The following is a 72,089-nucleotide window of genomic DNA, read 5'->3' as shown; positions in this document are numbered from 1 at the left end:
CGTGATTAACCAAATACTCCGTGTCTCTGATGCCACTTACGCCGCAGCCGGCGATGCCGTTCAAATGGAAGGACGCCTCTAACTGGTCATCTCGAATACCTGTTTAGGCTGATGTGACGAACTAGTATGGTTCTGTCAGTTGTGACATGCAGTTGCCTGGATCTGGGCAGGTCGTGTGTTGACCCCTGCGTCAGAAAACGGTTCCATAGTCTTGTAATGGTCTGTCTACGGTAAGTCGCCGTCTGCACTCCGCCGATGGTGTTGTTGCGTTGAGCTTCTGTTAGTTATGGCGTATGTTTACTTGTCACAAGTTGCACAGTTGTTTTTACAGACCCAGCAAATCATTCCATGTTGGTGTGTTTGGTTTGCGCTTTCACATTTCCCCGACTTTTTCGGTATTTTGGCCGTCCTTTATTCTGCCCGCAGACGCAGTCGTGAGAAGTTCTTATTTGGTATTCATTTTGTATAAATATCAGCAGAACTTGTACTCCTTTTGCGTTTCTTTTTTTGCTGAGTATCTAAGGATTTGTTCTGTGTATTAAAAATGATTTGAAATGCATTATTTGTTTGTATTTTAGTTAAGTTTTTGGCAACGGTTTATTTCATTATTAAATGTGGAAAATGAAAGTTTACAGTGAAAAACTGGATTTGAACGAAAATATATTACAAATATCAGCAAAAACGTCTCTATGGTAAAATTAGGCCAAGACGCGGCAGACGTAATGTCTCAAATCACAGCCGATTATAATACAGGACAATCGAATAACCTTATTTTTACTCAGTCAATATTCAACCGAAACTAATGTTCTTGCTTTTGTACAGCATGTAAATTGGAGCACCAGCGTCTTTTCCATGGAGTAGCTTATGGGTAAAGCATTCGCTCGTCACGCCGAAGACCCAGGTTCTATTCCATACATGGGTACAATATGTAAAGTTCATTTCTGCTGTCCCTGATATAGCTGGAATATTGCTATAAACGGCATAAAACATGCTCGTTCTCTGAAATCTGTGATGATACCAGGCGTTCGCGAAAAAGCTCATGTTCTACAAGTATCAATGGTTGTTCCCACAATTTATATGAACACGTACATGTTTGTTCTTTACTCACGCTGTACACAAGCCATGTAGAACGAGGTCAGTATTCTTCATCAACCATCTGTCTTGATGGAGCAAAATCGTATTAAAAGGGACCATAAACTATTCATATAGAAATATTGGGTCGGACACAATTATCGTCCACGAACAGAAACATCATGGTTGCTAATCTGGTTTCAGATCATCATACATATAGATTCGATCAAAGGACGCGGAGTTTAATTCATTGCAGGAATATCCGTTATCTTGACCTCTGTGAAAACCGGCTTTGCTCCAGTATTAATATTGTGATGACCTAGTTCCTGAGCAGTTGGCCGAATTGGCTAACTTATTGCTCGACAGCGCTACTTAACCCAAAATGTCAAACTGTTATTAACGATCGACCTCAGTTCCTTGAATGATTTATTACTTCAATATGTTTCTAGAACGGGTTATAATGACACCGGGTAGTTATTGGGTGGGCGCTGAAGTGTGAAATGTATCTAGTATTTGAAAAGCTGCTTCAATGTTCGCTCTTACACGCACTTGACTGTTTTGGCCGACATGTATACAGCAACTTAAACGGATCCACTGTTCGGGTTAACTCATTGTGCTCTATTCACTCACATAACCAAGTTTAGGTATCTTGTCATGCTAATCCAAGCTCATCAAGATGACCATGTTAAATCATCTGACGTTGGTAAGTCATGTGACCATATTAAATCATCTGACGTTGGTAAGTCATGTGGCCTTGTTAAACCATCTGACGTTGGTAAGTCATGTGGCCTTGTTAAACCATCTGACCAGGTTAATCAGCCTGATTTTTGTGAACAATCTGATCATGCAAACCATTCGACATTGTTTAACCAACAGACTATGCGAAACCACCCAACCAACTTTAGCCATCTTCCCATGCTATACCATTTGCCCATCTCACCTTGTTAAACAATCTGACCTTGTAAAAGCCTTCTGTCAAAATTAAAGACAACTGACGATGTTAACCAATTTGACCATGACAAACCATCTGGACGTGTTGCTCTATCGGACCATGTTAACCCACATGTTAACCCATTTGTCCGTGTTAACCAACCTGATCATATTAACCCATCTGTCTGTGATAACAAATTAAAAAGTCTTTTCATGTTAACCTAATCTGACCATGCTGACCCATCTGGATATGTTAACCCACCTCCGCACGATAACCCATCTGACCATGTTAATCCATCTCCCAATGTTAATCCATCTGGCCGTGATAACCCATCTGACCATGTTAATCCATCTGGCCGTGATAGTCCATCTGACCATGTTAATCCATCTGGATATGTTAACCCATCTCCCCACGATAACCAATCTGGTCACGATAACCCATCTGATCATATTCACCCAGCTGGCCATGATAACCCATATTCTTACCATGTTAATCCATCTGGCCATGATAAACGATCTGGCCATGATAACCCATCTGACCATGTTTATCCATCTGGCCATGTTAATCCATCTCCCCATGATAACCCATCTGGCCATGATAACCCACCTGACCATGCTAATCCATCTCCCCATGATAACCCATCTGACCATGTTAATCCATATCCCCATGTTAATCCATTTGGCCATGATAAACCATTTTTCCACGTTAATCCATCTGGCCATGATAAACCATCTGACCATGATAACCCATCTGACCATGTTTATCCATATCCCCATGTTGATCCATCTGGCCATGATAACCCATCTGACCATGTTAATCCATCTGACCATGCTAATCTATCTGGCCATGATAACCCATCTCACCATGTTTATCCATTTGGCCATGTTAATCCATCTCCCCATGATAACCCATCTGACCATGTTAATCCGTCTGGCCATGATAACCCATCTGACCATGTTGATCCATATCCCCATGTTGATCCATCTGGCCATGATAACCCACCTGACCATGCTAATCCATTTCCCCATGATAACCCATCTGACCATGTTAATCCATCTCCCCATGATAACCCATCTGACCATGTTAATCCATCTGGCCATGATAACCTATCTGACCATGTTAATCCATCTCTCCGTGTTAATCCATCTGCCCATGATAACCCATCTGACCATGTTAATCCATCTCCCTTGATAACCCATCTGACCATGTTAATCCATCTGGCCATGATAACCCACCTGACCATGCTAATCCATCTCCCCATGATAACCTATCTGACATGTTAATCCATCTCCCCATGATAACCCATCTGACAGTGTTAATCCATCTGGCCATGATAACCTATCTGACCATGTTAATTCATCTCTCCGTGTTAATCCATCTGGCCATGATAACCCATGTGACCATGTTAATCCATCTCCCCATGTTAATCCAGCTCCCTTGATAACCCATCTGACCATGTTAATCCATCTGGCCATGATAACCCATCTGACATGTTAATCCACCTCCCCGTGTTAATCCATCTGGCCATGATAACCCATCTGACATGTTAATCCATCTCCCCATGATAACCCATCTGACCATGTTAATCCATCTGGCCATGATAACCCATCTGACCATGTTAATCCATCTCCCCATCTAATATATCTGGCCATATTAAACAATGTGACAATGCCAGCCTATCTGATCATGCGAGGTTATTCTCAGTATAATCCCCGTTGACTGTTTTGTTTACTTTCTAACCAAAGAATGTACAGTAATGTCTCACCGCTGGGCTACGTGCTCTATATGGCCACAATGATTCTGCCTCAAAACCCAGAATCCATTTGGAAAAGTCCCCTGGCTGGAGAGGTTTTCACTTAAAGTGATTGCTCAGGGCGATCCAGGGCGAATATATACTCTGACAGATGCCAGCACACGAATAAGCAGAAAGGTTGCATTAAGTCAAGGTCTTGTGAGAGAAGAGATTCAAGCATGGGTCGCTGGGGAAACGAGGTGAGGTGTGTGTCTTTTATACAGAGTGGGGCAATAATCCTCAAATGGAGTTAAGTTGTAGCAACGTAAATATTGAAACAATTCCCCATGGTTCCTGATTCTGATGCATACAGAACTCAGTCAATAATTGAAAGTAAAAGTGGAATATTTTTATTGATTGTCCTCAAAACATGTAGAAGATTGTATCGTTCCTCTAGACATTTACTCTTCGGAAAAAAAGGAAACGAAACGCAGAGCTGATTTTGAAAATATTGGACTTATGGAGCTGCGGCAAAAACAATACAAATATACTTTTTCTTTCCAAGGCGTCATCTTTGTGTGATCGTAAATAGTTTTAGTGCCCAAACTCGGCAATTTTAACTTTTTCGCTTGTATTGTTTTAGAAGCGTTTGATGCATTATTCACCAAAACGTCACCCAAAAAAACATGCAAAGCAAAATGCACGTGCAAATAAACGGAAAAGGATGCGCTATCGATCCCTATAAAAAAATGTTGACATTCGTTTTTTCCTGGAAAAGAATAAATCCTCATGCCACGAATGAGTGCCTCCAATCGAAACATCGCCATAGGCCACTTTGAAGCTGGGGAGTCGCAGTCTGCAGTTGCCCGACATTTCAACGTCATCAGATCAATATCTCGAGCACAATATCTCGCCTGTAGACCAGTTCCAGGCCCGAGGAGCGGCCGTCCACGAGTTACCACCCAAGCCCAGAACCGGTGCATCTGGGTCGCTTTCCACAGCCGTGGAGACTGCACAACACATTCCTGGTTTGAGAAGAATTTCCGACCAAACTGTCAGGAATCAATTGCTTGAAGTGGGGACTCGACGAAGAAGGTCAAATGTCGCCCCTGTTTTGAGAGACTTCCATCGGCGCAATCGCTTGCGCTGGTGTCGTAGAGTCCGGAACTGAAACTGGAGGCGAGTCTGGTTCAGTGATGAATCACGATTTCTTCTTCACCGACGAGACGGAAGACGGCATCTTTACCGTCGGAGAAATGAACGTTTTGCCCCTAATGGCATTCGACAGGTCGACAGATTCGGCGGGAACAGTGTCATAGTGTGGGATCAGATATCCTGCACACACAGATCTGATTTAGTGGTGGTGAAGGGCAATTTGAAAGCAAATCGGTGCATCAACTAAATCCTTGCGTGTCACATGCGTCCGATTATTGACCGACAGAAGGAGCTGTTCAAGCATGACAACGCCACTTCACATACAGCACGCGTCACGGTCAGCTACCTTGCCAATTCTAACTTCAATGTCTTGCAATGGCCATCCTGATTTCCAGATCTAAGTCCGATAGAACACCTATCGGATGAACTCGATCGACGTTTACGTCAACGTGAAAACACGCCTCAGACACTTCCACAACTGGCCATCGCATTGCAGGAAGCGTAGGGAAGACTTCCGCAAGAGCGACTTATCTAGTCTGTGCCGAGACTGTGCTGAACAGTAATTGCTGCCTGTGGTGGCCATACAAAATACTGACTTTGACGCAATCCTGTGGACTCAAGTAAACAGAAACACAACAATAAACCGTACACCTTTTACCATCGAAATTACATGGAATAACTGCTCTTAAACTAACGCAATAAATTCTTCTAAAATGATGCGTTTCTTCTTTTGAAGAGTGTATAACGTTCAAACACGGTATGTAGGATAGCGCGTGTTGGTGTTGTGTATAGAGCCTGTGTTCTGATAGTGGAAGGTCTGTAACTCAGTGGGCTAGCCATATAAAGCCGGCATAAGATCGGACTATGCATGCGCAAACGCAAACGCACACGCACAGACACACGTTGCAATCAACACATTTTAATTCACAAACTGTTAATGCACTGGCAACACCGTGTTAAGTTCAATATACCTTTATAACTTCATTTCAGTGATCTTAGCTTCATATCTAAAAAAGACGCATGCCGTTGACGTTTTTCGTTTGGACGACACGCCGGAACAAGGGTATGGTGGTCACAAAGAGTGAGTGAGTGAGTTTAGTTTTACGCCGATTTTAGCAATATTCCAGCAATATCGCGGCTGGGACACCAGAAATGGGCTTCGCACATTGTACCATGTGGTGAATCGAACTCGTGACGAGCGAACGCTTTAACCGCTAGGCTAACCCACCGCCCGATGACAAAGAATGGTATTTAGGGCGAATCATGGATTCGAACACTTGATCCACTAATCCTTGTACGACTAATGGTCGCAACTCTACAAAGTGAACAGCAACACCTAAGGCGGCTAGACCACCATGCCCTCACTCTTTAACTATGTATGTTTAAGTAAACTTGACATTTTGTCTGTTAAGAAGTATAAGGAGCAGTCAACTGTTGTCGCGTAAGTCACGATTTAGCCATTGCAATATATATTTCTTTAAAGGCCGGTCCATGTGTCTGTCTCAGGCTGATTGAACAGAATCACAAAATACAACCAGACAGGTTATATAAAGTACACACATAAAGAACAAGGTCACTGGGAGAAGACACGAATCACATAAAAACAAAACGATCATCCCGCCTCCATGAAATCAAATCTAACGAACTTCGCTAAATGTTGTTCTGACAATTGTATGCTTTATAACCGTATGTTTTCGTGCTTCATTTCCCACTCTGAACATTGTCTGGACGTTTCAGGTTAGACGTCATCGATATAGACCTACATACAACGACCTTTACTATACAAATGATACTTCAGTAAATGTAGGCCGTTAGGTCGCGATGGCGATGGCGATGCAGTATTGCTGGACTCTGCTACTATATCTTATGTTTTTACTACAAAATGATAAAAGATTCCATATATACAGAACATTATCTTTCAGTCTTGACCATAAGGAAATATAAATCTTCATTGGCAAGATTCCGCTGCTCCGCGCATGATTAATATGTTGAAACTGGGAGATACCACGGTATTGAGAAAGAAAGTAGAATCTGCCAAATGTGCAACTTACACGAGGTCGAAGATGAGTTTCACTTTTTATGTGTTTGCCCAGTTTACTTATCGTTAAGAAATAGATATATAAAGAAATATTATTATGTACATCCTGAAACGCATAAGTTTATATCATTGATGAATAATTCCAGTAAAACACATTTAGAAAGATTGTCCATATATATCCATAGAGCTTTTATTCTCAGAAAGAATGTTCTATTACCCGCACATGATTAATCAATGTACTACAGGCCTGTGGCCTTTCAGTATGAAATACAGATTGATTGATACTATATCTTATAGGTACGAGCCCAACTCGGGAAACATTCATCAAACAGTTTGGCAACAAGAAGAGGAGGGGGGTGTGTTTGTTAGTTATTGCACGCCACACTCATCAATTTTCAAGCTATATGGCAGTGGTCTGTAAATACATGTAATCAAGTTTGGACCAGACAATCCTGTGATCAACATCATGAGCATCGATCTACGCAGTTGGTATACGATGACGATATCATTATGACGCAGTTCTTGTGAACCGACGACGATCAGGTTTAGAATTGATCGGAAAAGGCGTGAAGGCACTGAAGATGAGAAGAACAAAACAAATTAATAATTGAGATTTAAAGCTGACAAAAGAAAGAGAAGAAGAGACGAGACAGAATGTCAGCTTAAATTGATCCGAACTGAGTTCCATGCTGATCTCTCGCTCAATACGTATACGTCAACAGATGACGACCATTTGATCTTTCAAGGCAGACATGGAAAGGTAGACCATCTCCGAACGGGATGTTGAACGGTTTGTCTTGCACTTCGAAAAAGTGGCCAACAATTTGAATTGAATGGCTTGAAAATCAGTGGACTATGTTGTTTCAAAGGGTATTTAGGGAAAACGCTCAGTAAGATTATTGCGCCTTACCTGTGGATAGGAGTTATCAGGATGTTCAGACTGTAGCTTTAAAAGCATTTAAATTTGTTCCTGAAGTTTTCAGGCAAACGTTTAGGTATGCCAACTTGAAGCATAGGGATGATATTTCTTCTCGAGTTTGCTTGCGAAAAGGAAACTGTCGCAAACCAGGGCTTATCATTTTCAGAAATTCAAGTCCTATTGAAAGTTGAAATATTAAGCTCGTTGACATTCGAGGGATACTTGTGAAACTTTGGCTTCGAATGGTATTTTGCTACTTTTAGAGGAGTCATCAGCCAATTCTGAGGTTTTGTAAGAGGGCGAATGTTGTTTTCACAAGCGCACCTTTCCATTTCGTAAATTTGCAGACTGATTTGGTGCCTGGGTTGGTTAAGGTGGGGGTTGTAGGAAGTCTCCTTATATAAGTTGTGGACTTGCTCATTGGGAATGATTTGGCAGGAGGAAAATGTTTGGCTTATACTGTCGTTTCACATGAGCCTAGGTCTTCGTAAAGTATTGAAAATCTGTCAAAATTTATTCGAGGTACTTTTCCTTCCTGTGTTGTTACTCGTGCTGAGGCTAGGCATATTTCTTCTGATAATGATTCAAGTTATGGTACTCCCATAGATCATTTTCTTGACCTTTCTAAATGCTCCAGGCAGAGTACTCAACTTTCAGTTTGGCGGTTGATGAACCAGATGCACCTGCTGAAAATGAAAGGAGTGTTTTTAAATTCCAATTCCTATGGAAAACATGTTTTGACTTTGGCACATGAGAAACTCCTTCGACAGTGATGTGGGTGTAAATAAAACTTGTGACGAAATTGTGTCCAATTGATACTTTGGCCGAATTTGCAGTGTGATGGGGCGGAGTTGTGTGCCATGTGTGTCAAATGGCTGGCAAACCAAATCGGACAATTCACAGCTGCCCCAGTCAAACCCATTCCAGCTCTTGAAAAACCGTACGGCATGGATTCTGTTGGTCCTTTGCCTAAAACTCGGTCAGGAAATCTGTACACGTTTACTATCTACTGCTTCCTCAAGATTTCGAAAGACTATTAATTGATGAAGAATTGCAGCTCAGGACAGCATATACCAAGGCTTTTGTGACGTTCGTCGCTGTGTTGGGTTTGCCTAAGACTATTCAATCAGATCAATGATCCAGTTTCATGTTGGGTGTGTTCCAACAAGCAATGCATCAGTTAGGCTTAACTCTGGTTGAGTTTAATACATATTATCGTGAATCCCAACGAGCTCAAGAGAGGCCCTTTAGAATATGTCTGAATATGTCCTAAAAGTGAGAAGGACTGAGATGAAGGCATTCATTTGCTGTAAGGGAATCAGTTCAGGAGTCCTTAGGTTTCAGTCCTTTTTACCTTGTCTTTGGCCATGCAGTTTGAAGGACATTTGAAGCACACAAAGAGTAATATTTTAATGATAGGTCTGAAATGAGTTTGTTGGATTATGTTCCATCGTTTCACACCAAGAAACTTGTTAAGAATCCCAGGAGTAGCTGAAATAGAAGCGACAAAACCCATTTCTTATCCATAAGAAATCTAGATAGTCGATTGTACAATTTTGTCTGTATAATGAGTATACATTTGTTTCAGCAGGATTACATTATCACAAGAAGTCTCAAGAGAGACATTTCAGTGTTAGTGTTTTAGACAATATCTTGTCCATTTATACGTACCATGGGCCAAATGTTATTGCAAAGAAAGTCAAGGATACTACGCTGTGCTAACACCAGGCCGTCGTACGGAGGCACAACTTAGTCATGTCAACATGATTATCGTTCCATCAACGAAATGACAATGTGCCTACTAACTGTTGTTCCTGTAGATTGAGTATCAGATACTGCTGAAAGATGTTACGTTATAAAGTTTGATGATATTGCTCACTATGCAGCCTGAATTTTTAGCTTACGTAGATATTAAGCTAGGTCCAGCAATGAGGTTTCAAGCAAAGGATGGGATCGATTTGGAAACTCCTTGTCCCCTAAAACTAAAGGAAACTTATGCAATTTCCGAGAATGGCTGGTTACTACTATAGATGTAGTCAGTATTTCTCACTGGTGGCAACTTCTTTCACTAATATGCATGGCAAAAGAGTTAAATTGTCAGGCTACTTCTGAAAAAATCAAAGCCATTCTCACGAATTATCTTGTTCTCCAGTCGCCAGTATATCGAAGAACCTTTTTCATGGACCATAGATGCTAGTGATATCCCGTAGCAAAAGATATATCAGGCTTTTATCATCATGTTTGTTAATTTTCAAGTTAACATCAGAGAAATTATTTCACCAATGAAAAAGAAAATTTTGCTTTGTTGTTAGCTTTTGATAATTTGACGTGTACCTTGGTACTGCATTGGTTCAAGTCAAATGTACACTGATTACAATCCACTTTCGTTTCTTCATGAAATGGAGAACAGAAAACAACGCCTAACGCATTGGAGCTTGTCTTTGCAGGAATTTGATTTAAACATCAAACATATTAAAGGCAAAGAAAACATTATCGCTGATGCACTATCACTGGTGATCAGTTGTGACTGCAAGCATGATTTGCATTTGTGGTAACATATGAATATGTTTAATAGTATTAACTATGCACAGCAGTTTTTGAACTTTAATCAAAAATGAAAGTTCTTTCTGCGTTCAAACTTTTACCTTTTACCTTGTGCAACACTTTTTCAAATGTTATAGATTGCACCTGTAGAGTCAGCGAGGCAATATTTAGACTTGTACCATATTTAAATAATGCTAGAATGTACTAGAACACTCCTCTGATGCTCAGAATATTTTAGCTTTTACTACCAAGTCATGTTTGTGTATATAACGGAAGCTAGCTATATACCTCACATTCCAGCTCAACAGACCAGAAGAGTGTCATTGTCTATGATGATCAGATCACACCCTGTCTAGTCCTAGTTACAGGTTGGATTACAGTTCCTGAAAAGGGAGCATTACCGTCATTGTTTTACTGCTATAATCACTATCCACGTATTGCATTGCCTCAAAATTCCCACTGCCTCAATGCGTTTTTATTGATTTGTGAATTTAGTTAGGTTTAGAATATAATTGTTAATTGCAGCACATTTCTTTGTTGTTTGTAGGTTGTCCACATAATTTCTTCATGGACCGAGTCCCAGTTAACTATTTAGCTTTTACTTGGGAATCAACGCGTAACAATGTCAATCTTTGGTTTCTGCACACGGACCATGATTTATTATTTTCGAGGCAATTTATTTGCATCTATTAATTGCTTTCCTAGTCATGTTTTGCCCATGTTCGCCATTCCAACCAATCCCCGCCACCAACGCTGCTTGCCATATCATATATGTAGTACGCTCAACATTGTGAGTCCCTACGATTTAGGCAAAATAGGAAGAGATGTTTCTCGATTATCAGCGCGTCATGAATAAGGACCACGTATACTCCAGTCATCATTTGTGTTTTCATTAAAGTCTCGATTTCTCTACTCACTTTGGAGAAAAATGTGTCCAATGAAATATATTTTCTTTATCCAGGTTTTGATAATGTTTCAGAAAATTCAGTTCCAAAGCATAGGAACAGATTAATTGCCTCTGGTATAATGTTTTCATAATTACTAAATGTAAAACTGAAACTAGAAAGCAATGATGTCAATTCACACATCATAAAAGCTGATAACTAAAAAAAAATGTATTGCCACACATTGATTGCCACATACACAGATTGCCACAAGCCAACGATTTACTCCCTGAAGATATTAATGAGACATGTAGGAATAAAGTTCGCTTTGTGTTTTTTCAATCTACTTAAATTTATTTTGGCTGTCTTGAGTCTTGTAAACATTTGGTGTTGCCAATAGCGTTAATGACATTATTTTTTATTTATTTATTCATTCATTTATTTTTAATTGGGAGTGGGGGTGGAGGTGATTGAGATGGATTGCCACAAGCTAACGGCGTTGTCGACAAATCACAGAACAAGCAGACTGTATTACACAACATGCAAATCGTTTTTCACGAGGGGCGTGAATGAGTGAGTGCTCGAGTTTGGGACTATTGCTTTACATCGCATTTTAGCAATTTTTCAGCAATAACACGGGGAAGTCATGGCTTTCGCACACTGTAGCCATGAACGGGATCAAACGCTGACTTCGACATGGCGAGTGACCACTTTAACCACTTGGCTAACCCAGTGCACAAATTGTTATGGGAACTGAATTCATTGAACCATACATTATCGATTTCTCTATTCATATGACGCCGATCCGACGGGAACTGAACAACCCGTTCCTGATTGACACGTAACTCATCGCTTCTTAACAGAACACTTCGACAACAATTAACTTTTAACACTACATAAACTAATAAAAACATTGTTTTGCACGTCCTAATTCTACATAGAGAAATCCATACTGATTCTGACTGTAGGAAACGATCTTTGCTTGTCAACAAAAATATATAATAGCAAGATCGATGAATAACAAAATCGATACTAGTACATCTGTTGTAAAACCTAGCCCCTTTTCGATTGTGGATTGCTTGTGAGGACTGAACATGATTTTGCTATGCTTAGCAAAACTCTTTATTAAATAGCGGAATACCGATAGCCCGATAACGATAATACCAGCGATAAATGGAAATTTCTAACATTTAGTTGGGCTTATCAATAGCAGCTAATACACCTACTGGTCAGTGGCGCTTGATCCAAATTAGCTATCTCTAAGTTTGACCACCAACGGCAAATAATCGATGCCGGTTCTACATTCTGATCTTAAAAGTTGCAATCAGGTGGCCAATATTGACAGATAACAGAAGCCTCTGGTTTAATTTAGGCCAGCAGACTTGACGCCATCGCTGCCACATTAATGAATGGATCATTTGGCTTTTGTGTAAGCGATGACTATTGACGTCTCTCACAAGCCTGCACGGCCGTGACTTTTGCAAGCTATTTACACTTACGTGGGGTCGTTTGCAATAATATACTCTTCAAGCTCGGGAAAAATGATTAGTACGTGTCTCGATGGTTTTGATGAAGACCATGACCTCGAGATATGTCGGTGACCCTTTGGGCTCATCGACTGGAATTATGCAATCGTCCTAGTGCACCAGATCAAAAGCTGCGACCTAACGGTGTCAGTATACTAAATATACGTTATAGAGTGTCTGCCAGAGTAATGTTCTCTGGAATGTATATGTCAAATAATGTTTTAAACTGTAATATTTTAGTTACATAACGGGAGCCGGTACGTACCTAGAATACCCAGTGCATGCGAAATTTAGGTCAAATACGTCTTCATATAAATGTCTGTATAATATTGGTATCAAACGAAATATAAGGATTCGTAGATTATTGAATGTGTTAATTTTCATGAAAACACTAAATCCTTTTACATTTCTTTCCTTTTGATTCGATATAGTTCATTATTTTTTACACTTGATTCTTTAACTTGCATTTAGAACCTTTTATGATGAAGAGGAACACCTTGTACGGATAGAAAGCTTCTTTGTTGCAATAGATGGACGTTTCAGTGTATATCCTGACACCGTTATCAAGCACGTGATACACAACATTATGTACAAGGAGAATATATACACGAAGGAATTTTGAGTTTATACGATTGAAGAGGTTGATGTAGAGTTTGTTGACATTACTGACGTTTGTTGTAATTACACAACATGGCTGAAGGCCGTTAATCTGGCTCCCATCGAAAAAAGGATTAACACATCAACATAAGCTGTTGTGTGAAGATAATGATGTTCCTACAACGATAATGGCAAAACTCTGTAAAGCTGGAAGCGGATCACCGGACAAGTGAGTGAGTGAATGCGTCCGTCTGTCCGTGCGTGTGTGATCGTGCGGTTGGGTTCGTGTGAGTGAGTGAATTTGAGCGTGGAGGAAACTAAACTGAAACCGACGAGAACGGATATAATGCTCAGAAACCTACAACGAAATACTGCAAAATAGGACTCGAACACACACTATCAGGTTTCTGAGACGACTAAGGGACGCAACTCTGTATAGCGAATTGCAATGCCTTAGACGACATGGACACGTGGACACATTTGCGCTGTAAAGGTGCTCACCAAAACGGGACCACCAAAAGGTGATGTTATGCCCATTCTAATAAACGCCGATGGCGGTGGGGTAGCCTAGCGGTTAAAGCGTTCGCTCATCACTCCGAAAACCCGGGTTCGATTCCACAGGTGGGCACAATGTGTGAAGCCTAATCCTGGTGTCCCCCTCCGTGATATTGTTGGAATTAAACCCGCGAAAAACTAAACTCACTCAACAAACGCGAGAGACGAATGCACATATATCTATGATGGCTGCCTGGTCTGTCTGGTGAGCGGTAGATCGGGAATTAGATTCACTGGCCGCGTATTGCAACAAAACATTAAACGATAAAACAAGGACAGGTCTCCTAGAGTGTAATGTGTCGAATGATATGTTGGTTACCCATGTAAAACTGCAGCACGGTATCTATATCGGCCAACACAATACATCCGGCACGCGTCTAGGTCAAGCAGTCGTACACACGTATTGCACGTCCGTATTAGAGAAACAATCTTGAGCACGACCTTAAACCTTATTTCACCTCACAACGGTCAAACCACAGACTAAACAAAATACCACGGGATACATGTCTTACAGCACTGGTGAAAGGTATCCGTGATATATTGCACTCCCAGTTGATAAATATTTTTCATACGACGTATAATGGTCATAATTTGTAAAACAATTTCGAAATAACCAATAAGTGTGAGTTATATACTGAGGGAAACAAGGGAACACTGCTTCATGGCAGGGTTCCTTTATTTATTTATCAGATTTCCTCCCACAGCTATATTCAAAGCTGATGATGAAAACTGGAAAATATTAAGGAACGCTTGATTTGTCCCCTGTTCCTTTATTTGTTTCTCTCATATTTTCATATTAGTGTGTAATTCTCAACATTGTATTCCACATGAGGGCGGTGGGACACATAACGGAGTGCTGAAAGTGTTCGCTTAGTCACACAACGGGGTTCGAGCTCTCTCGTGGAGACACCTCACTTTTTCTGATATTGCTGGAATATTGGTAAAAGCAGTTTAAAACAATATAAATTAAGTCAATCACTTTTGAAAAATCAACGAATATAGTTTTAATTTCCAAACGAGATATTATTCTCGAGTTATCGAACCTATTGATATATATTGTGTCACTTCCCGTTATGTTGAGGGAATGTTACTTAAAGCAGCACTAAACCACTCACTCTCTATTGATGTATCAAGTTTGGTCTCGCCATCCCCACAATGGAGCACTGGGCAATTTTTTTAGATAATGTTCGTAATTGATATGACCAATCAGCTTACATTGCCCCATTATTAATCCTACGGGTGAAAGAGGACCCATGCAATACAAATAGTACATAATCACAATGGCCATGCATGTCTTATAGTACCAAACGGGGACGTCAATGTCAGTATCATAACCCCTCAGAAGAAATCAGATCCCAATGTTTACCAAGTAACGACTTAGGCATGAATGCATCCCCAATATTAAGGAGACATTTGGGAACAACGCATAATGGTCTTACCAATAAGTACATCGAACTGATGGAACCGATGTTCATCTGGTATGACGAGAATCAACTGACGAGAAATGCCAACCAAACTCATTTCAAATAAGTATTCCCATAATTCGAAAATCATGCACGTATACCATCAGCGTTGAAGTAATGGCACCCAGCGAAAACAACATGTCCAAAAAGTTATGATGAGTCTGTCACGTGAAAATAACCAGGCGATATGATAGTGGCCGACAGCTTTCGTCCTGTCCGAGTTTGATCATTATCTTCCGTTCAAAAGGACCAAATCATGCGGGAGGGAAGATTCAATTAAAGGGCACTTGTTACTCTTCATAGTGTCCATTGACCGTGATCTCGTACCAATGGATTTGCCCAGGGGAAAATCACCACGCTACAAGCTCCTTTAGCAGGCGGTCAGAGTCTCAGGTCTGGCGGATCAGGATAAGAGTCCATTTCTTTCTGATCTCTTGACCCAGCCTCATTGGAAACTGCGTCCTTCGACGGGTCCCCGACGTCATCTTGGCAATTGGCAACACCATCGACATCGCTCCTCACTGTGTATATCACAGGGCTTCCGGATTAAGGTAGGAGGTGTTTGTTTGTATAAAATGTCAGGTTGATCTTGACATTTTGGTTGTGAGAGAGGCATTTTAAATTTGAAATGTTAATCGAAGTATCAAGAAGCTTCAAAGGTTAGCTGCACTTTAAAATGTTGATCGATGCACTATCAATGTTGATTTTGTATTAATATTTCGTTTCTAGCTATTTTGTATCAGCTATACTTTGAAAGTCTTGGCGATTATAAAATTTAATCCCATAATGTCATTATCGGTATTATAAATTAATTTCAAGTACATAAGTATGCAACGATTGCATGATCTCGATATGATTGGATCTAAATTACCTTAATTAGCTATTTAGGCTAAAATAAACTGATTAGATGCCGTTTTGAGTCCATTCATACTGATATTTATTCAGGAATATTTCATTACGAGAAAAGTGCAACACTTGTGTGGCTTCTTGTACTTGCACGACTTTACGATGGTGGTATAGTGTTAGCCTTCGAGATACCACAGCGAAGTGTGAAACAGATACCCAGACACATTACGCTGACTCCGAGCATACTAAGTCTTTGTCTTATCCTCTTAATACCGAACGCCAGGCAAGTCATAAAATGTACCATCTGTTTATGTCTTTTGGTATAACACGAACAAGGATATAACTCATGACCCCCAGCTCTCAGGGCAGGAGCTTCGTCTGCACGACCACGGAGGCGATCAGCGATTACTGCACTGACCCCCTTTCACAAAGCGATCGAAGCGCTACGACTGCCGTAAGTTGAGTCATAGTCGTAACGTTACGATCGCTTTGTACTGATCTGTTTATACTGTCGTGTGAACGTAACCATTAAGCCTGAAAATATTGATTTTGTTCTTCGATACACTAAATTTGCAGGTATTGTTGTGAAATTTTAAAATATTGTTATAGGTATAAACTAACATTTACACAAAGTAAAGTGTTTGGGAACAGGTGCACAAGTCCAAAAGTCCTTATAATCATGAAAACAATCACACTACAAATCGCAGCAATATGTCAGGGTATCATCAAATAACTTATATCGCCAGCAAAATTCAAGTTCATAAATTGTATGTGTACTTAAAGAGGAAGTGTATGCCATAAAAATAGTCATAAATGTACCGTTAACGTTGTCCGTGAGTTTGCCACAATCATGGCGTCACGTTTACAGAAACTATATAAATGTGTTAAATATAGCAAATCATTGGAATACACATATTTCTACTTTCCTGATTCTTCCTACGATACTCTTCCCACGCATGTACAAAGATCTATTAGTAAGTATATGCAATGAGTAGGCGAACGTATCTCTTACAATATGTGGAAATAATATGCAGTGTAAAATCTTACCTTGGCTTTGCTTAAATTGAAACAAGTGCTCTTTTTCGAGCGCAGCGTTTGTTTTCACATCTGATATATTTCGCTTGATTTCACCGAGAGACTGCATTAGGAATTCTGGGATGTGTGTAAGTAAACTGATTTTGAATTACAGACGCGACATAACCGACATATGTGTGGCGTGATTTTGTAAGCATTCTACAATATGGCTGAAAGTTCGCTTCGGCGTTCGTGTTTGCGCATTTTCCAAACATTTCCAGCGATTCTATGGCCATTGACGACGTTTCAGAATGGTCACTGGTGATTTGACCCAAAAACAACAAAAACAACAACAATACCCATGACCGTATTCGTTTCGTGATGTCAGTATGACTCACTTGCTTGTACAATAATCTCTATATATGTGCCGTTAAATAAAATCGACACAATAAAGTGTCGAGTTAACCATTTTAACTTTTATACATGTATATAGAAAAAGAAAACATTTCGAAAAACAAATAAAACAAACATGTTTATAGCATATTTACTTTTTATGGAATGGAATTTCATGAAGTTCCCAAGACAGAACCACGGTCGATGTTATCACATAAGACACTACTGAAACAAGTTAAGGACCGTTTTTCATATTACAATAGCAATCTGACATGCCGCGATTCTTTCATATTACTGACGTTTACCTCGTTTATTCTTTCATATAACAATAGTAAATTTGACGTGCCTTGAGTCTTTCATATTATTGAAGTTTATCTGACGTGCCTTTAGTCTTTCATATTATTGAAGTTTATCTGACGTGTCTTGAGTCTTTCATATTATTGAAGTTTATCTGACGTGCCTTGAGTCTTTCATGTTGAAATAGTTAATCTGACATGCCGCGATTCTTTGATAGTACAATAGTTAATCTGACATACCTTGATTCTTTCATATTACTAAAGCAAATCCTACATGCCACGCGACTTTTATTCATAGTAATAATATGAAAGACTCATGGCATGTCAGACTTAGTTATTTACTAAAACTAATCTGACATGCCTTGAGTCTTTCGTGTTACAATAGTTACTTTAACATGTCATGAGTCTTTCGTATTACAATAGTTAATTTAGTATGCCATGGAAGATTATATAAACTGGTTCTTGGAAAGAATCGGATGGTCTATAACTTCTGAGTGTTAAATCGCAGGTATGACTTTTTTCACTATGTCATCCTTTGAACTTGATATATTTGAGGCTGGTAAACATCAGCTCACATCAAAGGACAACACCCTGCATTACAAGATACGATGGAGGAGGATGGAATAGAAGTATTTCTTAATCCTGGGCCGAGACAGGTTCCATCATATAGACATAAAACCAGATTAAGATAGATTATGAAAGAAACGAAAGGACAATGCAATGAAACCTCTGAGTCTCAGCAGGAAACACATTCGATCTAAAAATCCCTCTTAATCTATCAAATTACAAAAAGAGAATCTCGAACGTCAGAGGGCCTTGAGCTGAGTGTCATGTGAAGTCTTGAAAAACCTTTATATCGTCTGAATGTACCGATTAAATTGGGGGGTCCAGACTTGACAGAGATGACCATGCAGAAATGAAGTTGTTTGCTCATCTGCAACAGATCTATTTGAATGTTCCCTTAAATACATATGCCAAAGGTACAGATACATACATTCACATGTATAGTGGTGGTTCCATCGGAGGAGGGTAAGTCTGTAAACTAATGACATCTGATATATATGCAGGGTTTTAACGAGTTTGTGACGGTGGCGGGGTAGTTCAGGTTGTACAAGCGTTTGCTCGTCACGCCAAAGACTCGGTTCCTATTCCCCAAATTAGTTCAATGTGTGAAGATAATTTTGACGCGCTATCCATATTTCTGGAACAGTCGCTTCTGTGTTTATATCACAGTTTAAGGATTCACGCACACGCACACACACACACACACACACACACACACACACATATATATATATATATATATATATATATATGGGTATGAAATGTTTCGACAGTTCGTGAATGAATGGCTTAAAACCATACTCGCTCAAGCACTAAAGCAAAATGCGTGTATAGAATAGGATGTATAAATATAATGTTTAGTGATTTGTTCAGAACAATCTTCTTAATTTACCAGCTGGCTATAACATTTCAAAGGACTGCTTTGTATACACTGACACTTAATATATATATCTCCAATGCAAGCCAAGCAAGCAATAACTTCTTCAAAACGTATATATTCTCGAAACTTTTAAACTCATGTGCTTCGAAATACCAGCCTTCCAGATACGACTGCTCTGGACAGCGTGGTGCAACTTGACATGTGTTTTAATAAGACTGTGCACACGTAGATATGTTTTTATCAAAATAGCAAACTCTTTTCACATATCGACTATATCAATCCATCATGGTCACTTGGTTGTCAGGTCCAATCACAGACATTGTGTTTGTGTAACCCCTCAAGAGTGAACCCTCATACGCACATCATTGCAAGCTGTAGAATATTGATAAACACTTTTCTCGAAGACCCCTTCAGACTGACAAGGGCAGACAATCCTGTTATGATGACAGGTATTTTACTTGGGCTATATTTGTTTAGGCGTCTACATAGTGCTTGTCCAACGAGGCTTACTCCCGTCAGACAAGCGGGTTTACCAGTCATTGCAATACACTTCATCGTCAGCTCTAATGTAACACAATACATGTCAATGACAAAACGGTAACATAAATGATATATTTTTTATAGAGATTGCTCTCATTAATACGATATTAATGCTATTTGATATAACGATAAGTCCTTTGACACCTTCATGAATATATCGATCATATGAGCAATAAAGTCCAATATATTCTTTCTAGTGGTAAACTGATGAAAAATAGAGATTAATCGAGCGCAGTACTTTTGTTTTAGAGCTATTTTGGTTTTTTATTTTCTGGAGCAATCACACAAACCTTTGCCGTTATGGAATTAGTTGTCGTTTAATGACATAATAATTGGTTCGGACGAGTAGTGTAATAGGTATGGTGGCTTACAACAAAGTGCGTTTCGTTAACAGAAACATACCATCAGTTTCAATTAGTGGGTATTGATGAAAATACCTCCTGGACAAAGCATACTCTAGTTTAGGATAGGGTTATTTTCCTCCGGAGATTTATAAATAATAATGATAACTTGAGCCCAGTGTATTCTGTTTGTGTAATGATTGATGTTGTGCAAACATTTGCTGAGAATGATACTGATGACGATAAGCGAAAAAAGCTTTTGGCAGTACTGATTGATACATCCATATATACTACCTACCCATCAAAGGTTTAGACTCACTAGTGTGGGTCAACTTCAGTCAACTGTTCTAAACTTGATTTTGCAAAATATTCCATTCAGTTTAAAGGTGCTGTTTACATATGAACTAATGTATTGTAAAGCAAATTCGTAACGTTGAAAAGATTATTGTCATGAATTCAGTAAATGATGAAAATCAGTGAAAATTGGCGAATTCTTAACAAAATTTTACACCAAAACGCAGCTGTTCACATGAACGGTATTTGCACATGCTTTTCAGCAATTTGATGCATAATCCTCGTACAATTCATCGGTATAAAGTTTGCAGTTGGTTCCCCCACGTTAGTGGAGAAATCCATCTTCGATGTAACCACACATACATACATAACATATAGTGAGTGCTTTAGGTGAGTCTAAACTTTTGTGGGGCGGCGGGGTAGCCTGATGGTTAAAGCGTTCGCTCGTCACGCCGAAGACCCGGGTTCGATTCCCCACATGGGTACAATGTGTGAAGCTCCTTTCTGGTGTCCCCCGCCGTGATAATCATGGAATATTGCTAAAAGCGGCGTTAAACCAAACTCACTCACTCTAAACTTTTGATGGGTAGTATAAATAGTTTCCCCCACACCTTCCCTTTACTCCCAACTCAGCCTGTTTCACCTAAGCATCTATTGGACTCCTTAAGGTATGTATTGTACAAAAGGGTTTAGTGAGTTCGTATAAGTATCGGGGCGGTGGGGTAGCCTGATGGTTAAAGCGTTCGCTCGTCACGCCGAAGGCCCGGGTTCGATTCCCCACATGGGTACAATTTGTGAAGCCCATTTCTGGTGTCCCCCACCATACTCAGTCAGTCAGTCAGTCGTATAAGTATCTATATAGTGGTCTAGGGTGCGAACTACATACAGAGTTGCGTCTCCTGGTCATCATTTTCATTTATCGTGTTGACACCTCGAGAGGTCCAACGAGGCCGAACCGGGACGACTAAGGGTCGTAACTCTGCGCATCACCCCAAACCACCTCACTCCGTTCCTCACTAACCCAGCACAAATTCGGTTGAATGCATGCTTTTGGAAATAAGAAATTCAATTTAGACCAAGAGGCGAATTCAAACGTGTTAGACAACTGAAACCGCATGCTCCCTAACAAATGTAATATTTTTCTTCTGCAAATATTGGCGTACTGTAAATATTTCGAAGACACGAGGCTTCTAAGGATAACTCCTCCCGTAACGACGTCAACTCCTCCCATAACGACGTCCTTGGCTCGACTTTTATGAAGGAAAATGAAGTCGCCCTGAAATGTTGTTACAAAGATAAGGTGTCGTTATGAATAACATGTCTCACTTCTTATTGGACAGTGTTATTTGGTCGATACTTTTATTTCCAAAGTCGAACATATAATTGACTGACTTACGATTCATAGATTTTGATTAATATTTCTGTATCATGAAATTTCGAATATGTTCTGTTTGATATCATAATGGTTCAATGTGAACTCCTCAACGCATCCCCACACTCCCCCTAGTGGTGAGTCTATGTCGAAAGAAATCGCAAGTAGGCCACTTTTAGTCGTTAGAAGGAACCAAAGGGATGAGATGCTGCACACTCATCTACAAATCCTAGCATGTCATGGATACAACATGCTCCTTTAACATCACAGACTGACATTTTTCTTAAAATTGCGTCAGTGTTGGGTGCTGTGCTGTGCCGTGTGCGCTGTGTTGTGTGCCGTGCTGTTTGCTGTGGGTGATGTGTGTGCTGTGTGTGCCGTGCTGTGGGCTGAGTGTGCTGAGCTGTGTGCTGTGGGTGCTGTGTTGTGTGCTGTTGGTGGGGCGTGGTCCGTTTGCAAACACCTGGCATCATTCCTGATTTGCGGGACCCGTAAAGGTCCGGGGTAGAATGAATCTTCAGTAACCCATGCTTGTCGTAAGAGGCGACTAACGGGATCGGGTGGTCAGGCTCGCTGACTTGGTTGACACATGTCATCGGTTCCCAATTTCGCAGATCGATGCTCATGCTCTTTACAGACCGCTGCCATATAGCTGGAATATTGCTGAGTGTGGCGTTAAACTAAACTCACTCACTCACCTTATTTGGGGCTATTCTTTCATGTGTTTTTCACCGTTATTTTGCCTTTCGAATTTGCTTGTGCAGATAATAGAAGTATCTATTCTCTGGCGTTTACGCTGTACATTGTTATGTTGATAGGATCGCTATGATAACGAAAATACCTTGTTTCAGGACGTTGAAAAGACGAGGGAAGCCACGGGTCTATCCGGCTCAGTTTATTGAATGAATATACAACGTGTATTAACAACACAGTGGGCATTAAGCTCATTGATGTTGCCTGATAAAAGGAGTATGGATAAGTAGGTGAGGTAAATTGGTGAGTGACACGTGTCAGTAAATTTGACAAAATTAACACACTGACGCATGATTGGTTTTTGACTGCAAGCGGTAAAAACATGCACATTTCTGGCCGTATTTTGAAAGCTATTCAGTTTGCTTCAGAATTAAATGTCAACGAGTTTAAGGCATCGGATGGTTGGCTGGCACGCTGGAAGACACGATAGGACATTAAACCGTTCAAAGTGAGCGGAGAAAGTGTCAGTGTAGATCATTCTCAGGTTGAAAAGGGAAAAGTTCTTTAAACTGGCACGCCCTCCATACCGGCATTTTTTGTCGTTCCCAACGCATGCCGGTTAAGAGGGCTTCCACTGACCTCGTTTCAGGACGTGGAAAAGACGAGGGAACCCACGGGTCAACCCGGCTTAGTTTATTGAAGGAATATGCAATATCGGTCAATCAAAAATAGTCCTGTTTGATGATGTCGAAAATAGAACAAACAAGAAAATGATTATTATTTATTCGATGCAGATGTATTTTATATGGGTATCAAGTTTATGTTTACCCAGTTGTTGTGTTTTCCTGTAGCGCCCATTGAATCTGTTTCCTTGAACGATCGAGACTGGTTATTCTCTGGCACTGACGTTTCATATTCAGTAGATCCCGAGATCCCGTCAGCCATTGACGACGTTAATCCATTGTACTCTAATGGTGTCGCTCAATGGACATCCAAATATCACGGCCTGTTATTAAGACCAAGCACTAGAACCATTTATATGAAGGTCAATTGATTTTACTGTTTGTATTGCTGAAATATTTACAGCGTGTCGTATCGTGTTAGATGTGCTATATCAGCTGCAGATTCGGGGCTATCTGTGTCAAGAGGAGGTAACCCTATCAGAACCATCAGCGGCTGTTCCGTCTACTGTCAGGTCAAGTGGAAAAACAATGAATGAATTCGCGATCTAAGGAACTGATATCAGAGCAAAAACTGAGATGATTGTTCCGATGAACACTCTGTTTCGGAAATTGCAATTCCAATGAAGATTGGTGGACCCATTTGAGAGACAACGCCTGCAGGTACATCGTGTTTGGCCTTAATATTCTAGCTAAAAACTACCCAAAATAAGTAAAGAACACCCGATCTTTTTTCATGACTCCAGTTACTGTCATGACGTGTCAGATGTTGTTTAATTCTTTTGTGTAGTATATATTGAATCCACGTTGGCGCGGATGAAATGGTTGGTTGGTTGTTTACCATCGCACTCAGCAATATTCCAGCTATATGGCGGCGGTAAATAATCGAGTCTGTGTAAAATAATCGAGTAAGTAATCGAGACATGTGTCAACAAAGTAAGCGAGCCTGAACACCCGATTCCGTTTGTCGCCTCTTACAAGCATGGGATACTGAAGATCAATTCTGACCCGGATCTTCACGGGTTCAGAAGGATTAAAGGGACCTATGGAATTCATATATATGACAAGGGTCGAGTATGATTTTGCGTTAAGCTATATTTACGAAACGTTTCGTCCACGTCGTACGTGACTGTTCCAACGTTGGGAATCGAACATGGTTTCAACCGAACGCGTAACCCACTACCCTACCACCATTAAGTGCTGGCTTACCGAATCATATAAGTCCCGTTGTATAGAGACATTTCCAACAAACAATAATTGGCCTGATAGTAGAGAATCCGGATTAGCGAATTTTAACTATGAGTAGTTACAGCTGTGAGAGGATAACGTATCTTGTTCACATTCAACAAGGTGTTTGAAATAATTGTTTGCTTCATTGGCTAATCTACATCATACTACTTGTCTTTCAATGTGTGAGCTTACTAATGGTCGTCGGTTAAAACTCATTTTCATTTCTTTGAAAAAATATGTGTTTCAATAAAGTTCCTCCACTTCATGTAATGATTCTATCAACACAATCTTATATCGTGCAGCTCTTTTTCTGTTTCAGTAATTAGTTACTGAAATGAAGGCATTAAACTGAAGATTCGATCAGATAAAAATCGATTCCAGTGCCACTATTACATTTAATCAATAGTAAGATCATTCAAAGATCTCTTGACTGAAATAGGATTTTAATGAAGAACACATGGCACTTAATAGGTTCTAACAGTCGTGGCACTGATGGACTCTCTGACTTAAAGCATCCAAGGTCGATGTCTTGAAATGTGTTCAGCATAAATGGAAGCAGATTGACCGTACCTAATCCCGACTTCGGGAGATGTCTCAAATTGGATTAGGGGATTCCAACCATATATTTCAATGTACGTCACCCATGTAATAGACTCATTAACACAACGGCAAAACGATGACACCGTGCGGGGGACAATACCTTTGGGAGTTCACTTCTACAACAAGTACTAAAAGGTTTCGGCCAGTAGGCACAATCACGCTGCGAATCAGGTGTATTTCAGGTTATTTTCGTACACAGAAATGAATTATGTTTGCGGTTGGTTAAAAAATAATTCAAAAGTTAAGAAGCGGCGCTACGCAGTGACCGGTTTGAAAATATTATGCTTTTCGTCGAATTGGATCTACTTATGATACGGTCCGAAATAGACACCAGATTGGTTTACGGTATCAAATTTGTAAAAACACATGACGAAAGTGAAAGTGACCACATTTGTTAATTCAACTGACATTTCAGTTAGTTCTGTATTTGTAATTGTAATGATTCAGAAAGGTGCAATGCGGTGCAAAGTGTAAGGATAGGGCAATGATCATTTTATAAGTGACGAATTCACTGAAATATATTTCAGAACGTGGAGCAGGTTTGTGCAATTAATAGGGTTATTTCGATCAACTGATATATTTCTGAAACAAATGGTCGTCTCAGCCAATAACACTCCCACGTCGCAATGCCTATTTATATTTGGGTGAGTGAGTGAGTTGGGCTTTTCGCCGCTTGTAGGAATATTCCAGCAATATCATGGCGGGGGGACATCAGAAATGGGGGTCACACTTTGTACCCATGTGGGAAATGGAACGCGGATCTTATGCGTGACGAGCGAATATGTGACGAGTCACGGTTTATATTCTCACATATTGGTTTAACAAATTTGTTTGAAAGAATATAACAGTCGATTAATGATAACAATACATTGCCGTTCGTACCTGAAACTAAACAATTTGACTGTTTTTTAACGCCGCACAGTTATATTCTAGCTATATGACGGCGGTCTGTAAATAATCGAGTCTGGACCAGACAATTCAGTGATTAACAGCATGAGCATCTACGTAGGGAACTAAACAAACCATTTGTTTCAAAAGCATTGAATATTACAAGTCAAAACAGCGGCTGCCAAAGGTTCTAGTAAGGTTATAACAGTTAACTTTAGGATAATACTTTGTATGTAGTAACACATTTCAAGTTTTCAACTTGCATTAGGTCATAGCAGCTTACATTAATGGCCACCATACCGATGTCATAGTGATAAGACGTCACAATATTGTTATTATACTCTTCACAAAAAATTAAGCAACAAGTACTTTCAGTGTGATATTCTATCAATCTCGATAGCGATTTTTACCGAGATGTTACTGAAAGGTAAATTTTAACGAATACTTTACCATTTGTGACAGTCAGGTTGATTTATCTGATAACATTGATAATGTGACCCGAACACAAGCACCCCCAGAAACAACATGCAAAATGTGTGGCATGGACATGCTGCATACTTCACACATGCACCCTCATCGGTTAACACCTACCAGGAACCTACCTGTAATCATTCCTCTGGCACAACAAGCGGGTCCTAACTGCATTTTTATGGATGATATTGCCGTCTACATCGAGAAAGAGTTGTTAATGATGCTGTTCAGATCAACAACATCACACATATGGACTGGCTTGCAAGGTCACCTGATCTGAATCCCATTGAACATGCTTGGAGCATTATTGGAAGTCGTGTTTACGGTCTTCATGTTCTCCCCAGACTCTGGATGACTGACTGAGTTTGGTTTTACGCCGCTTTTAGCAATATTCCAGCAACATCACGGCGGGGGACACAAGAAATGGGATTCACACATTGTGCCCATGTGGGGATTCGAACCCGGGTCTTCGGCGTGACGAGCCAACGCTTTAACCATTAGGCTACCCCACCGCCCAACTCTGGATGAACTTGATCAGACGTTACAGAGCAAATTGACAGGCTCTTTTGGTCAATATCAAGACCTGTAGAAGCTTGCATTTGTGCTCATGGTGGTCATACGCGTTACTGAACACGGGTTCACTGTCCAAAACTGACTTGAACCTTAATGTTAACATTTTACTCCATCAATGCAGCGCATTTTGCACGGCTGTTAAACGGGTACATGTTTTCGATGATTTGTAAGTCTATGATTGCACACTACCATTTCATATCGTTTTGTTAATCATGTGTACATGCTTTTCCTTTTCTATTGCATCATTCAATGATTTGCAATTTCAATAAATGAAAATGTAATGAGACAAAAAATATGTTGCTTCACTTTTTGTGAGGAGTATATAAGTTGTATGCTTCTCTCGAGAGTAACACGGTCTGATGTACGCCTGTCGGCTCGGGTGACACTGCTACAAAGAGGCGTACATCAGACCGTATTACCCTCGAGAGAAGCATACAAGGTATTTATCTTACCGCCAGTTTAAATGTACAAAAAATCATTTTATTTTATTTAGAAAATCGATATGTTCACTACCGACTACATGACATATAAACAAAATGGCGTCTGCCTCTCGACCGGTATTAAATCAGTGAAACATATTCTGACAAGCTTAAAACTGCTATGAAAATGGTTACCGTAACCGTACATTTCGAGTACTTTGTTAGAATAGATGGTGTTTCTCATTAACACCCGACACAAAAATTCAACTCGACCCTAAGATTCTCTAATATCTTTTACACAACTTTGAATCTCAAAACGTGCATGACTATTTCACATTTCTAAGTACTAAGTTTCTATCGGAGAAAAGGTGTAAATTTGCACAGGAAATCAAGGGGCTTTGGATGCAAAATAAAAAAAATAAAATCCGCCCGCCCAATATTTTATTTGAAAAAGTGATGAGAAACAAGAATTTTATTCTTAAGTGGCTTTACTCAGATGAATCATTATGCATGAGTGGCATAGTCCATTACGTTTCAGAGGTGGCTATAGATTAGTGCACGCCAGACACGTTAGCTAGACGTGTAATTTGCCGGGCTCCAAAGACACAGCCACCAGAAAGCAAGCATCGAATATTGTTCGATATTCAGACGGAATATAATAATATTTTGTAACGATTTTCGCGTATGAGTGATTGACACCGTGATTCTCAGAAGCCGCGGGGGAGTGTCACGTGCTCCGATGTAGCTCGTGAATCTCGTGCACTTTTCATCCCCACCGCATGTTTCTGTTCGCGCCACACCAGCCTGATGACAATTCAACGCCCAGTTTGGTGGAGCCCTTCTCATTAACCATTTCAACGGTTGTTGTTAAATAAACTGCACACAGACCGGCGTGGAGGTCTTGGAACAACACGTGTTCCGCGTGCAACGGAAGGATCCATTTCCCCTGAACCTGGAGCAGAACGAGGTGAACGTGAAATCCGTGCTGAACGTGTTTTCCGCCAAGTCTGCTTCAAACAGAGCTGTTGCCCGTGAGAGAACCTTCCACCTCAGCTGTTGTTGTCACTGCCTGGATTGTACAGAGCAATGGGTTCAATGTTTGTTCAGTTGTAAACACCGAAGTCTCTATCCTATACTTTGTCCTATCTAACCCAAAACTTTCTGTTTCAGATAACACTTTATGTTATAAACTACTATATACTATGCTATAAACTAAAGAAAGTTATCAATTTAAAAGTAGCCTAATTGTATGAATAAAAAACAAAAAACCACGCTGGTACAGGTTTGAACCAAAGTAGAAAAACATTCGCCAAAACGCAACATGGCCCCCCGATAACAACGCAGCTGTGAGAAAACCTGTGGGACAGTGGTCCGAAAAATTGTGGAACAGTGGTCCAAATGCACCTCATGACATTGGCAGAAGTACGTATGTTGGACAGAGCAAGCATGCAGTATTAAAAGGACCACCCCCTCGAATATGCCAAGACTTACGCAAGCACAACGAGACAGGGCAATCGGTATGGCCAATGTGCGGGTTGGCAAGAACCTTCAACTGCTGCCAGGCCACCAACAACAAATTGATAAACCGCTACCAGCAAACAGGCCAGACCCAAGACCGCCTAACATTGGGAAGACCAAGAGTCACGACACCGGCCAAAGACCGCTACATCCGGCAGATCCACCTCGGGGACAGATTCGTGACGGCGACGACAGCACTAGGACACGCCATCAGCAGACGCACAGTCCCTCGACGACTTGGTATGGCCTTGACCCGTCTACACCGTCAACGCAGACTGCAATGGGCACGAACTGTACGTCGGTGGTAGCGACGTGACTGGCAGATAGTTTTCTTTACAGATGAAAGTCTGTTCTGTCTGGCAGATAGCAGGTGGAAGAGTTCGAGATTTTCGACGTAGAGGAGAGCGACTGGCGCCAAACTGCGTTCAAGAAGTTCATCCGTTCGATGCAGGAAGCGTCAGTGGCGTTATGGTATGGTGTTGTCTGTGTGGCCAGGGAACAAGAAGACTGGTTACCATCCAAGGAAATCTGAATTTCCAGCGATACGAGGATGAAGTGTTTTTTTGTGGAACCCTTTATTCGACAACAGCCAAGAGGACAATGCAAAGCTTCATACTGCCAGAATTGGTCGAGAATACATACCTGCACAATGTTAACGTCAACGTATTGCCTTGGCCAGCGCGTTCTCCAGACATGAACCCCATTGAACATCTCCAGGATCATTTGATAGTCCTGAGACAGCGTGGCAACCGCCAGCGAACCGACGGGAACTTGAACAAACACTCTTCGACTAATGGAGCAGGATTCCTGCTGACGTCATCCGCCGACTGACGACGTCAATGAGGCGTGTGTTGGCGTGTATGGATGTCCACGGTGGTCACACTTGCTTCTGATGACGTCTCCTCTGACTCCTGTCTGATAATGTGACTCTTTATACACTTTTTAAATTATTGAACTCTGATTTGTGTAATTTTGAAAAATTACCCCTTGACTCTTTCTCAATTAATTGCGGCAAATGCAAAACCAGCATTACAATGAAGTTTCAGTCAAATTATTGCAAAATGATTTCTGTTTGTCAAATAATTATGATAAATCTAACATACGTCTTTGTTTCTATTTTTGGGTCAAGTAAAGTGAACTTTCTTTTGCCCGGTAGTTTAGTTATTAAACCGTATTATTGCCACAGGAATTTCATCATCTACGCAGATTAATCGTTCATATACTTACATGATCTAGTACATCTCATTATGTATTAAAATCTTGCGTATCGTTACTTGCGGGGGCGGTGGTGTAGCCTGTGGTGGTTAAAGCGTACGCGTCACACCGAAAACACAGGTTCGATTCCCCATATGGGTACAATGTGTGAAGCCCATTTCTGGTGTCCCCTGTCGTGATATTGCTGGGAAAATTATACAAGCGGAGTAAAACTAAACTCACTCACTCACTCGTTACTGACGCCGTGATATTGTCTGGCGAAGCTGCGACCCTTGCTGGATATAGTTGACACAATATATACTCAGTAGCAAAAAACAACGTCAGTACGAATTCAAAAATAGATAGTCACTGTAATCAAATCGGCAACCAGTTCTTAGATACAACTTCTCCGATTGACAGTCGATGCTGAAACGCCATCTTTATTTTCAGGAAGGATAGCGTCCGGTTACTAAGGATACGTTCGATTATGAGGGGGCAGACTAGAAAGGCGCAGTGACGCCAATACATTGTGACGTAATGCAAAAAAGTGCACATTATCGCCTGATAAAGTACTGTCGGCGCTTTTGATCTTTCACCAAAGCATCTTAGAAATTGACATAATAAGCGGATCAAAGAATGTTTTTGTGTACAGTATCTTGACACATCAATGAATAACTCAGCACAATTTCAAGACATTACGTAAACGTTTGCAGTCCATTCAGACTCTTGACTTCAATATCTAGTTTGACCACCACGAGCGGCAATAACTGCAGCACAGCGTCTATGCTTGGAGTGCACCAATCGATTGATGAAGGCCATTGGCACCTTGAACCACACTCTGAGAAAAGACTGGAGCAATAAATCGGCTGTTATGCAGTCTCCTCTGAATTTCATCCGAAATATGTTGAATTGGGTTGAAATCAGAACTAAGGGCTGGCCACTGCATAACGTTGACACCGTTCTGCTGTAGGAAGTCCCGTGTATCTCTGGCAGTATGGGCCAGGGCGTTATCAAGCTGGAAAATGTTGTTCCGGTGACGTGCGAAATGTGGTATGACGTGGGGTCTGTGAGAGCTTGGTCGATGTAGCGCACCGCTGTGATGCCGCCTCCTGTCCCTGGGCCAAGGTTCTGGAACACCCCAAAACCCACTTTCTGGTTCAGGCCTATTCCACCCCATACCACGATGCTTGCACCTCCCTATGAGTCTCTTTCCATAACACATTGGTCTGGGTAACGCTGGCCACATCGTCGCCATATTCTTGTTCTGCCATCTGCAGTTGATACGCAGTACCGACTCTCATCTGTGAACAGAACAGTTCTCCACTGCCTGTATCGCCAGTTTTGTTGTTGTAGGGCAAACTGTAGACGTTCACGCCGATGAGGAGGGGTGAGGATAGGTCCACAGTAAGGTCTACGGCAATGGAGGTTCCCGCTGTTAAGACGCCAGCATACTGTATCAGTACTGATTGGTCTTCCGTGTGTTCCCATTGTCTGGCGTGCTGTTTCAGATGCCTGCAATGAGGGATTCTGTACTTGCTGTCGCACAACATGTCGGTCTTGTCATCTTGTGGTAAGCCTTGGTCTGCAAGTACGGGGGCGATTTGTGGTGTTGGTGGCCCGGAAACGTTGCTGCAGCCTGTAGATGGTCCGAACGTTGACCTTGAAGTGATTGGCAACGGCTTGTTACCTTCTCTCGGAGTAGATTATTGCATACCATGTACGTAAATACAAGTATAATCTACGTAGAGAAATGTAAAATGTCCCTTGTTCATAGGTGAAAGTGATACTATCTTGTTCGTAGATGATATGTTTAAAAACTGTGGCACGAATACACTTCCATACATAGTTACATCATGACACCAGACTGTCATGGAGCTCACCCACTCACTCACCCACCCACTCATCACTCAAACTCACCCATCCATCCACCCACCCACCACTCACTCACTCACTCACCCACCCACTCATCACTCACATTTACCCATCCATACACCCACCCACCCACTCATCACTCACACTCACCCATCCACCCACCCACTCATCACTCACACTCACCCATCCAAGCTATCCCATCCACCCACTCACTCACTCAGCCACGCATTCATCACTCACACTCACCCATCCACCCACCCACTCACCCACCCACTTATCACTCAAACTCAACCATCCACCCACCCTTCCACTCACTCACTCACTCATTCACCCACCCACCCACTCACTCACCCACCCACTCATCACTCAAACTCACCCATACACCCACCCACCCACCCACCCACTCACTCACTCACCCACCCACTCATCACTCAAACTCACCTATCCTCCCACCCATCCACTCACTCATTCACCAAGTCAAGGGTTCACACCAAGTAATATGATGATTTGGTGATATTTTGTTTTCACTGTCGAATGTCAGTCATGTGACCGTTTCTTCTAATAGCTGACGAAGATGACAGCGTGACAACGGCACTGCTGAACGCTACTGAAACTGTTTTGGCGTGGAATCTGATTCGTTATTTTTTTCAGGTGACAGTCCAAACCTTTGAGTTCAACTCTGTTTTACTTTGCGTTACGACAAGGGATGTAATCAATAGGTAGTTATTTCTTCCAACATCTTTTGAAGTTGTAACATTGTAAACCCACACATACATTTAGTCCTAGAAATAAAGATATCTTTTAAAAAAAAATATGTAACAAATATGTATCGATAAAACAAATCAAAATGGAGCACAGAACAATCTGTATTTTTTAGAGGAAGGGCATTCTAGACTTTCCAAATCATTCTAGATCCGAGTATGGCACCTATTTGAAATATTCCCAAAGTTGTTGGAGACAGAATAGGGTGAAAACGTCATGGATGAACATAGCTTACACAGTGACTAACCACTCACGATTTCTAATACATTCCTTGTGATATTTCACATATCGGGGCTTATTTTCGTGTATCGAATTCATCACCATGAGAAACATTAAAGTAATTCCATAAATAATAAACATTCATGAACAGGGTTGCGTAACAATCAGAGACCTCAAAATAAAGCGACCTTTTAGACTACAGAATAAACGAGAAAAGATTTTTTTTTCATTTTTCCAGTATATATCGTTTAATTTTAGCGTCATTCTCATGTTATGCGGAAAATACGGAGGCTGTTCCATGTTTTCTTCTCAGATCAAAATAATGTTACAGTTAAATTTTATCGGACTAGACGACAGAAGAAGCCATATGTTATTTACGCTTCAGAGTAGATCAGATCGTATGAAATATCAGGAGGCTTTTTAAATGGGTGAGTCAGCGTAAGTATTATAGAAGCTACGTTTCACACAATGTAGAGATTGTTACTTTTAGAATGTAACATCTTTCTACTAAATGTCACTTTTCAATGTTTTATGAGATTATATGCTGGGTGTTCTTTGTGTTCGAGTAAACAAGAGCTGTAAACAATTCTTTATCTTGAGAAAAACTATGAATTACAGTAAGACGATAAGGTATTAGTGCTTGAGGTATTAACTTTATAATTAATGCGGGTGTTCGATTGCGTCAGTGCGTGATGCTCCTAGAAGAAATATAATAATGCTTAGGGCTGCGCAATATAACCGGTTTACCGGTATTTATCGGTTCAGACATGAAAACGATACGTATTGCGATATGCTGATCGGAAACCGGTATTTTGACTTGCATTCGAAAAACTTCGTAACACTCAGAAATCTTCGAATATTTCCTTGTTTCATTTGTGCCAAATATTCACATTTCTATTTTATCATGATTAAAAGTTGTTATTAAAGCTTAATCAAGCATAGTGATTTTGCTGTGTTTTTGCTCTATGAATGAAACATTTACTCGATTATAAGTAGTTGTTTTTTTTTAAATACTTCATGCAATATATTGCAATACATATCGCAATACATGCTTTCGCATCGCAATATATCGCAATACGAAAATTCTCTGCAATACCCACCCCTAATAATGCTGGAAGAGGTTTTCATAGCCTGCTCACGCACTTTTGAGGGTGAGATTAATGCAAAACTGTATCCGGAAAAATGGTGTAATATATAGTCGTAAGATTCAATAAAGTTGAAAACACTGATCTTCAGCAACACACATTTGGTGCACATATGAATGAAAACTGAGGGGATCGGGTGGTCAGGTTTGATGAAATGGTTGACGTATTTATGCCATCCTATTCCAACTCCGAAGATCTGTGCTCATGATGTCAGTCACTAAACTTCAGGTCCAGACTCGACATTTTACAGATATGTATCCTCTGGCTTGAATATTACTGAGTGTATGTTTAACAACAAACTTAGAAATGCTTTTGGAACGTCCATCCTCAGCTGTGAAGACCCGTGAAGATCCGGGTTAGAATTGGTCTTCAGTAACCCATGCTTGTCACCAGAGGCGACTAACGGGATTAGGTGGTCAGGCTTGCTGATGGTGGACACATGCCATCGTATCCCAGTTGCGTAGATCGATGCTCATGTTGTTGATCACTGGATTGTCTGGTCCAGTCTCGATTATTTACAGATCGCCACCATGTAGCTGGAATATTGCTGAGTTCGGCGTTAAACAACAAACAAACAAACAACCATAACGGTAACAGTTCAGGAGGCGAAGCAGTCCATTTGAACAGCTGGTGTCCAAACCTACAATTGAAGGTCTTCTTTCATGATGGATAATGCAATATTCATATTGTTTGTACCGCTGATACATTTATTCATGATATGAATAAATTGTGAATGCCTCTCAACCATATACATTTCAAGCCCACGCTGTCAGCAAGATAAATGCATTCTTGGTGGGCATTTACATGAGTCAGATATATATATGAGTCATAACAGGTGCTAGGTCAACAAAAAGAAACAACAGCCTGTCACTTTCAATGTAATAGTGTCACCAGAGCAGGATGACATACTGTGTTTGTTCCGTCTTCACAGCTGTCTACTAAAGTAACACTGGAGCGCTTGCGACGTCTTCGGGTGAATGGAGTCCTCACAGCCTTATCGATCGCCAGGTCAAATTGATAAGATTGTTTGGCGATATCGGACATTTATTTTGTTGTAAGATGACCGTGCGCTAATGACACGATACCCATAAACAAGTTTGCCTGACTTGTTAACTGGCTAGACACCAATTATAAACTACCCAATAGACATCGCGTTTGACCAACTGAAGAACAACTCACTGATAACCAGGTTCAGCCATCTCGTCTCGCTGAAATCTCGTGGCCACGAGAAAGGCACACGGAAGAGTCAATATTTGCAGTAATCGGCTACCAATCATTGTCGTAGCTCTGAATGGTGCTTGTTATCGCGAGAGGTGTCCGAATAACTGTCTATTTCATAAATTTTCACAATTTGTTTCCTTGATTGATGAGGTTTGTACAAAGGTCAATAACGAATGGTCTCGCTGTAAGATCCTGAACTTCAGAATTCACCCAGAAACATTCTGCCCTCTGCAAGTCCAAACCTTGATGGTACATCCTTGTCTAATTCACACTTGGCCGGCACACGGTCTCCTATCACACACTAAAATACAACTGATTTCTAAGGGAAAGTCCAGACTATGATATAACCCTAAGATGCTCCACCTTATTTTCCCGATACTCGTGAATGCAGTTCTGACCAGACACGCTGTTCTTTACGAGACTGTTCTCTGGCATCGATGTAGAGTCCTTTCTTGTGATGTTCCTCTCAACAGATATCAAGCATGACATGAAGATACAATGTCACAGAAGGCCATATTCGCCAACCGTAAGGTCATCAGGCATACCAATACAGGCATGACACTGATGCTACAATGAAACTTGGCGGAGTGAATTATTTGCCGTTGTTTAACGCCGCACTCAGCTGTATGGGTGCAAATAATTTAGTCTGGACCAGACAATCCAGTGATCAATAACATGAGCATCGATTTACGGTACTGGAATAGAATGTGTCCATAAAGTCAGCGAGTCTGATCATCAGGCCCGATTTCTCGAAACAAACTTAAGTTTTTACTCAAATTTCAAACTGAGTTGGACAATTTGAAACAGCTGAATTTTTAACTCAACTGCATTTTTTAAATAAAAAAGCCCAAACAACTTAAGTAATCGATCCACCAAACTCAAACTGTCTACTATGTTTGAGTTTAATATCGATTTTAGTTCATTATGGGAAATGCATTTTTTTTCAAATTTGAGTAAAAACTCTAACTTAAGTCGAAACTCAGACTTAAGTTTGTTTCGAGAAATCAGGGCCTGATCCCTTTAGTCGTTTCTTACCACAAGCATGGGGTTGCTGAAGCCCAACTTTAACCCGGATCTTCACGGATACGAGGATGTTCACTGGTTCTGCTGAAAAGTAGGGATTTATGAAGTAATGCATTTCTAATTTGTTGGGCTAAAACTGGTCTTCATCAAACCGTTCTTATGGTGTTAGCGCCTAACGGATTCGGGTGGCCAGGTCACTGACGACGGGGTTGCATGTCATCGAATGGACAATGCATGATGATGTCCTTTTAAGATCAGTTTAAGAAATCCGCAAACATTGTAAAAAGTGCTATAAAAAGTATCAAGTGACTGGGAGACTTTCTTTATGGACTTGACTGATTTCATGACGACACTTTAGTAATATGTAAACAAAAGAAAATCTTTAACCCAAGTTGATTTGCTTAGGAGAGAGATATGAGATAAAAATTTATTTTGGATCAGGACTTCAAAGCTTACTTTCTTTGCAAAAGCCAGCCAGATTTACTAGTTTCAATGTTTCATGAGTATTTTATCATGCCGAACTTTCAAGTGTAAAAATATAATCCCTAATTTGACATTTACAGGAGCCTTATCTCACGTCGTCCTTTTTGTTCTATAGTTTTACAGGGATATGTACCGGAAGTGAGTTATGCACCCTCATTGTAAGGACAAATCCTTAATCAATTAATAACACCTTCCTACAGAAACAGACACACACACAGCCATAATCTCGATCTGTATCTCAAGGGTTCGCATTTCGGTGAAAGACTCCTGCATCCATTCATATGGTACTAGAAATGCCACCCGCGAAGATCCGGGGTAGACATGGACTTCAGTAATCCATTCTTGTCGTAAGAGGTTAACTAACGGGCTCAGATGGTCGGGCTCGATGACTTGGTTGACACATGTCACCGTATCGGGCCTACACGGAAAAAATGGCTTGCTACGGGCCTGGGATTCCAGTTGCGTAGAACGATGCTCATGATGTTGATCACTGGAATGTCCAGACTTGATTATTTTAAAGCTGGAATATTGGTGAGTGCGGCGTTATGTTTTCAAAAAGTACGTTCAAGTCCGTTGCTGTCGTAATGACGACACAGCGTGTAACATGTTTCTCTTTCAGCCCCGTATATATTGCGTATATATTGCGTATATATTGTAAAACACCCCAATTCCAGGCCATCCCCTTTGTAGCTCTACCAACCAATACTCAGATACTTTTCAGCTCTGTGGTTTAGCTCGAAGGTTCCAGAGGGCGCTGGGGTAGAAATACCAAGATGTAATTTCCCGTCACATACGATAGCACTTAAGCATTAAAGGTCCACGAAACCAATTCTTTGTCAAAGTGTATAATACAAATATTATTAAAATGACCTCACATTACACTGCTACGATACAGCTCTTGCTAGATAAGCAACCAAATTATTTATGTGTAAATATTAAAAAAGGTAATTGTGCCCTGGAAAGATAAAAATGCTGTCTTATTTGGTTCATGTTAGACAAATGACAATCTAGTGAGGAATCAAACCAGTTATGCCTAATGTCAAAGTGGCATGGTAATATAACAACTGGAAATTAAGGAATTCATCCACCGAAAGAATTGCAAGGAATATATACCCAGAATGGAGCTAGACATATATTATATATTGTTATCGGGCGGGCGATTCGCATATGGTTATACCACGAAACCAAGTCTCTGATCCCTCCATTCTTTCTGCTGGACTAACCAATGTTGACTGATGTGAATATTCATACGAAATTACCTCGCCATAATGAGGGACTTTCTGGGACAGACCTGAACTCTAGTACTTGTCAATAGAGGCTGTGTAATGGTGTTCATTTCTGTAGCCTGTTTGGTACGGCCTATGCAATGTAACTCATCAAGGGCAAGAATTGTATTCACTTGCGGTTTATTTATGACGTTCATAATAAACATTGTACACTGAGATTAGGCAAATTGTACATGTATTTGACATTTTTCTCAAAATATGCTATTCACACAGAAAACTATGATGTGGGTTCAAATTTGGTTTAAATATCTAAGCCTTTTGCAAGCATGGATCCAAGTTTTCAGTATGTCACTGCATCTTGTGGATCCCTTGCCTGCTTTTGACAGGTGTTGTGTACTTGTCAATGACTCGTTCCACGAGTACCAAAATGATTGGTTGGTGACATGGTAACCATTTTTATGGTTACTCATGTATCAAGTGCATTCGGTTGTCTGTTTTCCTAAAGATGTGTTACCATATCATTATTTATCCAGTTTTTAATGGATACAATTTCAAATTATAAATCTACGTTTAAGTAAAGTTGCGAATTCTTGTGATCCTTAGCAAAGTGTGAGTAGTATACTCTAAGAATACGACATACATCTTTCATGGCTCTTCTTTGGTGTGACTAGCGTCAGAAACCTGTGGTTCGAATCCAGGGTCGACAATGGTTAGGTTGCTAGGTTTGACAGTACTGGTGACACCTCTGTTCCCACCTTCGCTCGCTCACTCACTCATTCACTCACTCACTCTCTCACACTCACTCGTGAAAAAGCTAAAATATCTGTCACTTCCATGGGTCACAATTGCAATAGACAGACATCTATCTCCCTGTCAAATGAACAGTACCACTACATGGGAACTCCAAACCCAGCGTATTGCCGATGTGACGTTAAATACTAACTCACTCACTCACTCCAAACCCAGCGGTAACATGTGACTGATTAGACATGTAGAATTGGCCACACACTGCATTTTGTCACGTCAGCTTGTTGTCTGACACCAGGTGCCACGTTTTCCAGGAACACCAGGTGTTAAATAAGGGAGGATAAACGCTGTGGTTTGTCACACAAAGTGTATGATACATGGGCCCACATGCTTGAGTGAGTGAGTGAGTGAGTGAGTGAGTTAAGATTTATAGTCACATTGGCAATATTTCAGCCATATTGTGACTTAAAAAGTTATAAATTAACAATAAACACAATTGAATTATAAACTAAAAAATAAAATAACTAGATTGTCACAGATAGAGAATTAAAACTGGCACGTAACTTTAAAGTTAAACAAATATTATCGACAGTACACTTTATAAACCGGCTGGCGATCACCAGCAACTGAAGGTAGATCACCATGCTGGGAACATGAGGACTTATTGTACGTTTGCTACCTGTATGGACCCTAGCTGGATTTAAATCTATCTGGCTGGCTACTCCAATTGCCATCATTCTAGATTTCAATTTCAAGTGATATATCATTTTGCATCACAAAAGATATAATGTGCATGGAGATATCACCAGTTCACTTTGATAAAGAGAGCCCTTAACCTCATGCCATCTCTAGATTCTCGACCCAGTCCTGATTAAAAAGTCGATTTTGAGACAATCGAAGCGAGACAATCGCGATAAATTGTTGATCAAAGTAGTCTGTTGTTTTGTCAAATGTTATTGGTCAAGGTCATGATTGACCTAATTTCTCAATCATCAATCTTATCACTCTCCATGCACTCCTTACCACGTCTCGATTCGGTCGTGATCAGAGATAATTTGTGTTCCCGATGTCCCGTCATTCTGATGACGATCCGGGATCTCCCTGTTCCTTACCTCTTGTCGACTTGACCATGTGCCGATTTGGTTGGGTCAGAGAGTTGTTTTCTCGACCACAAGACGATGTGACAACGATCAAGTATTTGTGTCGCAGTAGATGTTCTACTTTCATGATTACCGGAGCGGAAGCGAGAATCTAGGGTTGCAACTTAATCGATCTGAAATTCAGAAATGTGTATTTGCACCTTATATAATGCTCTAAATTAACCAAATGCTAATATGCAAGATGTCCTCTCGTGGTACACTTACTCAAGTCGTGATCTAAGATCCCTTTTAGCGATTCGTCTGTTCATGATGCAATTACTTAAGTCGTGATCTACACTCTGGGCACGCAATGCAAGATGTATTTTCTTGATGCATTCATTTAAGTCGTGATCCCTGCTCCCTGCACACGATAAAATATTTTTTATGATGCGCAAGATCTCTTCTTATGATGCATGTACTCAAGTCGTGATCACACGGTATCATTTCGTGATGCAATTACCCGAGTCGGGATCCAAACTCCTATCTGAGATGCAAGATATCTATTCGTGATCAAATCTCGAGGCGGGGTCCAAGATCCTTGGCCGTGAGCACTTGTTGGCCTCCTGCAAAACAAACATCTGTAAATCAAGCACAACATAAATCAAGCACAACTTAACATCAGCCAATGTGACAAATTTCACAAGCATCATGAACATGCGTCCACGTGGGAGGCTCCAAGAACAAACCATCCGCACTAATGAAAAGTTCAGTTTAGGAATGATTCCCGAGCCGAAAATGTCGGCAGCAGGGGGCAGCTAACTCCCCTCACCATTTCACTGGAGACCACTAAACATAAAACCCTCACATTATTTTCAATGAATTAACAATATATCAAAACGTCATTACTACATATTTGTCCAGTGGGTAAACATAATCGATCTGGTTGGCCAAGTTGATAAAAAGGTCGGAGTTATGATTATACCAGTGGGTGCCATGGAGATATATTCTTATAACAACGTACTTAATGCACAGACGGATCAATCATTACATGTCAAGACAGAGTGCAAAACACTTAACTGTGGCAGTTTGCAGTTGGATAAATGCTTTCCCAATCCTTGGTAAAATGTAATATTTATAGCTGGTCCCCATCTAGCACATACAGACTTTCTTATCGCGTGTTCAACTGAATACGTCTGAAAGCACCTGCTCTGTAGGGGATAGCAAGATTGACTTTTGGGTTATTTCTAAGTTGCATTTGGTTTAAGTCGGTACGTGTTTCCTTAACTTTATATGCTGCCATTTCAAGCATTTTCTTTCAGGCTTGACTGATATTGAAGAAACACTTATTTGACATCAATGTGTGGAAGCATGATGTTACAGCAGGTAAAGATATATAAACTAATACTGCGAGGTTTAAATGATGATTACGGTTTTTATGCGTCTGGTCCGAATATACACATCTGGCGTGCTTCCAAGAAGATAATTAAATCAACATTTCTGTATTTTCTGTTGTATTTGTGTCTTCTGATAAACACTGTTCGTGTTCCACATGGTTTTAACATGGCATATCTACAAAAATATGGTGGATAATAGAATTGTCCACATTAAGCTACACAGTCAAACCATCTGTTGTTTATCTATTCGGACGGGGACCCACAACAGTAACTACGGACATGATTGAGTCTCCTGCACTGATGATTTCAACCTTAGTTAAGGTTTGGGCTAAGTGTTCATCTCACGGTCGAACTTTAACTTTCTTTAAAAAAGAAGCTACAGATGGTAGTCTATAGGTGGTGATTGATAGCGAGAGTGAACCGGATTGTGAAAGTAACTGTCGTCTAGATATGTACGTTGTAAAGTAAGCAAACCAAACTAGATAGCATATAATTGTATAAACAATTCAATTAAAACATGAAATGATTGTTTTTTTCACAAGTGTTGTTTTCCGGGACAGGTTCTGTAACGAATGCATGCATGCATGCTTCACACGAACGCAAATCAATAACAATCTCTGCTCCTCTATTTAATGAAGTTAACTCGACCTGCCGTTTGTGCCATTTGAGCTCCCGGATCATGCATATGAAGAATAGCTCAGGTCAAGGTGAACAAGCTGTAGCTTTGTGCAACGGGTGTAACTTTTTGTTCAGTGTTTTTTTTCTGAAGGCCTTGATCGTGCCCGTTGCTCATTTTGAGAACATGTCAAAAGAAAAGTGAACAGCTGTAATTGATTAGAGACCTCAGTTTTATTGCTGGAAACCAAATGAAAATCATTACATCTCTAAGCCTTGTAAGAGTTAACATAATGACATCATGTTGCGCGCGGTGCGCCATTTAGCTCATGAATGTGAGAGATTATGACCAAATAGTTTAATGTTTCAAGCGACGCCAGTAGGGTGAAACGTTTCACAATGAAGGAAAAATCATGACCACTCTGGAATGAAAGTTGAAACATTTAAGGTGAACATATGAATAATAAACAGTTATTCATAATCGTGGGTACTTTGTCTGGATGCAAAAGGGTCTAAACCCATTGCCTCTACGCCCTAACACTACCTTTAAGTGCGCGTTGCCTTCATCGGCTCTGGAGAGGATTTTATCGAAACATGTGATCTGTTAATTGGCAAACGTTTTTAATTGGATAAGTAATATTACGCTACGTTACATACGTACCATGAAGGAGTAAAGGAGATGTCCTAAGGGTGAGTGTATTATGGCATCGTGATGGGAAGCATCCTTAAACTCATGAATGTGGGAGATTATGAGCAAATATATCAATGTTTAAAGCGAAGCCAGTGGGGTTAATCGTTTTCTGAGGAGAAGTTGTGAATGCTGAAGAGTTGTTCCTTATTGTGGGTAATTTGCCAAGATGGTAAAGGTTGTAAAATGCTTGCCTCTATTCAATGATACAACCTTTAAGTTCTTGCTGCTTGTTTTGGTACTCATCAGTATTTTATCATGAAATTTGATATGTTAATTAGCAAGCATTTTCATGGTATAATTGGTGTTGGGCAACATTTATTAAATATTTGTCTTGGTGGAAGAGGTTCTAACTTCCCTGACCCTACAGAATAATATAACTTTAAGTGCATCTTGCTTGCCTTGGCCCTGATAGAGGGATTTTATGGAGTCATTTGACGTTTCATATTTATAACATTCGATGTTGTCTATCCATTAGCATTTCAAATACAAAAAGGGCAAGTTTATGCACTCTTTCTCATGGTGTCTTGTTTTTCGTTTTGTTTGTGATTATGGCGGTTGTGTTTGCATAGGTGGTCCTTAAAAGGGCACAATTTGAAATTGTCCACTAATGTGATTTCCAAATACACTGCCACGTAATATCAAACACACACACATACACACACACGCGCGCGCGCACGCACGCATGAACGCACGCACACACACACACTTTCCTGGTGGGTGGATGAAGTGATACAAACCAGAATTGTTTCTTTGTTGTGATGCATTTAATGTTGGTATCGTCTACGTGTTTCGAACCTTTAGTTTGGAATGATTCATCGACGGTTTTCCCTGGTAAGCCTATACAATTCTTTTAATAAATTTAATAGATTTGGTTCAACTGTTGCGCCAATCAGAATGCTGCGAGGGTAATACAGGAAGAATGTTTCAACAGAGATATGCTGAGTCTTCAGATATCAGGATAAGGAATACCAGACGATTTGGGTCAGTTGGGCACGGTTGGAAAACAGATTACCAGATCATTGTCTGACTGACAGACTGATAGATGGAGGGACAGATAGACAGGTTGAGCAACACGGAAAAAATATTGAAAAGATATGTCGATTGTTGCCAGAAGGATAGTTGTAGCATCCCAGTACCCCAGTGTTATCGGAATGTTCTTATTGAACGTTTAAGTCTCAGCATCTGACGAGTCTGGACACTGCTGATAACCGTCATGAGAAAAGGTCTACATGAATCACTGCCCTACACTGATAACACCTGGTGTTCACGGGAGCTGAACTCGTCTTAGTCAGCTGGTGATCATGATCATTGTCTCAACGGAGTTATATACTATTAAACAAAGAAACGCATAACCAAGAAATCTGTTGCGAAAATGTTGTATTTTCAAGCATGTATAACTCGTCTACAAATAGACTTTAGTACATGAATCTTTTGCATTAGGTTAGAAGAAGGAAATGTCTATACAACCAAGTGGATAATTTTAGATAACGGACACGTTGAGCGCGATGGTGACGACGTAGCACGGTCCCGACGTCGGGGCTCCTGGCTCTGAGTCCAATCTTTCTCAACCTGTTCCGCACAGTTTGACCGGATATCATCCGAAGTCCAGGCACCCTGGCTGCTGTACTCTCACCCGTGGCAGTAGGATCACGCAAATGTAGTACCCGGATGTACCGATCTTTGCCTGCAGTGGTGACTCGAGGTCTGCCTGTACGGGGGCGGTCATTTGTTATACCTGTTTGGTAGTAAGGAGCTGCAATCGTGATATCGTGCTCAGACTAACATTCAGACGCCTGGCAACAGAAGATTGTTAATCTCCAGCGTTCATTCTTTCAATGGCGATGTCCCATTAGCGTAGTCATTTGACCTTGAAACTCCTTCAAAATTTCCGAAAAGTAATCTGATCTTTTTTATCCAGACAGTGCATGCTCTTTGCTGCACAATTTCAGCTGGAACGTGATTGCTGTTGCGTTGTGGCGATGCCTTTTTAATCCTTGTAAGAAATCTCATGAAAATCAACATTTTCAGGTAATGTCGATATTTTACTTGTGCAATTGTGTAAAATCATGTTATCAACACTTTGGTTACATATTTTGACGATTGCCTGAACACAATAGGTAATTAATAGATTTTTTAAAATGCAAAACGTCTATTCGTTTCTTTTTTGGGATAGTATATATTGAATATATATTGTTTACATATGTATTCGTGTAGATATTGTCCTACTTATATATACACAAAGAACTTACTTAAGCACCCCGTGACACATCTCACGATTGAATGAGCCCCGATCTTACCCTCTGGAGCATATCTGGGACATGATTGGTCGTCGTGTGCAACAAAGGGATCCACCTGTAGAGAACCTGACCCAATTGGAAGCTGCTTTACACCAGGAATGGCGTAGACTGCCCCTTCAGAGGATCAGGAGGCTGACAGGGGTGTATTATGAGGAGAGTGCTGGCTGTCATGCAGTCACATGGAGGTTATACTCGGTATTGACCCTGAATCGTGTAAGACACGCAAAATGACATCTTGAATGTTCACATTCACCAATACATTCAAGATTACTCATGCCAGGGCAATACTTGTACCAACATGGTTTTGTATGAAATCAGTGATTTCTTAAATGAGCAATTGTCATCATGAAATCAACATGGATGCCAATCATTTTGTCGTTTTTTTATGAGTCAAAGGATCATACGGGTTAGTTTTATGTACGTGGTGAAAACCTATCATTGCAAAAATACAGGGGTGCTTAATTAAATTCTTTGTGTATAGAATGACGACATCCAGTTACTAAATTTATTTAAATGATGAAAGTAGTATTATTGAAGATCTGATTATGATATTATGCACATCAAAATATCACGTATTCACCATATTTAAATACACTATGATTCAGGAGTTTGTAGACTCCAATTTCGAGATAAGTGTATTAAATCTATGATTAAAACACACAAAGGAGATATGAACTGACGGGAACATAACAGCTGTCACTCACGTGGACTCTAAGTACATGTGATCGTATATCTGGTGGTTATTTGCATTGCATTTCAATTAATTTTCTATTGACTAACTCTTCGCCTCCGAGGTGTTGAGTTTGATAATAGACACAGCTGTGTTGGAATGATAACACGTGTCAGTATGTCAAATATGTTTAACAAAAAGGCATAAAGTGAAAAATGGCTTGACTTGAATCACTTTCATTTGGGTGCATAAGCCCATTCTCTTGTAATCCCATATGTAGTAACGGAAATAATGTTATTTTATTCAGACATATGTATCTATTAACATGAAGAAAATGGGCAAAGTTTTACGAATATTTTATGACAGTATATGTTATTGGAAATTAGAAAATATTGCAGATCTGCTAGACTAGTGACCACTGACCACGTTCCAGTATCTTAAAGCTCCCAAAAGGTCACACTGATAACGAGCATCGGACAGAATCCGGGATCAGTATCTCTTTAGCTAACAGAGCCAAGGTGCAGTGCGTTTATCTGTATTGCATGCTAGTATTCCACGTTGGTCAAATAACGCGCGTGCGTAACTTTATCGTAAGTTTAATCCGTAAATGCGATTATCTGCGAAAGCTGGAAAAGTCACAAATCATTTGCTGACAGTCTAATAAACACGTCGTTTATTCACTCAGGTCTTGTGTTGTGTGTGGGTTGATATAGTAGTAGCGGATTACCCAAATATATCAACATACATTTAAACAATGTCTAATTGCAGAAGCTGAGACGATACAGACTTGGCTAACAATCGAGACTTGAGTCCGAATCCTTTGTGGATTGACTGTTGGGTCTGGGAGACTAATTGTCATAGATCGTAGTTCTGGTCGTTTTACGACGGGGAGGTTACGTGTAATAATGATAATAATAATAATAATATGTCTATTTATATAGCGCCAAACTCAACACCAGGTATGCTCATAGCGCTAGCAATCAAAGCACAGCACATTATAACAAGCTGCCTGTTAGGCGCTAGAAGGTTATAGTCACATGATTATCCCACCGGGTACCCATTTTCTACCGGGTGAAGAGAGGCATTTTTGAACAAACTCACTTGCCTAAGGTGAAACCACATGTATCACGTATGCTTCTTGTGGTGCAGGACTGAAGTCCTAGAAACTCTCAGGAGTCAAGCTGCCAAACACGGTCACCCATCCAAAGACACTCCGCGCCCATCGTTGCTAAACTTCAGCTTATTTGTGACCTGAACTCTATGCAAAGGACCACACACCACCATTACATTTACATATGCCATCGCCATGAGTCGAACACTGTCATTTAGTTTGAGGAACTAACGACATGAGGTCACAGAGATCAGCTCTGTCACTGATGAACAAGCAAAAATGACCTTTTGAACCTGCAGATCTTCATAATCCGGGCAGATGATAACAGCAGGGGTCAAAGACCCTGATTTACGGACAACAATCGAAGTGGGGTATTGAACAATACACATGGAGCATGAACTGCACGTGCAGTATGTCACATATCAGCCAATCACGTGTCTGATCAAAGGAAATTTAATCGTCCAATGTACACGGAACGCTTAGTGTCCGAAGACAATGTCCAGCTATAACAGTTAAAGTCTGTTAAGCAACAGGATCGGGAGAAATAAGCCGTTTAAATTGGAGATTGGTAGTAAACAATTTTACCAATTCGTTAGTTTTCCAAAGTGTTCTTTCAAGTCCATTACTGACGTTATGACGACCCATTGTGTAAATTGTTTTTTCGTCAGAGCGTATATTTTGTACAACATTTTCCCCCATTTCCCTCATCGCCCTTTCTAGCTGTAATATACTGAACATCATTGAAAACGCACCAGTCTAAAATTGTCCATATTTTCATCAAGATGGATTTCAGCATGACAATGATCAATGAATATAACTAACATGAAGTCGAAGGGCATGTCCAGTTGAAAAAATACTTTAGAAACAAATTCCTGTCCACAGTATGACTCTTAATTCCAAAATGCATCAACATGCAGCCACGCCATGAAAAAAGCGCGAATTTCATTCTGAAATCATACTGACTGTGACATTAAGAGCAGGTGTATGAGAACCGATTCTCATTGCTTCACTAACGATTGTGAAACGAGGACAGAGATGCCGAGGTTAACACCTCACGAAAGAGAACGTGCACTAGGCATGATTCAGGTGGGCACCAGCAGCAGGGATATTGCTCGACAACTTGGACTTGGCCACTCCACCATCGTTAGGCTTCATAGACGACATCAGTAGACAGGCAGCACCCGTGACCTTCAGTGACCTTGGCACCAACGTGTTACGACGCTCAAGGAGGATCGCCATATTGACCTTGTCCATATCAGTGATTGAACATTGCCGACTGCCAGGACTGCTGCACTAGTTCAAGGTTGACGTGGGGGTCATCAGCGCTGACTCCATGCGACGCCGTCTACACGCTACAGGGCTCCATGCTCGACGTCCTTACGTTGGACCAATTCTGACTGACAGACACCGTAATGAGCATATACAATGGGCTAGCAGGCATTTTCAGTAAAGGTTACAACAATGGTGTGGTAGTCACTGTCGAGTCAAGTGTTCACCTTCGTAATGCTGACGGCCGATTACGTGTTTGGCGTAGACGTCGTGAACGTTATTATGATGAGTGTGTGCTTCAGACAGACCTTTCGGTGGTGGGAGTGTCATGGTCTGGAGTGGAATAAATTACAATCACAGGACTGCCTTCATGTCTGTCAAGGGAGAGTTAATGCCCTTTATTACCGTGAGCAGATTCTTCAGAATCACATCGTATCTGTCTTCAATCACCACCAAGATGTCCATACTTTTCAACAGGACAACGCACGGGCACACACAACAAGACTTTCCATGCAGTATCTGGCCAAGCAACACATCCAGGTTATTCATTGGCCAGCACAGTCGCCAGATGTATCCCCCATGGAGCACTTGTGGGACGAAATTGGTCAAAGTCTTTCGCGGCGACAACAGATGCGAAACATCCGGAACTTGAGACTGCACTTCTGCAGAAGTGAAATGCCATCCTCAAGAACTCTATTCGGACGCTTATTGACTCAATGAGGAGACGTTGAACCGCCATGTGTCAATGCAAATGGCGGTCACACGCGATATTGACTTTTCGATTTGACCCCACGTGTGTTTGATCCTTTCTGACTGTGGAACATTTCAACGAATGAGCGTCTTTTCTGTGTTGTTGTTTTTGTCAGTCGTCCATCTGTTATTATCCACTCAAAAAATATCTATTCCTTACACGTGCTTTTAATAATCTGAACTTTTATAAGTGGTACGTTTTCAGTGATGTTCAGTATATCAATGCCCATCTACATTTCTGCTTTGTGGTTCAGCTCGAAAGTTTCTAAGGGCGCTGGGATAGGTTAAAGCGTTCGCTCGTCACGCTGAAGACCCGTGATCGATTCCCTGCATGGTTACAGTGTGTGCCCATCTCTGGTGCCCCCCTGCCGTGATATTGCTGGACTATTGCTAAAAGCGGCGTAAAACTAATCTTACTCACTCAAAGGTTTGTTAACAAAATCACTATTTTCCTTCAGTTTCAGAAAAATGCCTATTGCCAAACGTATTTGGGGGATTATATGTTGATATAACCAAAATGATATAAATGCAATTAAAATTAAATTAAATTCATCTTATTTATCTAAACGTCTGGATGAAAATGTTCCCTTGATCCGGTTGAGGACGTTTACAATTGGCATGCTGAGTAAGGACCTGAGACTCAGTTCATCATCACATATGCACCTATGTTCCCCTAAGTATGAGAGACGCTGGAATAGCCTAGTGAGTAAAGTGGTCGCTCGTCACGCCGGAGGTCCGGGTTCGATTCCTACATTGGTACAGGGTGTGAAACCTATTTCTGATGTCCCCAGCCATGATATTGCTAAAAGCGGCGTAAAACTGAACTCACTCACTCACTTAAGTATGAGCTAAACCTCCAATCATTCACACTTGTATTGATGCTCTGTCTTATGAAACCATCCATATATCCATGAATACGAAAAGATAAAAATTCCCGTCCCTTCTGGAGGGGATAGAAAGATAGACTTCCGTCATTTCTGAGATATACTTGGATTGAAACAGCTCGTGTTTATCTGACATTTTTGACTATGGTTGGAGGAAGTGATTTCATACAGATCAGACTAATATTGACAAAAACACTTATTTGCCATCATCACTTCGGGACCTGAAGACAAAGCCGACGAATATATTGGGTTAAAATGAGATTTTAATGATGATTGGATCTTTTCAAGTCTATTCTGATTATTTACATATCTGGCAATCTTTTGACATGACATACAGATCGACCTTTCCGTAAGTTTCATTGGTATTGAGACTAAAACTGTTCGTGTTTCACAAAGGTTTTAAGCTGATATGATATTGCCAAAACATACTCAAGCTAGACATTATCAACTTAGCCCGACTATATACTTATCCAAGATGATCCTCTTGTAAGTAGACATCAAAGGGTCATTTCCTTAATCGCCCAAATGATTATCCGGTTTTCGTGCTGTTTCAATTTTATACCGTCATAACTGGAAGACTTAAGACAGGCGAGGATAGAAATAGAGTGTGTTTGTGGTGTATTTAGGTATTGTTTTGCATTAAAGGTTTAGAGGATCACACTATGGCTACCTCGCAGCTCGCATACCGTGTCCTGAACAATGTTTTCGGCTCAGTGGTATGACCCTGTTAGTCATAGAGGAGTTCATCGAGAGTTACTCGATGACAGGAAGGCAGGAAGTAACACGTGACTGAAAATCGTTAGAAAAGATTTACTTCTCTCTACCCAACGGACGTTCTACAACAAGTATGGTATCTCGAAAAACATTGCAGTGGCATGTCACTTGCAGCCAAATCCACCCTCTTTCAATTGCTATTCACTCACTAACTCACTCATTCAGTACATCGTGAAGCCTCATTAAGCAGGGTCCGAGGTACCCTCCACTCATGCTCGGTTACTGTCTGGAAAATGTTTCTCCATGCGTAACTGGATTTCGTATCCCAGTTGCGTAGATCGATGCTCATGCTGTTGATCACTGGATTGTCTGGTCCAGACTCGATGGTTTACAGACCGTCACCATATAGCTGGAATCTTGCTGAGTGCGGCGTTAAACAACAAATCAACCAAACGAAACAAAACTGGATTTAAATTATGATTTACGTTTCGATAACATGGACACTTGAATCAGATGATCGGATCATTGTACATGCGTATACTCTCCTCTTTTTCTGTCGATGTTAATTATGAACAGAATTATCGGCTATGGCTAAAGATTATCCAAAACTGCTTGACCCAAGCAAATAAAATGGTCGCACAAGCGCCGTGAAACTGACGTCACCCATATTGGCATAAGCGTTCAATACGAAGAGCCTTCATGCTGAATTGGTAATTTCTGTTCTTAATATGATTCCAAAATACTGCTGAAGAATTTTTGATTTCTTTAACTCTCTTTTCATAATCTTCAACACAGCATTTTGGAACATTTGTCGGAATCGTACAACATCATGTTCAGAAAGTATGTGACGGCATCTAAATGGCGACGAACAAACGGTCTTTGGTCAGTGAAGCAACTCTTTCGCATGATCATCGGCTCGTCTTTTGAATTGAGATGAATATCCCAGCTTTGATGTTGCTTAATTTGTTGACAGCAAACACTTCTCTGATGCAGCTGCATGCACATAATGCATAGATATTTATTCATTTGCGGTTTCATGCCAATAAAGCAAATATATTTCATTCGGGTCTGTTCTAAGGGGCATGATGGTGCCCGCTGCTCAATTTGAGTAACATTTCATTATATAAAAAAGACACTTCAGAGATGAGATTACTAGAAAAACGCAGAAATAAAGTAACAAAGCTACAAAATATTGGGAAATGTAAAAGAAAATAAATTGAACAGCTGTAATTGATTAGAGACCTCGGTTTCATTGCTCTGGACCAGATTTTACGGACGAGATGAAAATCATTACATCCGGAAGCCTGAAAGGGTTAACGAGATGTCGTAAGGGTGAGTGTATTATGGCATCGTGATGGGAAGCATCCTTAAACTCATGAATGTGGGAGATTATGAGCAAATATATTAACGTTTGGAGCGAAGCCAGTGGGGTTAATCGTTTTATATTTCAGAAAACACATTTGAGGAGAAATTGTGAATGCTGAACAGTTGTTCCTTAATTTTGGTAATTTGCCTCGATAGTAAAGGTTCTAACCTCCTTGGCTCTACGCAATAATACCATCTTAAGGTGTGTGTCGCTTGTACTGGCTTTGATGGGTATTTATCAAGACATTTTGGCAAACATTTTAATTGTATATATTAATGGCAACGTGTATTGCATAAAGACAAATTCAGAAATTTTATCCTGATGTGATTATCAAAATACGTTGGATGCAGGTTGATCTGAAGCAGCAAATATCAAGTGAGTGAGTTAGTATGGTTTTACGCCGCTTTAAGCAATATTCAAGCAATTTCACGGCGGTGGGCACCACAAATGGGTTTCACACATTGTACTCATGTGGGGAATCGAACCCGGGTCTTCACCCGTAGGTTACCCCACCAAAAAGAGGCCGAGTTCTTGCTGGCCAACGAGATGATCACGAATCATCACGTTTCGGCATGTAAAATATTATGTTTATGTTAAATTTATCATCCTGTAGATAAACACATATGTTCTCGCTGGATATTTTAATCTTTAACGTGAAACAATAGAATGTGCATATCTGATACAGCTAATAGGGCACTTGTTTTCAATAAAAGTGAGTGAGTAGATTTGACTTAAGGAAGCTTACTACATTTTGTGGCTGGGAGGTGGTGGGGTCGGGGAGGCCACATGAAGTACATGTACTTGAAGAACCAAGAGACGGGGCGGATCTGTCATTCAAATCTACGAACACAGGTTCCTGGAACGCCTAAGGGAGGTAACTCTGCAAAAAGAAATATGAAGCACCTATGTCCCTTTTTCAAAGAAGGAATAGGCTCGATCACGTAATATGAAGAGAAACTGATTCTAGTTCCTGCCTTTCTGGGCATTACTGCGCATTATCCCGTTCAGAAGTTGAATAGATTTGATAAATTTGATAAATTCAGATTTTAAAAATGTCATGAGGGAAATATCGGGAAGAAACTACTTTTACAGAAACATCCGGTTGCTGAAGATTTTCATGATAAGAAGGCCAGACAATTTAGGTAGGTCTGGCACATTTTGAAAACAGATTATCAGTTAATAGTGTGATTAACAGACAGATAAACCGATGGATTGATAGACAGATGGACAGGTTGGGCAACACGGAAGAAGATGAAGAATTATATCGATTGTTGAGAAGAGATTTGTAGGATCGGAGATTGCCCAAGTGCGCCCTCTCAGTCCGATTGTGTTATCGGAATGTTCTAATTGACTGTTTAGTCTCAACATCTCAGGAGTCTGATCTCTGCTGGTCTTAGAGAAGAACAGGAGGTTCACATAAATCACTGTCTGCCTCTGATAACACCTGTGTTCACGGGAAGGTGAACTCGTCCTAGTCAGCTAGTGATCATAATCATTGTCTGGTCGGAGTTAACTTCACTTGCATCGAAATTTACATTAGGCAACTGATTATTTATTGTTTTTGATTCCCGACGGATCCCAGAAACGCCTGTTTATATGACATTTTAGAATGCTCATATTGGTAATTGTTCCTCATTTTAAGAAATATTTTTCCTTCCACATCTTTAATGTTTTATCATCTTAACGTTGGGCGGCATTTTAACGTCATTTGGTATGACAAGGTCAGGGAATCGAACTATAACCCTTCTTCTCTTGGGGCAAACGCTTGTTCTCGTTCACCATAGCTAGTGGTGTTTGGGAAATTGAAATACATGTATATATTGAAAGTCATTGTGAAGAGAAGCAAGAAGCTAATGACAACATTGTGCGATGTTTTCACTTTTGATTCTTTTACATATTTGAATATTTTTTATTAATATGTCTGAAGGCACTGAGATATTGGATACTAATATCATTGGATTTATTGTAATAATGCGAGTAATATGTTTAAAGATTATAAAAGATTATATTTGATTATAATATTATGAATATCAAAATAGAACGAATTCACAATACTTAATAATATAATAATTCAGTTTATGAACCTCTCTAATTTCTAGCTAAGTGCATTAAATCCTTGTTTAAAAGCGTACACATTTTCAAAGACGATGGAAAACGGAACACCTGTCACGCACGTGTTGTGTACGTACAAGTAATCATATATCAAGTAGTTATTTGTATTGGTAGTCAATTAACGGAATCAGATAAATATAAACCTAACACACTGTCCAGATCAATGTGAAACTATTGACATAATAGTAATAACTTAGGACCTGAAAAAATATCATGTTGCCCTCATTGACTAGATAAACACAATTCAACACACAGCTGAGAAAACTTGGCTGGAACGGGAGGCGTGTGGTTAACCTGTTGTCGAGTCCAGAGAGGCTTTGATTTCCTATTGATTAGCTCTATACCTTCGAAGTGTTGATTTAACATGGTTTCATATAGACACAGCTCTGATCGAATGATATCCCATGTCAATGTCTATCCCGAGAACTGTTCCACGCAGTGTAAGTGTTTTCTGAGAAAATGGGTACCAAATAGAAATACTGAGTCTTTCAATTTTAGTGCACAGGACGTTTCGTTTGTAATCCCACCGATTGGCATTTTGTCCCAGAAATATGTGTCTTGTATTCACACATCTAAAAGATGAAAATTGGAAAAGAGGCAAGAAGTTTTCAATTTCAGTATTTGAGGCAATCTAGTATTGTCTATCATATACGAATTTTATTTCTAGTGTCTTTGACACACACAAATTATTCTGTGCATTTTAAAACGGTGGACACGAAGAGTTTATTCCGTGCGATATCCAAATGTGCAACCCTGTCATGTAATGTGACGAGTTCATGGCATGACGTCGACACCACAGAGAATGACCACCTGAAGTCGGTGATCTGAACCGAGCAGATAGTAACATCAACAGGGGTTAAAGGTGGATGTTTAGGCCACAGTTGAACTGGTACAATGACCCATAAATATAAAATACGTGCTGCACGTCACACCTCAGCCCCTCATGTGTCTGGTCAAAGAAAATGAATTCCTCCATCGTACATGAAACGCCTGCTGTCTAAAAACAATGTCTGCCAGATGAACATATCTAAAGTGGGTTGAGCAATAAGATCGAGGTAAGATAATTGAAGCCGTATCAATCCAGAGGTAGTTCTTGTATTGAACAAGACGATTCCCAGACCACACGTAGATTGTTAAAGAACAATTTTACCAATTCCTTATGTAGTCAAATTGTACTTTAAAGTCCGTTCCTGACGTCATTACCCTTCTATAATGACTAAGGGGTGTAACTTGCCTCTCTTACAGAACCCAGAGTATATATTTCACGAACGATTTACCCTCATTTCCCTCTCCTCTCGGTTTTAGCCTCAGCAGCCAATACTCATCTACATTCCAGCTCTTTGATACTTCAAAACTATTGTTATAGAATCATTATTTTCGATCTCTTTGAGTAAAAATATCATCAAACATAAAATCTTTGGGGACTATATATCACTGTACCTTAAATGATATAAATTCAGTTGTAAAGTGGCATTCGTCTTATGTAGCCATACGTCATCATGTTCAAGGTGACGACGTTCTCTCGGGTTAAAGATATTCACAATTCGTCTGTTAGCTAAGGGTATTAGACTTATTTCAGTCTCAAATGTGAGACATATGCTTCCAAACAGTCAAATAAGTTAACATATTTCCCCTAAAATTATGAAATAATCTTTCGATGTATGTACACATAAGTGCACTTGAACATCTGAAACTTCTGTCACACTGATTCCCTGTTTAACACGTCTTCTGAAGCCCGATTTTATTCAATACTTACGGATACACATTTCCATCACTTCGGGAGGGCACGTGTGAAGATCCGGGTTAGAATTGGTCTTCAGTATCCCATGCTTGTCGTAAGAGGATCGGGTGGTCAGACTTGTTGACTTTGCGTGACTCATGTCATCGTATCCCAAACGTGTAGATCGATGCTCATCACTGGATTGCCTGGTCCAGACACGGTTACAGACCGCCACCATAAAGCTGGAATATCGTTGAGTTCGGCGTCAAACAACAAACAAACAAACAGATATCTGGAGTGGAAATTAAGATCGACTATTTCATAATTCTGTAAATCTCTTTTCATAACAAGACAGTTTGGCAAATTTCATCTGGAATCTTACAACATCGTCTATTGGCAAACATGTGCTATCATATTAATGACGTGTGAAACGGTCTGTGATCAACGAAGCAACTCTTTCACACGTTCATTTATTGGTCTTGGGGTTGTGAGGAATATCCCAACTTTGATGTTGCTTAATGTGTTGACAACAAACACAAAGGACCTCTCTGATGAAATTGCATTTACAGCATGCACTGTCAATTATTCAGTTGCGGTTTCCTGCTCACAAAACAAATATATTGCATCCTGGTCTTTTGTGAAGGGCATGATGCTGTCCGCTGCTCTTTTTGAGTAACATGTCATCATTCAAGAAGAGAAACTGCAGCGGTTACATGACTGGAAAAGCAAAAATAAAGTGATAAAGGAACAAAATATTGGGACATTTGAAAACGTAAAGCGAACAACTCTAATTGAATAATTGAGACCTCGGTTTTATTGCAGGAGACCAAAGTGTACGACGCGATAAAGATCATTACATGGGTCGAGCTTCAGGTGAGGTCACTGAACACTGAATGTAAACTATTTTCAAAACACCAACAAATCCTTATAGTGTGTTTGTAAGCTATATTTCGTATGGTTACTTCGGTTTCTCTTCCTCGCACTTTGCAAATAAATAAATTTTGTATGACTCAGATCGCCAGGCAGGGAAAGAGCAAGAAACTTTTTTATGTCTTCTGGTGAGACGATGCAAGGAGAACTACACAAGAGACAGGATTGTTTTGGAAATATGTCCGAAGACAGAGAGATATCTTTAACTTTAATGTTGTAACACATACTTATATAATCAACGATCAAATATATCATACTTTGTTTACATGACAAAAGTAATTGTATATCTTGTGATTATTATTGGTCAATGTGAAATGTTGATATAACAGTAATATGTCACCACCTGAAGAAAACATAATGTATTTTCCATGGAGTAACTAAACACAATTCAACGCAAAGCTGACAAACTTGGCACGGCGTGTCGAGAGGTTTTGATTTCCTATTGACCAGGTCTGTATCTTCGAGGTGTTGATTTAACACCAGTTCCGTACATACACAGCTGTGATCGAATGATAACCCGTGTCAGAATGTCATTGGACGGCTTCGTGCTCTATTCCGGGTGATGAAAAGCTGGAGTGATTGTCTTTTCAGTGCGTAAGACGTTTCGTTTGTGATCCCACAAATTGACATTTTGTTCCAGAAATATATTTATTTTATTCACACATCTAAAAAGCATAAAATATGAACAGAATTAAGATAACGTTTTCAATTTCAGTAACTAAAGAAATCTAGACATGTCTATCATTCTTGACAAGAGTCGGGTTCCTTTGTAACTTTGATTTCTAGTGTCTGTAAGACAGACAAGTGATCGATACGAAGAGTTGCTTATATATGATATCCAAAAATTCAGTCAAATCCTGTCATGTAGTGTGGCGAGTTGATCACATGACGTCGACGCCACAGAGAATGACCACCTCAACCAAGGGATTTGCACAATCCAGAAGGATGGTAACATCAACAGGGGGCTGAAGGTTGGTTTGTAGGTCACAATCGAAATGGTACATTGGCACCTTCAAGAGGAGTATGAACCCCACCTGCTCTCCGTCACATCTCAGCCCACACGTGGGTGATCAAAGAAAATGGATGCTTCTGTCTTACATGGAACGCCTACTGTCCTAAAAAACAATGTCTTCAAGATGAATATATCTAAAGTGGGTTGAGCAATAAGATCGAGGTAATTGAAGCCGCACAAATCCAGAGGTAGTTGTTGTATTGATCAAGACGTTCCCCAGATCACATGTGGATTGTTAAAGAGCAATTTTTCCAATTAGTTAGAGAGTCAAATTGTACTTTAAAAGTCCGTTCCTGACGTCATTACACTTTTATAATGACCCAGGGGTGTAACGTGTCTCTCTTAAAGACACCAAAGCATATATTTTACGAAATAATTGCCCCATTTCCCTCTCACCTCAGTTCTAGCTCCAGCAGCCAAAACTCGTCTACTTTTTCGGGAACTATATATTGGTGTAACCAAAATGATATCAATTCCAATTCCTAATTTGTGTTCATCTCTCTTAGCCTCACTTCATGGTGAAGACGTTATCTGAAAGTATTGGATGTATATAAAGAGACATCGAATCTCAAAGAGCGGACAAGAGGATTAGAATGAGCTGCTTGAGCTAAGAAGGGAAAACTGGGGTAAACGTTTACAAAATATACACTCTGGGGCTGTAAGAGAGACAAGAGGGAAGCGTAATGACGTCAGTAACCTTTCTGAAGGACACTTTGACTACCTAATGTATTGGTAAAAGTGTTTATTAACAATCCACGTGTAATATGGGGAAGTACACCTACGTGTGATCTGGGTCAGAACACCTACCTCTGGTTATGTACGGCTTCATTTTGTGTATCGATCTTATCGCTGAACCAACTTCAGATAAAATCAGCTTGAAGACATGCGTTTTCGAGAGCAGGCGTTCCATGTACGACGAAGAATCCGTTTCGTCGACCAGGCTCGCAAGGTGCTGAAGTTCGACAGAGTGCACGTGGATTTCATGTTCCAGGTGTTCCTCAATGCGACATATTGAGTGTGGCCCTAAAACTAATCTTCAACTCCTGTTATTATTAGTTTCTGCACGGATTATGAAGATCCCCGGTCTGAAGAGGTTATTCTTGCCTGTTCAGCTATGCAGGACAGCTATGCAGGATTCAGATGTGGACGTCATGGTGTATGCTCATCCATACTATTTGTTTGTTGTATAACACCGCTCTCAGCAATACTCTAGCTATATGGTGGCGTTCTGTAAGTAATATAGTCTGGACAAGACAGTCAAGTGAATGAAATCATGAACATCGATCAACGCAAAAGTCATACCACGACATGCATCAACCAAATCAGTAAGCCTTGCCACCAGATCCCCCTAGTCGCCTTTTACAACAATCTTCGGGTTGTTAAAGTGCAATTGTCCTCGTCATACTATCTCATGAGGGTTGCCTCCACACATGGATGTCACAGGTCAGCAAATCTTGGTATCCCCCTTTGTAATAAGACCAGAATTACGACATGAGAGTACCAGGCTGTCTCACAGACCCCAGGGGGTATGTAAACAAATGATAGTCCAGAATCCTGAATGATTGTCAAGTCTAGATTGTCTCAGATCCTGAAAGTAACAAAAAATTATATGGACTCCTTATTGGACATTATTTACTTTTATTTGCAGATTTATTTTTTTAAATGAAACAACTATATTTCTGGGTCTTAATGTGAGTCTATGTGATTGTCCGCGAACAGGGTGGAGCACTGAAGAGAAAGTTGCACTGGCCGGCCACTTTTCATTTGGTTCCCTGTTTCTCAAAATACAGTTTCACTGAGTGGAACATTTTTCGATATAGAACAAGCAACTCTTCATTGGCATTCTGACATGAGATATCATTCGTACACAGCTGTGTCTATATGACACGTCGGTTAAATCAACACCTCAGAGGTAAAGACCTAGTCAAATTGAATTCAAAGTCTCCATAGTTTCGGCAACAGCCAGTTAACCTAGTCATTAATGATAAATGATGTTTGTTACAACTGTTATATCAATATTGTGCCATTGTTCTAGAAGGTCTGTTGGGTTCAGATTGATCTATTTCCGGTAAATGACAAGCAACACAAACAACCACAAAATATACATTTACATGTAGGTGAAACAGACGTGCATGACAGATGTTCCGTTCTCCTTCATCTGACAAAATCCTCGGGTCTTCAAACATTTATTGCACTTATCCGGAAATGAGAAATGCCCATATACTCCTGAAATATATTATTATTACATATACAGAATAAGTGATAGTTTAAAATGCACAATAGTCTAATGAGATCATTAAACATATTTCTATCGTCGTTTAAATAAATATAACGATATTACGTATGAACTAATTAATTGCTGATTATATAAGTATGTGTTAAATATTGAAGTTTCCGATATTTCATTGCCTTCGGACTGATGTCCAAAACAGCCCTCTCTGTTGTGTAGTTTTCCAGTGTTTCCCAAAAGAGCGAAGATCCCGTTGTCACGTCTCTCCACAAGACATTGAAATGTTCTTGCTCTCCCCTGCCTGGCGATTAGAGAAGAGTCATACAAGGTTTCGTGTTAAAGTGTCGAATGGGAAAAACTTACTTAAGCATGCGAAAATAACATGGAATACACTCTTAGGATTTGCAAATGTCTTGAAAACAGTATTTATTCAGAGACCTCAAACAGAACTCGATCCAAGTCAACTCCGACCCAGACATTGATCATGACGACCAGCTGACTAGGACCAGTTTACCCCCCGTGAACACCGGGTGTCATCGGTGACGGACAGTGATTTATGTGAACCTCCTGTTTATCTTCCAGTCCAGCGGAAACAAGACACATCTGATTGTGAGACTAAACCGTTAATTAAAACATTCCGACAACACAATCGGACTGAGAGGGCTCACTTGGGCTATCACGGATCCTATAAATCCCCTTCTGTCAACAATTAACATAATTCTTTTTCTCCTCCCTTGTTACTCAACCTGTTTACCTGCTTATCTGTCTGTCAATCACACTATGTGGTAATCTGTTTTCCAAATGTGCCCTTCCTTATCGTGAAATCTTCATTTCTGTAGACATATTTGTTTTCTGTGTTGCTCTCGTGACATTTTGCAATCTACGTTGCATTTGGCAGAACAGCCGTGTCGAATCTGTTAAGCCTGAAAATGGGATACTGTGCAGTAATGACAAGAAAAGGCCATGAAATCAGCGGGATTTTTGCAGGTTACCTGATCGGGTCGACTTTCTGCCTATATAGGGCACGAGTGGCTACTCCTCTAAGTTGCATCATTCTTTGTGCAGAGTTACCTCTCTTAGTTGTACCAGGAACCAGAATTCGTTCTGGTTATGTTTCTAGCTTCTCGAAGGTTGTGCAAGATGTAACATCTTAGGTTTCATATAGTCTCCCCACCCCCATCCTAACTCCACCAATCATCAACCAGGTACTGACATGCAGAGACAAAACTGCAGCGCTTTATGTGAAAAGTGTCCTTAAACCAAACTCCCCATTCTCTGGGTGAACGAACGCCCTCAAAGTTAGCAAAACCCGAAAAAACCGACAATGCAAGAATACAATCTGGTTGCGCATGTATGTGCCATTAGAAGTACGGCAATTGAATGTGCCCGAGCCACACAAGGGAACTTCAAGGAATGTGGGTGTCATTTATAACCTCATCACCAGAAAATATATAAATATGCACAAAAGTTATACGTTTGATTGATGATTTTAATCGAAACATGATTGACAGCCGACGAAACACGGATCTAAAGATCTAAAACAGATGTATGATAATTCATCAGTCATATCACCATGGAAGAACCATCAGTTGTTTGGGTTTTTTCCTACACCATCAAACACCGGTGCACACTTTCCTGTACATGGCAGTTTATTTCAAAGATCATTTTAAATTTTGTCTCCATTTCATAAACGTAGTTTAATATCACTTATCCCATATAAAACGTTTGCCAATTAACAGGTCAAATGTTTCAATAAAATCCCCTTCAGAGCAAAGGAAAGCAACACGCACTTAAAGGTGATATTATTGTGTAAAGGCAAGGAGGTTGGAACCTTTTCCATCAAGAGAAATTACCCACAGTTAGGACTAACTGAACTGTATTCCCAGTTTCTCGTTAAATGTTACCAGAATGGTCGTGATCTTTCTTAAATGTGAAACGTTTCACCCCACTGGCGTCGCTTGAAACATTAAACTATTTGCTCATAATCTCTCACATTCATGAGTTTAATGACGCTTCCCAACAAGGTGCCATCATTCGTTGCCCTTTAATACATCTCGTTAACTCTTTCAAGGCTTCCGCATGTAATGATCTTCATCGCGTCCGTTCAATTTAGTCTCCAGCAATAAAATCGAGGTCTCGATTAATCAATTACAGCTGTTCGCTTTACTTTTTCAAATGTCCCAATATGTTGTTCCTGTATAACTTGATTTCTGTCTTCCCAGTAATCTAACCGCTGACGTTTCTCTTCTTGAATGATGACATGTTACTCAAAACGACCAGCATACACCATAATGCCCTTCAGAAAAGACCCGAATGTTTAATTTTCAGGAAACCGCAATTGAATAAGTGACAGTGCATTATGTAAATAAAATGAAATCAGAGAAGTCCTCAGTGTTATATTAAGCAACATCAAAGCTGGGATATTCATCACTATTCCAAGACCAATAAATGAACATGTGAAAGAGTTGCTTCGTTGACCACAACCCGTTTCTTCCTCGGCATTAAGATGCTAGCACATGTTTGTCTGAAGATAGTGTTGTACGATTCCAGATGAGATGTACCAAAATGACGTGTTCGCGATTATGAAATGGGAGATCAGAAATTCTTGGAAGCCCTCATCATTATTTTGGAAACATATCAAGCTGGAACCATGTCCTGTGATTGTTTATTTAGACTTGAATTTACCAATTCACCATGCATACTTTCCGTTTTGAACGCTGATGCCAAAGCTTGTGAAGCTGTGATTTACTTGCTCTGGACTGTATTCCATAGAAACCGTTTACAAATATGATAACTTGACAGCGCTTGCGTGACCATTATATTTGCTTGGGTCAAGCAGTTTGGGGTAATCATTATTCATACCAGATAAGCATAATCATGATTAACATCGTCTTCAAGGTAAAGATAGTAAAGATAGTACGTATATATCTTTCGGAACACTTGATATAATTGCATTCTTCTTACAACATGAATGTAGCAAAACGTGTATTCTCATCAATCTGATGATTTGAAATTCGTCAGATATGCACGAATATTAATTTTATCCAGTTACACATGTCCGACAGTAACATTGTCTAACGGGGTCTTGCCTAATGAGGTCTCAATGAGTTAGTGAGTGAATGGCACCTGAAATGGTATAGCTCGATGGACAACTTCTCGAAGAACGGAGGTCACGCCACTGTGCCTACTACTTCGTTTAGAACAAAGTACACAATATTGGAGGACGCCATCGTGCAAAATGTAACCAAAAGACCTAAATACATCACAAATACGTAAGACTTCCAGTTATAAAGGTAGCAGAACGAAATGTCACATACAAGGACGATCATGCAAGCACATTTTAAGCAATTAAGGAAATACGTCTTTTGATATTTACTCTTTATGGCAGGCATATGTATAACTAAACCATTAAAATCTCGCATTTGTATTTTACACCTAAAAACTTTAATTTGTTTTCTTTGTCATCACGTTTTCGCTTTTTTTCGTCAATATCTTCGTTCATTTTGCAAATGTTTACTGAACCATAATGCTATTATTTAACACCTCAAGGCACCAAACTAAAATTGTTTTGTACCTGTCAAAAAGATCCGTTGGAATGGGATCCCTTAAAATCATAGAACTTGTACATTATTGCAGCCGATTTGGATTATATTTCCTCTGTTAATTATTCAAAGAAAACATATCTATTTAGCACCTTTGTTGGCAAAATATTGCAAATTGAGCATTTCTCATTTAAATTGGGGCTTTTTTTGTCTCCGGGAATTGAAAATTGGATTTATCGGTCAATCGATTCTTTACGCTTAAAAAAGGTATCCCCTGAAGGCCCATTTCGACAGTAATGCCGCACTGCTCTGCATGTTCAACCATGCTGGATTATGACCCAAACTGTTAATATGAAAAATAAAAACACTGCACTGAAATTATATGTCAGGAAAATAGTAAATGACAGACTGAAATGGGGATTGCGTTTGTGCAGGCAAGCGACATAATCATGAGGTTTCTACACACTGTCATTGTACAGGTTTATCATCGATTCATCATCCTACTGATAAACTTATTCCTTTAAATAAAGGTGGTATAATGTTACATTTGTAGTAGGGAATCAAAGTATTTACGTGAAACTGAAGCGACTATAGGAAGCCTAAGACAGTACCTTTTGCACAACTTCGGAGAACAAGGCAACATACTCAGGACGAATTCTGGTTCCTGGTACGCTTAAGAGATATAGCACAATTCTTTGAGCTGTTTAGATGACGAGCTACTGGTGCCCCTGTACAGACAGCTAGGACGTCGACCTGATGACGTAAACTGCAGATAAGATGATTCCAGGGACTTTTCTGCTCATACTGCACAGCATCCCATTTTCACGCTTAACAGATTCGATACAGATGTTCTGTCAATCAGAATGTGCATTGCAAAATGTCACGAGGGTAATACCGAAAAACCCAACTGTGTCTACAGAAATATCCAGAGCGTGAAGATTTCAGGATAAAGTAGGCCAGACAGTTTGGGTCAGTCGGGCACATTTGGAAAACAGATTAGGAGACAGTTTGATTGACAGACAGATAGACAGGTAAACAGGTTGGGCAACAGGGAAGGAGGGGAAGTATTATGTCGCTTATTGACAGAAGGGGAATTATGGGATCCGAGATAGCCCAAGTGAGACCTCTCAGTCCGATTGTGTTATCGGAATGTTCTAATTGACTGTTTAGTCTCAACATCAGACGAGTCGGGTCTCCACTGGCATAAGAGATAAATATCACGAGAACAGGAAGTGCACATTACCCCCTGTCTGCCGCTGATGATACCTGGTGTTCACGAGAGGTAAACTGGTCCTAGTGAGCTGGTCGTTATCATCATTTTCTGGTTGAAGTTAATTTCACTTGGGTCGAACTCTTTGTGAGGCATCTGAATATATACTCTTTGCAAAAACACCGACCAACCATGAGAGTATGTTCATAATATTTCCGTATGCTTAAATCGGTTATTTTCTATTCCACACATTGTCCGAAATCTTGTATGGCTCTGCGTGGTTTCTGGTGAGACGAGGCACGGGAATCGAATAACAAACAAATTTTGCTCTTTTGGAAACCATTGGAAAATTACACAACAGAGATGGTGGATTTGGAATATCGTTATATTTGTCTAAGTGACGAAAATATTCGTATATTTTGTGGTTAAATTTGTGGTTATTTGTATTGCTAGTCATTTAACGGAAATAAATAAATCTAAACCTAACACAGCTTCCAGGACAATGTGAAATGTTGATCTAATAGTAATAAGTTACCACCTGAAAAAACATCATGTATTTTTCTAAACCCACACTAAATCAACACAATTCAATGCAAAGCTGACAAACTTCGCACGGCGTGTCGTTAACCTGTTGCGGGGTTTGGGGAGGCTTTGATTTCCCATTAACTAGTTCTTTACCTTCGAGGTGTTGATTTAACACCAGTTCCATATACACACAGCTGTGATCGAATGATAACGCTTGCCAGAATGTCAATGAACAGATACGTGCTCTATCAGGAGAATTGTTCAACTCAATGAAAGTGTTTTATGAGAAACAAAGTACCAAATGAAATATTGTCGACTGGTGTCACGTTCTTTTCAAAGCCATAGATTCACATTAAGTCCCAGAAGCATTGTTTTTCATTTTAACACATAACACCACGAACTCGTTTATTCTATAAATGAAACTAAATGATATCCAAAAAGAGCTCGGACCAATTTCTCACTTTCGGGAACTGAGGCAATCATCCTGGACTCATGATGTCTATCACTGGGTTATCTGACCCAGGTGAGATTATACAGAATACGATGATATTTTATCATCAAGCGCGGAGTTAAACAGAAGTCATACAGTATGACGAACAGTCGACATGACGCCACAGACTCTGAACTTTGCATTGCTGAACAGGCACGGTTGACCTCTTCAACCCGGGGATTTACATAATCCCTGCAGAAGCTAATAACAGATCCTTCGGAACGTCTGCTTCTCAAAAGCAATGTCTTTAAGTATTCTCTACAGTAGGTTAAGCCACAAGATCTAGATAACTGAAGCCGTTCATTACTGGCGGTAGCTGTACTGACCTAGACGATCCCCAGATCTCACGAGGACTGTTAAGAAACAGGTTTACCAATTTGTAAGGTAGTTAAATTGTACTTCAAAGTCCGTTCGCTTCTATAATGACGTAGGGGTGTAGCTTGTCTCTCATACAGAACCAAGAGTGTATATTTTATAAACGTTTACCCCAGTTTCTCACTCGCCCCCTCCTTAGTTAAAGCAGCTTATTCTGATCCCCTTGTCCGTCTTTGAGATTCGATGGATCTCTATATAAATCAAGTACTTTCAGTTTAGCATTATTTGTCGTACATATCTTTAACTCGGGTATTATATTTTGCTGTACCAAGCCAAGTTTACTTTTCTATTCATCATGTCTTGCCATACTTGTGAAGTCGGATGTTCATTAAGGATAAAGGAAATTAATGTATCCTGTCTCAAAAGTGAGCAATAGATTTCCATAGAAGCCAGTATGTTGGCATGTTTCCTTTACGTTCTGAAACAACTTCCCAACATACGTACTACCCCATGCGTTATATATATTTCTCATTTTAAGCTTTTACGCTGAGGAACGCTAGCTCAATAACAGCTATACTTTTGGGTATAAATCATCAAAAAGGTGATCCATTTTATTTGGATAATTCCAAGGGTCATCGTTTTCATTTCGTAACACAACTTCGTTCCTACTAAAAATATTAACTGAACCCCAAAACGATTTCTTACCATTTTAAGACACAAAGCTACAGATTGATGTCGAAACGATCTGTTGAAATGGGATCCCTAGAGATCATACAACGTGTATTTTATTTAAATCGCCCGTTATTGCAGCCGATTTCGATTATATTTTACGTTGTTTTTAATTCAAAGAAACATAAATTTGTGCATATCTTTTCAGCACTTATGTTGGCATCGTGCGGTATCTTTTCAATGCCTATGTTGTGCATCCAATTTGAAAGAAATGAAATCTTCCACTTTGGTCATATCGATTATATGCCCACTATAAAGTTATACCAACTCATAGCCGTCATGTCAACCTTTGGTTTTGTCCTGCTTGTGCTAAGTGTCAGCAGGGAAACAACAACAAGCCCCTGTTAATGTGCCCTTGGCTTGGGGCAACCCGTGACGATTCGGATTAGAATTGGTCTCCAGCAACCCTTGCTTGTAAGAGGCCACAAACGGGATCGGGTGTTCAGGCTCCCAAATATGGTGGACACATGTTTCTAAAATGCGTAGATCGATGCTCATCGCTGAATTGTACTTTTTAAGACTCGATCATTTACGTCACATAGCTGGAATATTGCTGAGCACACTGTTAAATAACAGCAAACAAACACTCCAACCAAAGGCCGGTAATCGCATTTACCTTACCCCCGACTCAAGGTAATCCGTGAAGATCCGGGTTAGAACTGATCTTCAGCAACCCATGCGTGTTGTAAGAGGCAAATAACGGAATCGGGTGGTCAATCTGGATAACTTGGTCATCGTATCAAAAATGCCTAGATTGATGCTCATGCTGTTGATTGCCTTATATACTTACCGCCGCCATATAACTGGAATATTGCTGAGTGCAGTGTTAAAAACAATAAACAAACAAACATTATTAGCTCTATCTTCTATCCTTTATGAATCACTGGTAGTCAAGAGGTTGTTCCGCTGAAATATTTTGTTTTCAACAGATTAATTTATATATTTAAATGTACTTTGTATAGGAGTAAAACTGCACCCCGTTGAGAAAGTTTTCTCAAATTTCATTTAATACACATTCATGTCAGGATATGTCTTTTGTTAAAGAAGATTAATGAATGAAAAAGATGTCAGTTTTCCTTAATATATCATTCTCAATAACATTGAAGCTGGAACATTTCCAGATGTTTCTTGCTGATCGATATGTATGTTCGGGTTGTCTAATAAATATTGTCATAAAGAATGTAGGCAAATCCTTCCGAAGTGACCCTGGGTCTATTCGCTTCCTGTTAACATTCCCATCGAGAGTTGAGTAAATCTATGTGACCATACCATCACTGCTAAGTTGTGAGTCTACAGGCACCAAAGTCTCGTTGAAGACGCGGTGTTGCAGTGTATTTGTGTGGCAGAGTTGCGAACCTCAGGCGTGTCATGATCCAATAATCCGGGGTTTGAAGACCAGATTCGCATTGACTTTGAATGATCATTAGTTTGTCAGCACCATATCAGAGATCACTGATTTAATCAAAGATCGAAGCGAAAAATGAAATCCACCTGCAGAATGAATTTTATGATAAACGTTTATGATATGCTTCTTTTCAAAATATAACGGTGCGATTGTTCATTGAGACGTAAAACACAATACACTCACTCACTAGCAATCAGAACAGGTTTACTTGTTAACCGAATGTGTCTTGCTGATAGTATGAAGTCTAGACAATATTCAAGTATTAATATTCAGTTGAAGTGACTGTTTACTTTGACAAATACGCCCTTATCTTTAAGGTGCCGACTCATCATCTCCTGTCCGGAACAACGTAGATAGGAAGATTCTTGCACGTGTGTGCAAGTAACTGCTTGTACTAGTTAGCTAAAAGGTTCATATTCTCACGACTTATTTCACCGGGTACCCATTTTCTGCTGGGTGAACAGAGGCAATTTTGAACAAACTCACTTGCCTAAGGTGAGACCACATGTATCAGTGTGTTTCGTCTTAGGGCAGGACTGAAGTCCAAGAAACTCTCAGGAGTTAAGCTGTCACACACGGTCACCCATGCAACGACTCTCCGCGTCCAACTGTGCTTAACTTCAACTGATTGTGATTTGATTACAATTCATTAATGCAGACCGATTGGTAGAGTTGCGAGTGAGGATCTAATATTTCAGGTGGCTCAATTTAATTGTTGTCCTCATTTCAGAGCTATTTTACTCTCGACACTTACTATACAAAACACTTGTCTTCGAGCCTATCTAGCGCACTTGTTAATCCCCTTACTGTCGAGCGACAGGTGGGAAAAGAACAAGTAACCATTTGACGTCGGACAGTGGATCAAACTACAAAACTCCGGAATTGCCGGACAGGCGCTCTATTCACTAAAACACAAGAGCACCTTTACAACTGGAGCAGTTAGATATAGCTTATGTTTCATCTATGAAATGTCTGAAGAACCACATTAAAAAGTGAATGTTTCAATGTTCGTCCATCGAATATTAGTGTCATCATTATTGGCAGGCAATATCAAATTGAGCATTTGTCATTTAAATTGGGGCTAGTTTTCTCCAGGACATGAACATTGATTTGTGGCTTTTTTAAAAACTGAATTTATCGGTGAATGGATTCTATACACTTTAAAACTGTGTCTCCCGTAGGCCCATACCGACGGTAATGTCGGGCTGAACTTCACGTTTAACCATGCTTGACTGTTAATATGAAAAAGAAATATATTGCAATGAAATAATATCTGAGGCAAATAGTTAATGGCTTTGGAAGATGGTGCAATGAAGGTAAAAATCTTCTGTTACCCTTGGGGACTCCACAACACGATACAATCAATCTGTTGAGTGAACAATGAATCCCAAGCAATGTCGTTATTCTTCATCTGATGAATTACAAGACTTGGGGGCGTTTGGAATTCATCTTGCCGAAATTAGGTCTATTATTGCTTTCGATTTTATAGGAATTAATGGGTTTTTTAGTTTATTTGTCAATGCAAATTTGTGTGAGGCACCGGTGAAAACGAGAGATGAAGCAAAGTAAATGGGGATACAACGAACAGGGTCGTGACGCTAACAGTGACAGATACAGCCGAAAATAGAAACAAAATGCTTGCACAAGGTGTTTTTAACAATGTAATAATCTGGTGTCGTTCATGTAAGCATGGTACCGTTTAACTGTCCGTTACATTATTCATGAGATTTCATTGAAGAAACCAAGTTCTCACAACAGTACAATATCACGATGTCTTGTATAATTCTGTATATATATCAAAGTCATGAAAACCTTACTTGAAGAAACGTTTTTGCTAAATAATAACGGATTTCTTAATAATCATCAAATTGCTGACATAAAGTATTTACTGATTTTGGAAAAGAAGGGAACAAGGAGCAATACAGCAGAAGGACTGTTAATATGAGAAACCAAGTTCTCACAACAGTACAATATCACTATGTCTTGAATGTGTATATATATCAAAGCCAATGAACATACATACACTATATACTGACAGTAAAAGTATTTACAACAAGGAACAATAGAACGGAAGGACTATTATTATAAAGAGGCCCTGTTAATCCCGACAGCATGGTTCCCCGTCTGGTGTAATGTATGAAAAATGTCTGTATGTCCTTATACTTAAGGGTTGACGTTTCAAACTTATGTCGTTATAAGACGGGATTTCCGTTATCAACAGGGTCCGCACTATAGGCGTTTACTGTGTTTGGAATTATTCACTGGGAATAGATGACACAAGATGGGTTATAAGTATCAGGAGATTAATTTCAAACTACCAGTGAGACAAACATGTAATCCCTGTTGACTGCTCTAACTGCAAAACTGCTTATTGAACTTGACTCACTCACCCAAAACCCTACTCATGGTCTATCCCAGTGACCCAGAAAACCACTCGCAAAACCATCCTCTCATTTACTCACTAACGAAACAGTCTGTCACTCACTCACTCACGGGTCTGGACTTTGTAAGGGACAGTCACATGAACGATCCAGCTCAGATATTACACTATCATACTCAGTCAAGGATCTGGGAATACTCTTAGATCCCAGTCTGTCCATGGAAGCCCAGATAAATAACCTGTGCAGAACATGCTATTCTCATCTTAGAGTGATTGGCAGTATACGTCCTCTAATTACCACAGAATCTGCTCATTCCCTTGTCCGTGCACTAAATTTTCAGCAGACTAGATTATTGTAACAGTCTCTATATTGGCCTCCCTGACACTCTACTTGACAGACTACAAAAAGTCCAAAATACAGCCGCCCGCATCGTCAGCCGTACTTCCAAACACAGTCACATTACCCCAGTTCTAAAGCAGCTCCACTGGTTACCTCTGAGAGCCAGGATTCAATTCAAGACACTCTGCCTCACATACAAGTCCCTTCACGGCCAGGCTCCACCCTACATTGGAGATCTGATCAACCCCAACAGTCCATCTTCGCTCGAAGCAAAACCTTCTGACAGTGCCGAACTACAAACTTAAAACCTTTGGATACAGAACTTTCTCCTACACTTCCCCTGTCTTGTGGAACTCTATCCCATTTGACCTCAAACACTCTGAATCTCTGGACTCTTTTAAATCAAATCTCAAAACCTACCTCTTTGCTAAATAGTATCCTCAATAGCCTTTATTGTTTATGTATTATGCACCTATTCATTGTAGGTTTCTTGCTTTGTATATATAATGTATTTATTTTAAGGTACTTATGTAGCGCCAAGAGCATGCTTCTGAGCGTGGATATGTGCGCGTTATAAATATGCACTATTATTTTAACGAGTAAAACGAGTAAATCCAGTAAATATTAAGGAACCATTCCGTTCAGTAAGGGACATCATCCCAGATTGGGCAGGTGCGACGTTTGTGCAGGCGAGGGAGATGATAAAGAATCATCAGGTTTCTACAAACTGTGCACATTTATCATCAGTTTATCATCCTATAGATTAAATATGCCTTGAAAGGTGGTATAGTGTTGCATTCGTTTTAGCCAATCATAATATTTACGTGAAACAAAAACTTTGAGGGCATTCGTTCACACATAGTTGGTGAGTGGTTTTAGAACACGATTAAACAGTTTTGTCTCTGCATGCCAGATGGTATATGAAGCCAAAGGTGTTACTTCTTCCACAACCTTGGAAACCTAGAAACATAAGCAGGACGAATTCTGGATCTCGGTACGCCTAAGAGAGGTAACTCTTCACAAAGAATTGTGCAACTTAGATGACGAGCTACTCATACCTCTATAAAGACAGGAAGTCGGCCCGAAACTGTACATAAGCTGTTTCCAGAGTCTTTGTTCAAGTCATTACTGCACAGATACCTATTTATTGCTTGATATATTTGATACAGCTATTCTGTCAAACAGAATGTAGATCACCAATTTTCACGAGAACAATACAGAAAAAACAACAGCTATGTCTACAGAAATATCCAGAGTGTGAAGATTTCAGGATAAGGAAGGCCAGACAGTTTGGGTCAGTCGGGCACATTTGGAAAACAGATTCCCAGATAGTTTGATTGACAGATAGATGGACAGATAAACAGGTTGAGCAACAGGGAAGGGGTACAGA

General features: G+C 40.1%; 1 long non-coding RNA gene across 1 annotated transcript; it reads left to right on the top strand.

Moving 5' to 3' along the window:
* The first annotated feature begins 30,984 nt into the window (after positions 1-30,984).
* Positions 30,985-50,403, top strand: LOC124261161. Its single transcript, XR_006894266.1, has 4 exons — positions 30,985-31,089; positions 38,559-38,563; positions 46,671-46,676; positions 50,394-50,403. It is a non-coding gene; the product is annotated as an uncharacterized LOC124261161 (long non-coding RNA).
* The last annotated feature ends 21,686 nt before the right edge of the window (positions 50,404-72,089 follow it).

Source organism: Haliotis rubra, unplaced genomic scaffold (genome assembly GCF_003918875.1).
Source record: "Haliotis rubra isolate DU_JTF1 unplaced genomic scaffold, ASM391887v1 Scf79, whole genome shotgun sequence".
Lineage (NCBI taxonomy): Eukaryota > Metazoa > Mollusca > Gastropoda > Lepetellida > Haliotidae > Haliotis > Haliotis rubra.
This window is presented reverse-complemented; position numbering and strand designations above follow the sequence as displayed.